The following is a 72,089-nucleotide window of genomic DNA, read 5'->3' as shown; positions in this document are numbered from 1 at the left end:
TTAGACAACATGCAAGAGATAATCTCCAGGAATGTGGTATTTCATGAAGATATCTTTCCTCTGGCTCATCTTCCATCTTCCAAATTTCCTGATCCTAATCCACAAAGAGCAGCCCCTCATCCCTCCACCTCTTCTACTACATCCACACCTATACACTCACCTACTCCAATTTCTGTAACTTATCCTCATTCTAAACCCTCTACTCCCACTATTACAAAATCTGGCAGAATCACAAAATCTCCTACACACTTAACTGATTATATCTGCAACTCTGTTGCTTCTTCCTCCCTCTATCCCATCTCTTCTTACTTCAGCTTGTCCAATCTATCTCCCGTGTACCTTAAATACATCATCACCATGTCTGCTATATATGAACCCCACACATATACACAAGCCTCTGTGATCAAAGAGTGGCAGTTGGCTATGCAAGATGAGTTGTCAGCCTTGATCAGAAATAATACCTGGAACATCACTGTGCTGCAACCAGGAAAGTTCCCTATTGATTGCAAATGGATCTACAAGGTTAAATATCATGCAGATGCCACTGTGGAGAGATTCAAAGCTAGGCTTGTGGCCAAGGGCTTCACACAACTTGTGGGTATCGATTTTTTGGATACATTATCTCATGTTGCCAAACTCACAACAGTAAAGATGATGCTTGCTTTAGGTGCCATTTATGGCTGGTCACTTAGCCATTTAGATGTCAACAATGCTTTCCTATATGGTGATCTAGAAGAAGAGATATACATGACTACTCCACCAGGCCTTGAGGTTGACAGACTTGTTGTTGAAGGGGCCACTCATGACTCAACACTAGTCTGTAAACTAAAGAAATCCCTATATGGACTCAAACAAGCCTCTAGGCAGTGGTACCTCAAATTATCAGAAGTTCTGAGAGACTTTGGACTACAACAATCAACCTCTGACCATTCATTCTTCTACAAGAGTAATACAACAGGTTTCTTTGGCATAGTAGTCTATATGGATGATATTTTGGTGGCAACCACAAATCCTCAGATGACTGAAAGCTTCAAGGAATTTCTGTCAAAGCATTTCAAGTTCAAAGACTTGGGAGTGCCCAAGTATTTTCTAGGCATTGAGATTGCAAGGAATAAAAAGGCAATCCAAATATCACAAAGGAAATATGCTATGGATTTAATCAATGATGAAGGGCTTCTGGGATGCAAACCATCAACAACATCTATGGATCCCATGAAGAAATTACAACTAGAATCTGGAGCTTTGTTAGATGATCCATCTAAATATAGAAGATTGATTGGAAGACTTCTATATTTGTGCATTACTAGACGAGACATCACTTATGCCGTGCACAAATTAAGCCAATATGTTTCAAAACCATGTATAGATCATTGGCATGCGGCTGAGAAAGTTCTAAGATATCTGCAAAGAACCCCAGGTCATGGACTCTTCTACTCTAGCAGCAGTAAGCCTGTGTTAAGCATCTTTTCAGATGCAGATTGGGCAGCGTGCCCGGATACAAGGAAGTCTATGACTGGATATTGTTTGTTCCTTGGCAACTCTTTGTTTTCATGGAAAGCTAAGAAGCAAAATACAGTCTCTAGATCTTCAGCCAAGGCAGAGTATCGAGCAATGGCGCAGGCAACTTGTGAAGTTGTGTGGGCTAAAACTTTGCTTGAAGAATTTGGAGTAAAGACAGAAAGAGCAGTACCTCTATATTGTGACAACTAATCGGCAATTCACATATGCTCAAACCCAGTTTTTCATGAAAGAACGAAGCATATAGAAATTGATTGTCACACGGTTAGAGAAAGGTTTCGTCAAGGCGTTATCAAGCCCTTACATGTCAGGAATAATCTTCAAATTGCAGACATATTTACCAAACCACTGGGAGATACGGCCTTTCAATCTATACTTGACAAGATGAACTTCAATAGTTTGTATAGTCCATCTCGACGGGGCATATTGAAGATAGCAAAGCGTATGCATGGAAGAAAAGTGCGGGTGCATGGATGAAGAAGCTCGTACATGAGTAATGCCCGCGTCCAGCTGTCACATAGCTGGAGCCTAGTCAGCCGTGAGTCAGCAATGACTCAGCAAATGTGAATAAAGAATATTAGTTATAAGTTACTTAAGATGGCTTCTTCTATAAATAGCTAGTGTTTGGAGTTGTAAACACACGACTTGAATGATCAATAAAGATGTTCATTCTCTCAAATTCAGTTCGATATTTTTAGTTCATTAATTTCTACATTTCCCAATACCAAAATCTACAAAAATATTATTAATGTTTGGTTCCAATCGGTTTTTGGCTTATTAAATTGGGTGCTATAAAGAGAATTAAGGATGTATTGCAATAGTTATTATATTTAATGGTTTGATAAAGATTAAAAGAATTTAATTAGTAGTAACAGTAAGCATATTGTGACACCACTTGCAAACTTTTGTGAAGGTTAAAAACATATTTAAACTCGTTGTGTAATTTAAATTCATCGAATAACTGTGAATGACAAAAGTTAGAAATAAAGCAAATTAGATGATAAACCATGATCTGCTCTAATAATTAATTTCTTGTTGAAGGGTGACAAGACTTTTAGCTTAAATTTCGTCTGTGTTTGACATTATCTAAAATTTGATATTAAGAAATAAAGCAAATTAGATGATAAACCATGATCTGCTCTAATAATTAATTTCTTGTTAAAGGGTGACAAGACTTTTAGCTTAAATTTCGTCTGTGTTTGACATTATCTAAAATTTGATATTAAGAGTAGTTATTTTCTAAAATGAAACGTGAATTTAGATTCCTATTTCCATTGGTGAACTTCTAATTATTTAATAGGAAATTAATCATTATTTAATTTACTCCTGAAACGTCTTTCAATATATATTGTAACTGCAATAACATAAAATTCATATATTAAGAATAAGGTCTTCTTTTGAAACTGCCACCTATTATATAAGTATTCAAAATAATTGCATGAGTATTTAAAATCTTGTCCAAAACTTATAAGTATTTAAAATAATGGCCAAAGCTCTTTTTTTATATATGTATAGATGCCCTCAAAACACCTCTCTGAAAAATATGTCGAATTACTATATATCTTGTTTATTACAATAAAATTTTTAACAAAATCATGCCACTTTCCAACCAACTAAAACTCTAATTTCTCAATAATAAGCACTTTGGGCCGGGACGGGTTTTAATATAAAATTAGTAAAGTAATAGAGAGGTAGAGACAAAAAGTAATTAAAGTTAGTGGAGAATGAGTCTCACCTCATTAGAGAAAAAAGAGTTTTCAAAATTAGAAGCTGCATATTCTTGTGGGATGGACTAAAAAGGAAATAGTACATATTCTTGTGTGACTGGGGGAGTATCATAATTGTATGAAATTGGTTATTAAACTTTGATTGGTTCTAAATTAATCACTGAACTCCATACTTTATACTCAATCCGTCCCTGAAAATTTATCACATTTCATTTTTGCACTCGTTTTTAAAAAATGATAATAAATAGTTAAAGTGGAGAGAGGGTAAAATAAGTGAGAATAATGTAAAGAAGACTCTCATCTATGTTATTCTCTCTCTTACTTTACCATCTCTCCACTTTAGCTATTTATTATCATTTTTTTAAAACGAATGCAGAAAATGAAATATGACCAATTTTCAGGAACGGATGGAGTAATACATTTAAGGTGTGATTAAATTATTTTTTACTTAATTATATGCCATGTGGCATTTAATTAATCACACCTTATATAATATTTCCACCATCATTGGACAAATTGAGCGAAAGAGTAATTTGCAAAAGAAATTTATTTCCAACTTCCTAAATAAGCTTCAGCAAATGAAAGCTTTGATCAATTCTGAAAGAATTTTCGCAAATGAGAAGCTCCCAATTCCCAGCAAGATGATCTTACGAAAATGAAAATATGTTCCCCACAAGCAAGAAAAAATGAGTCTTTCAATTTCAGCTTCAGATTGTGTATGAATAAAACGATACTAGAAGCTAATGAATTAGGTCACCATCTTCTACTGAGTTTATTGATGTGTTTGGGTTAGTTCAAATATTGTTTGAGTTTAGGTCATCTTCCGGAATCCTGTAATTGGGATAAGTATGTAAGGGCATCCGAAGTGGTGCGGATGTCCCGGCGGAATTCCCCCGCGAAATTCCCAAAAACACCTTCTGGCACGTCATAAGAACTTCCCACTGCACTGCCACGTCATACGGACTTCCCACTACACAGTGGCAGAATTCCCCTGCGGAATTCCCGACGGAATTCCCACATTAAAAAAAATCACAAATTCACAAATTCAATAATTTTCGGAAGTAAACAATTTACGTAATTAAAATTTCGACGAAAATAAGGAAAAAATACCATTAAAATAAGAAAAATACATTTCACCAAATAAAAAAAATACATTTCAATAATTAAAAACTACATCAACGAAGACCCATACGCTGCCACACTTCTTCAATAATATTGTTCTGGAGTCGAACGTGGGCTTGTTTTTGGCGCATGTCGACAAATGCACAGACTCGATCGACGTCGTCATGGGGAATCCCCATGCGTACATTGCTAGTGGCCACGCTGTGGATTGGACCCGCAGCATCAACATCATCATTGGCCCAATCGGTCAGTGCTGGACCTTTATCTTCGACGATCATGTTGTGCATGATAATATATGCGTACATGATGTCGGCGACGCTGTCAACGTACCACAGCCGTGATGGACCCTTCACTGCCGCCCATCGAGCCTGGAGCACACCAAATGCCCGCTCCACATCCTTGCGCGCTGCCTCCTGACGTTGCACAAAGTATACCTTCTTCGCATCCGTTGGGCATCTGATCGTCTTCACAAAGACGGGCAACATCGGGTATATCCCATCCGCCAAATAATAGCCCATGTTGTGCTGGTTGCCGTTGGCGACGAAGTTGACAGCCGGACCGACGCCCATGCACTGGTTGTTGAAAAGGGGCGACGACTGGAGGACGTTGATGTCGTTGTTCGACCCGGCTACTCCAAAATAGGCATACCATATCCACAACCGGTAGTAAGCTACCGCTTCAAGGATCATCGTGGGATTCTTGGCCTTGAAACTGGTAGTGTACATCCCTTTCCATGCAGCGTGGCAGTTCTTCCATTCCCAGTGCATACAATCTATGCTGCCCAGCATCCCCGGGAAGCCGTGCTGAGCCCCGTGCATATCCAGCAGAGCCTGACAATCTTCGGGGGTAGGCTTCCGAAGATACCTATCCCCGAATATCTCCCTAACGCCCTGACAAAAATACTTCAGGCAGTCGCGGGCAGTCGACTCGCCGATGTGGAGGTACTCGTCGAACATGCCCGCCGCACCTCCGTACGCCAACTGCCTGAGTGCGGCAGTGCACTTCTGAATCGGTGTGTGGCCGGGTTTACCCGCTGCATCCTCCCGCACCCTGAAATACCCGTATCGGCGCTCCAAAGCGCCAACGATACGCATAAACAGCGGCCGTTGCATCCTAAACCGTCGCCGGAATAGGGTCTCCCCAAACCGTGGCTCCGGCGCAAAGTAGTCCTCGTACAACCAACGGTGGGCAGCGAGGTGGTCGCGGGGTACTATGTGCGACGGTGGATGGGTCAAGGCACCGCCGGCGCCGAGGCCCCTTGTTCCTCTCTTGTCGCGGCCTCCCGCACACGTGCCCAAATCGGAGCCATTACGTCTTCATGATGGCCACTACCACTACCACTACCACTACCAGCCATTACTATTATATAAAAGAAATTTAGAGAGAGAGAAACTTGTTAAAACAAGTGGTGCGAAATGAAACGAAGTTCAACGAGCGGTATATATAGACATTACCAAAAAAAATGAAATAAAACGAAATTCTGCGGGAGTCGATGCAATGGCGGACGTCCTCGCGGAATTCCGCTTAACGCCGCGGACCTGCGACGTCCTCAACCCAATTCCGTATCCGTGGCGGGCACGCCTAATGGCGGACTTCCGTGAAGGAATTCCTGGACGTTCGTGGGAATTCCGCGCGGAAGTCCGCCATTCCAGATGCTCTAAATATTAGTATAATATAGGTGTGATTAAAAGGAAAATCTATGTGGCATTTTAATTGCCACATGGAATAGAATTAAGTAAAAAAATGATATAAACTTTAAATGATTATAAAGCTTAAGGAAAAAAATTGAATTAACCATAAATGATTATAAAGTTTAGTAATTAATTTGAAATAAATTAAAATTTAGTAACCAATTTAAAACGATTAGTTTAGTAGCCATTTAAACAATAAAAATAAAAACACTTAAACTAATGCAGATAACATATAAAGGCGTTGTATTATAGTGAGATTAAATGAATTTTTAATGCTTAAGAAATTCAAGCAATGGTTGTTCATTTGAACATCTAGCAATATACATGGGTTTATTAACGTAAAAACTAATTTTTATAGTAAAAATAAAAAACACATACTGTAAATCATTGCACTACTAGTGAAATTAGTTGCTCCATATTTGGACAGCATAAAATTTTAGTACACATGAATAATCAATGTAGAGATGGAACAAGGAGTTGTTGGTGATGTTCACATCTCTCTTCCAAATCACCAATTCCAATTGCATTATTTGATGACTTTGCTTGTCTATACATAGCATAGAGTACTAACTGTGATACTCCAAGTAAAAACCCCATGCTATGCGGTACCTTCATATATTTATGTACAACACATTATGCTATATTCTCTTTGTAATCACAATTTCCATATAGAGAAGAACTACGCCGAAGTAAAAAACAATGTGAAGTTAATCAGCCAAACGAAATTAAATCAATGGGTAAATTAAATCACAATTGGTGTCCAAAATTTAGTATTTGTCAAACTAAAAAAATCTCAACGTAAGTTTTCATTCTAAAAAAATCTCAACATTGAAAAAACTTGTTTATGTCACGCATTACATAATCTAGCAATAATTAACGAGTGTCTTTCTTCACCGTAATTTATATTTGGAAAATTATTTTTTGACAAAATGTCGTTATGCTATAATGCCTTTATTTTCATTCATAATTTATATTTAATGTTTTCACAAATAATATCCTAATGCTATTTTAGATAGATATAAGTCAAATATACTCCTAATTATTGCTAATTAGTTAGGATTATAAGAACTGTCCCACCAGGCCAATATACTTCAATCTATTGAGTATTGACTAATTATTCGTAGTTAAATTCTTTATTTAAATTAATACAAACTTTTATAATATCAAAAAATACTAAATATTATTATAACTTCTCAAAATTTTCCATAAAAATATAATTCCCATATTTTTCAAATCTAATTTATTCCAATAATTCGACAAAATCTAATTTATTTTGTATCACGGGTTATTTAAATTAACTTTTTTTTTTAATTTTACCTCATGTGAAAACCAAATATGTGTTTATATAAATTAATTTATTGTAATTATTGTGTCATGTACATGTACACAAAATAAGATAAATATAAATATTAATTAAAAAAGCATTACAGTTATACCGAAGATCATTATAACAAATTGATTAGAAATTTCTTACTAGTAAAAAACAATATTGCAAAACCAATCTTAAATTTCAAATGACAATTATTTCAATTCATGGTGTTTCGGTACTCAACTGTATATGTTGTGACTAATACTTAGTTGTTAAAAAGTGTGTTTTGTTGCCTTTGTAGTAGAGATTTAAAAGTTTTGTAATGAACAAGAGTTACTATTAATTCTAAACTTATTTTTATTTTATGTTTATCGATAGTTATCTAATAAATTTTGTTATTAAGTAATTGTGATTTTTAAAGTCTACATAATGATATTTCTTATGCTCTTTGATTAATTGAAAATATGAAATTAATACAACGAAAAAAAAAATGAATCGTGTATAGCATGAGGGTTGGCACTAATTTAACTAACATTTAAGCATTATATTTTCTTTATTTTTTCTTTAAAAACGAAATTGTGATCATCAATGGTTTTCTTTTATCCTTGTTTTAGGTTATATACTATAATTTTCTTTTTTATGGTTTTTGAGAGCATAAAGTAATGCTCCTAAAAAGATTATTAGTTGCAATAGTTACTGTGAAGAAACTTAATTCTTTTTGAAAGCAAAGTTTGAAAAACAAGAACTAGGGATTTTATTTATGAAATAGGTGAATATAATGTGCTCAAAATGAGCACCTTTATGTTAACATAATTGTAGAATTTTTATGAAATAGGTGAATAGGATTTGGTCAGTATGAGGACACTAACGTTAATATAATAATAGATTTTAATGAAATAGAGAAAGGTAATCTATAATTTAAAAATAAGTTAATCTTAAATTAATTTATCTAATACTACTACTTGGGCTGAAGAAAAGGAATTATGTATGAAAACTTTTCTTTCTAACAAGGAGAAAGAAGAAGAAGCGGAGAAGAGAATATAAAGAAAAAAAAATCGAGAGATGAGTAAAACAGCTACCAATTCTATATATAAGCAAATGGAATAAGAAATCCTAATACAAATCTATCAAAATAGATTAGATTAGATTTATTTTCAAAATTAAAAAATCAAATTTTATAGCAATCCTAGTAAATAAGGAATGACTAAACATAAACTACTACAAATTAAATGATTAATAAAAATAAAAAATAATACTCCCTTCATTCCATAGTAGATGTCAAACTTTCCTTTTTAGTTTGTCCAACAAAAAAGGTCACATTTCCTCTTTTAGAAAAAAACCATTCTCACATCAATTGTAAAATTATATTTTCTCTTACCACTTAACACACAAAATAACATCTTCTAAAATTTTGTGTCATTTTCTAAGTGTGACATCTACTATGAGACGGAGGGAGTATAAAATTACATTTAAATTTAGATTATGGTAAAATCATAATGCCTCTAACTAAGTCACTGTATTTTCAATATAAAACTGCATTTAGAATGTCTATGATTTGGGTAAAGTGATTCATAACTCCGTCATTGGATAAATCAAAAATTTTAAAAATATAAGAATCTAAACATAGGATAAGAATAATTTTTTAAAATAGTTAGGGTCAGAGATTATGATTAATCCATAACTAATGAAGGTGTGATAATCTAAGTTTTTTGGAAGCACGTTATCGAGAGAAATGTAATTTGAGAGGGCAATATAAAATAAAGTAAAGCAAATAGGAGACTTACAAGGAGAAAAATGTCACGAACTAGCATCGCGTAAGTAGCCCAGGTGAGTCCATTGGCGCATAGACAAATTGAAAGCAAGAGTGGCATGTATTCTACACTCTTAGTTATCACCACTTGTCTCTGAAAAATAAATATATAAATATAGTGAAGTTTTATTGCAGAATCAGATCTAGCCCTTATATATGTTTACTCCATTTGTTTTTGTTATGATGTTTTGCATATAGGAGTAGGACTATAATCAATATCAAACCGGTCTTAAACGCTAAACAACGAACATCATTATAAGATCACTCGAAGTTCATTATAATAAATTAATAACAAACTTATAATGAACATTGGATTTATAAATTGCGTCAGATGAAGTTATTGTTTTTAAATCTTTGAATTCTATTTAATGAACTACAAATACAATTATAATAGACTCTACATTATTTTATAATTATGTGTTTGATTCTTAGTGTTTAAAACTAGTTTGGTAGTATATAATACGACCCTATAGAAGTATTATTATCCATGGAAATTTCTGTTGGCATCTAAGAAAGTAACAGAGGAAAGTTAGGTATTCGAAAATGAAAATGATCAAGTTCAGTAAAAAAATAGATATACTATTTCATAATCCTTTTATCTCAATTCAAGATGTCCACATTTCTTTTCTAGTTTGTGTCACCCAAAATGTCAACTTTCTATATTTGTAAAGTAATCACTCTTTCCTCTTTCATCTTCTATTATTAAAATATTCAACTATATATTTATCTCTACTTGCTCTATCTAATAACACTTTCTAGAATCATGTGGCATTCAAGAATGTGCAAGATCTTGAGTGGGAAAGGGGGTACGTAACAAAAAAAATCTAATTAGAGAAAGAAAAGTCTTACATTTAAACTCTATAAACTAATTTTCTAAAGTTCATCTATGTCAGCACTACACATTCCAATTTGTCCTTTTCTTATGTCGCGATCACGATTGATTTAAAAAAATGAGGAATAAAATATTTATCTTTGATTGCACAATAATGGAGTACATAAAATTAGCATAGACTATTTTTACTTATGCAAACATATGAAAAATGAGTAAAACAGTAGCTAATTTCATACCATGATAGACAAAGGCGAAGCGTATCGAAGAATGTTAAAACACGCACACAGAAACCCAGTGAAATTGATGCTTGATTCTCCCTCCAATTCAAACCTACTCACCCAAATCGCCACCACCACACACCCTATATCCATCACCGCCGCTATCGCCGCCGTCCTCGCCTGAAAACCACTCATATTGATATTGCAATTTTTTGTTTCAGTAAGCATTTCATCAAACACTTTGTGTGCAGAACTCAGAAAATCCAAAATATCAAACAACGAAATTGAATTTACCCTGATCTTAGGAGGAGCAAATGCGAGATAGAGAAAGAGGTAGACGGTGGATATAACGATGCCAGATCCATTAACTGTAGCTACGAGAAACGCATCTGGTTTGATGATTCCGTAGTAAGTCCACAGCGATGCATTCAACACCATACATATGTATGGGAAGCTCGAGAAATCTTCCGTCGATCGCTTTTTCACTATCCTCGCGAATGTTCCTCTGCAAAAAAAAATACCAATCGGAATCGCCAATTGAAGATATTCCAATTGATGTTACGAGATTGAAAACTGAACTTACATAGGCGAAAGCAGTATTAGAAACGCGGAGATGTTACCTGAGAAAAAAAAAACAGAGATGAAAAGTAATTAATACTCCTACGAGATTTGTGTTTGGCTGTTAGTATGAATTCGGGTTGTGATTTGATACCTAAAATCCCCAGCATAAAACTGAGCTCCACCATTGTTGATTGCTGGAATTACACACCAATAATTACGTTTTTTTATATAACCGCCGCACTCCATTTATAAGCATTGTTTCATTTTTTATTTAAAAATTTTCGTTCTTCTACTCGGATGGGAACTATCAAATCTATTAATACTCTCTTGGTCCAACTGTGACAATTTTCTTTTTCGTTTATTCCACCCAAACTATCACATTTTTTTATAAAAAAAATATCTTTTACATTAATATAAATACATATAATATTTTCTCATTTCACTTAACTCACTTAACACGTAAAAAATTATTTTTCTGTTCTCCTCATCTCTCTTACTTTACCATATCATTTTTCTTCTCTCTCTTGCTTTACCAATTTTATCTTAATTATCGTGTTATACCCATTGTCCATATTTTTATAGGATGGAAGGAGTATTTTTTAAAATCTCATGTCATTATCCAAGTGTGCATCTATTACGAGAACGATGGTAAGTACATATTTTTTGGAATAATAGTCATTAAATAATAAAGTTGGTTAAATTATAAATGCTCCTAACTTTAGAAATTAAATATTAATTTTTGAATTTTAATTTACTCAATAATCAACGTTTTCTTTTTAGTAGTTTTGAGAATGACAAATTGATAAAATAAAAAAAAACACTACAAAAATTATCTATATTAGTGGCGGAAATAATCCGGCAATAATAGTGGCGGAAATAATCAGCCAATAATAGTGGCGGATAATCTGCTAGAATATTTAGTGGCGGAATATTCACGGAATAGTGGCGGATTTTAATTTACCCACACCAGTGGCGGATTTATTCCGGAACTATAAATTATTTTTAAAATAAGCTATATAAATATTTTAAAAAAATTAATATTAGTGGTGGATTTTCCGCCATTGATCTAATGGCGGATTACTTTCCGCCACTGTTTTACGAATCTTAATTAAATGAGTAAAGGTCATTTTTGGTCCTAAACATAGGACGATTTTATGATTTTGGTCCAAAACATTATCTTTTGAATTATTCAGTCCCTCACAAATAAAAACGGATCACATTTAGTCCGAATTGGACGGAACTATTAAAATTTAACAGTCAACGAATTTTAATTCAATTTTGACTGGATTAAGAGTTAATAATTATGTTTTACTAATGTCTAATATCTAATTAACCCAAAACAAAAAAATTTAAAATATAAAATAATTTAACAAATATCAAAACATAAATTCAAAATCAAAAATCAAAATTAAAACTTGAAATTGTCGTCCATAATATAAATTAAAACATAAAATCAAAATAAAAAAATCAAAACTATAATTCCTACATTCCAATCGATGCCTCTTTCTTCACAAAATTAAAACAAATCGGCTTCTTTCTTCAATCTCGTCCATCTCCCCAATCTCTCACTTTGAACACTTGGAACCCTAGATTTCGCCGGCGATTCAACCCAGGTTCTCGCCAACGATTCCAAGGTAGTTCGCGGTGGCGATTCAACCCTAGTTCTCGCGAAAAACTCTAGTTCTCCATGAGTTGGTTCATGTATGACTCCTATCACCGTTGCTTCGGCGATCCTCGTGATAACAATTACACGTTTAAGAGGAGGAGGAAGGCGATGCACAGTCAACCAACTCCGAGTGAAAATCGAGAAGGTAAGCTTTGCTTCATGTTTCATCTTGTTTCGAAAGTGGTTCCAAATTTTTTTGTCTTATTTGTCTTGTTTTCTTAATTTGTGTCAATTTGTCTTGATTTTTTCTCAATTTTATCTTATTAGGAATTGATTTGTCTCAATTTTGTCTTATTAAGCGATTAGGATTTTCATATTTTGGTATATGCGTGGATTGAGTGTGCTGATCATGTGGGTGTGGTGGATTGATTGTGCTGAGCATGTGGGGAATATATTTTTTGGAGTATGTATGTATATTCTTTGATGTGTGTTGGTGGGGACCAAGGTTGGTGATGGTCAACATGTCGGGTATAATCTTTGATGTGTGTTTTGCTTAGGATTTTAAATGCTTATGGTCTGGTGTTGGGGAACAATTTTGGTAGTGGGGACCTGAAGGGTAGGCAGCGGAAGCGTGTGTTCTAACGGATCACATAAAATTCTGATCTATTTAGGAGATTATTTAGACAAATTCTATTCGCGTAATTCTCACATGTATCATGCTCATAGCTTGAATTCAAACATGCTTTATCACAATTAACACCTAAAACCTGCTTAGTATGGAGTTAGCCAATTTACCTCGTTGATTCTCCAAAGAATCGAAGATAGCTAGCGCCTTCTCCACGTGAAGATCTTGAGTACTAAACCACGGATCTTCTGACTGGTTCCCAGACTGTAAACAGATATCAATGTGGACTGATCTCGCCAGAATACTTGGACTTAAATAAAGAAGACGGAAACTGCTGACGGAGGGAGCTGAAAATCGTCCCTCTGCTTAAAGGGGATGGGACAAAAATTTTGTTGAAAATAATGTGTATTTTCTGTCTCCTTCATTCTCCTATTTATATTAAGTCACATATTGGGCCCAGTCAGGGATCTATGGAAGAATTTGGATATGGTCTCGGTCGGCGGCACACACGAGCCCTCGCTCGTCTGCGCGTCGCCCCATGATCGTTGCCCTTTGCTCCCACTGTCTCGACATCCCTATCTCGATTGCACGTGGTGCGATCCGTCTCGGGGCGAGCATCGATGGATCGCACGTCTCGTACGATCGAAAAATTCAAGTTCTTTGATTCGATAGCTCCTGAGTTCATCATGCATAAAATAGAAATAAAAACACCAAGAACATGCTTCGCAATCAAATAACACATGCATACATGAATTTCGTGAAATTTTAATCCAAATAATCAAAGCCAAAGACTGACTCTGATACCAATTGAAGGGGTAGGCAGCGGAAGCGTGCGTTCTAATGGATCACATAAAATTCTGATCTATTTAGGAGATTATTTAGACAAATTCTATTCGCGTAATTCTCACATGTATCATGCTCATAACTTGAATTCAAACATGCTTTAGGGAAATTAACACCTAAAACATGCTTACTATGGAGTTAGTCAATATACCTCGTTGATTCTCCAAAGAATCGAAGATAGCTGGTGTCTTCTCCACGTGAAGATCTTGAGTACTAAATCACGGATCTTCTGACTGGTTCCCGGACTGTAAACTGATATCAGTGTGGGCTGATCTCACCAGAATACTAGGACTTAAATAAAGAAGACAGAAACTGCTCACGGAGGGAGCTGAAAATCGTCCCTTAACTTAAAGGAGAGGGGGACAAAAATTTTGATGAAAATAATGTGTATTTTCTGTCTCATTTATTCTCCTATTTATATTAAGTCAGATATTGGGCTCAGTCAGAGATCTATGGAAGAATTTGGATATGGCCTCCCCCAATTAGCTTTTTACTAATTAAATTGAACCCACGATTTAATATAATCTTATATTGGAATACTACGAGCAGCCACTACAAAAGTAATATTGCACTGCCCATCTAAGTTTAAAATTACAAGTATTCCGGGTTGTCATTTGTTTGTCATTCATTTTCCGTGCTTAAGATAGAAACGTCCAGTAATTAATTAATTAATGTTGTGGACTTAATTAATTAACATATTTTTTTTAACTCCAAGAGTGGACTTAGCAAGAAACGCTTATTTATTATTCATAGAATAATTAAACTCCAACTAGCTAGGTTCCTAATAATAAAACCTTGTTTCGAACTCCTCTTGTGGACAATATCAAACGAGACTCACCTCGCGCACGATTCAATATAATAGCAATCCTAGCACCGCTAGATATTAATCACCACTACCCAATATACCAGGATTCTTGGGTTACGAAAACCCGCACATTTTGGTAAGTCAAAGTAGTGCATAATCAATACCGTATGCTCAATGCTAACGTAAATTGATTAAGAAATTAATTATCAAGACCTCTTCTTTCAGTAGATAGCATAAAGACTCGTCTTGCTGTTAGATCTAATTCAGTGCTATACCACACCAATGTCATATTGTTTCAGTAAGGCTTAGAAATATTCGAACTGACATTGCAACCTTTCACGATAGGTAGTCTAGGCCTATCTAGGTTGTGAAATTCTTATTTTTCTTTGTTCAATTACGTTGCTTATACATTTAAATATACAATAAACATCTATTAAATGTAAAACATAACAACATTATGACAAAAATAATTTGTTTCATTCCTTTGGAAAATAACATATAGAGTTTTACAGTATTCAATCACTCGAAAGGTGATTTCTAGTATACAAACTCTAACAATCTCCCACTTATACTCAAAACAGCTTTCGAGTAAACAAAATATAGGTCCACACGTCTAATTCTCCCACTTATACTAAAAGCGAGTTGAGGTCTTGAATGAGTCGAACTTTCATCCCTTCAACACGTCGTTCGAACGGTTTCGCCGCCAATGCCTTTGTAAAAGGATCTGCCAGGTTGTTCTCTGACGCAATCTTGACCACTTGTATGTCTCCTCTCTGCACTATATCTCTAATGATATGATACTTCCTCTCTATGTGTTTGCTCGCTTTGTGAGCTCTTGGTTCTTTCGAGTTTGCCACAGCACCATAATTGTCACAGTACATGGTGATGCTCTTGGGCAGATTCGTAACCACACCTAAATCCATAAGGAAGTTCTTGAACCATACAGCCTTTTTTGCAGCCTCCGAAGCGGCCACATACTCGGCTTCCATGGTCGAGTCCTGATCAGATTGAAAATCTGAGTCAGTATATCCCAAAAGACAGAGCTCGGCTGCATTATAAACTAAAGCATAGTCCTTAGTCCGTTTAAGGTACTTGAGTATGTTTTTTACGGCAGTCCAATGTCCTTGGCCCGGATTTGGCTGATATCTTGCCACCATGCCAACAACAAAGCAAATATCAGGCATTGTACAAAGCATAGCATATATGAGACTTCCATCTGCCGAAGCATATGGAATCATTCTCATCTCTTCTATCTTAGATGGCGTTTTGGGGCACATCTCTTGAGATAGATGGATGTCATGTCTAAAAGGTAGGAAACCTTTCTTGGCATCTTGCATGCTAAAGCGACTAAGTACAGTATTGATGTAGGGTTCTTGAGATAAGCACAACATCCTCTTTTCACGATTCCTAAGAACCTTGATCCCGAGGATGTGTCCCGCGTCTCCCTTATCCTTCATCTCGAACTGGTTCGACAACCAAGTTCATACTGATGACAACATCTTTTTATTGTTTTCAATTAGAATAATGTCATCTACATATAAAACCAAGAACACAACATTCCCCTTTTCAACCTTCTTATAAACGCAGCTTTCATTTGGGCATTTTTCGAATCCAAACTTATGAATAATTTGATCGAAACACTGGTTCCATGACCCAGATGCTTGCTTGAGGCCATAAATGGACTTCTTAAGCTTCCAGACCATGTGTTCCTTGCCCTTCATGGCATATCCTTCGGGTTGTTCCATGTAGATGGTCTCCTCAAGACTCTCATCCAAGAACGCAGTCTTAACGTCCATCTGCCATACATCCCAATCCATGTTGGCTGCAATAGACAACAGTATCCGGATCGATTTGAGCATGGCCACCGGGGAGAAGGTTTCTTCGTAATCGATACCTTCCCTTTGGGTATACCCCTTGGCCACTAGTCTTGCCTTAAAGACTTTAACTCGTCCATCGGGTCCACGTTTACGTTTGTATATCCACTTGCTCCCAATGGCAGTACAGCCTTCGGGTAGGACGGACAAATCATACACTTCTTTGTCTATCGTAGATTGTAGTTCCGAATCCATTGCTTTCACCCATTCGCAATGATCGACATCCGCCTGCGCCTCTTCAGAGTTCCAGGGATCTAATACATTGTTGTCCGATGAGTGATCCATAGATTCCCCCAAACCAATGTATCTATCGGGCTCATGAGAGACCCTCTCACTGCGGCGCGGCACTACAATACTTGGAGTAGAAGTTGAAATTTCGGGAATTGTTTGTACACTAGGTACGGGTTCTTGGTTAATGAAACTTGTGACAGAAGTTAGCTCATCAAGAGCCACTTCACTGCTGGGTTTATGATTCATTATATAATCTTCCTGTAAGAATGTCGTGTGAGTACTCACAATGACTTTCTTGTCTTGGAGACTTTAGAATTCATAAGCTTTAGATCGATCCTCTAGGGTATCCTATAAACACACATACCTCCGTCCTTGATCCCAGCTTAGTTGGATCATTTTCCAATACATGAGCCGGGCAACCCCAAATCTTGAGATGTGCTAGATTAGGCTTGCACCCAGTCCACAACTCATAAGGAGTAGTAGGTACGGATTTTGATGGTAAGTTGTCTAAAATATGACTTGCAGAAAGTAAGGCATGTCCCCAAAATGAAATAGGTAGCCGTGCAAAACTCATCATCGACCGGACCATGTTCAACAAGGTCCTATTCCTTCTTTCAGCCACGCCGTTCTGCTGTAGTATGCCTGGTGCGGTCAGTTGGGATTCAATTCCCGCCACCAATAAGTAGTCCAAAAACTCGGCACTGAGGTATTCGCCTCCGCGATCAGATCGCATGCTTTTGATACTCTTTCCATGATACGTCTCCACATATGCCTTAAACTCTTTGAACTTGTCAAAAGATTCAGAGTTGTGGCGCATCAAATAGACATATCCGATTTTCGAAAAGTCATCAATAAAAGTGATGAAGTATCGAAAACCACCTCTTGTCTCTGTTGACATTGGTCCACATACATCGGTATGAACGAGCTCAAGTACTTCCTTGGCTCTATTTCCCTTAGTCTTAAAAGACCTCTTGGTCATCTTGCCTTCTAAGCATGATTCACACTTATGAAAAGGTTCCTTCTCTAGACCTTTAATAAGGTCTTGTTCCACAAGAGAATGGATCCTCCTTTCATTGGCATGACCAAGTCTAAGGTGTCATAAGTACGTTTCGTTCATTGAACTTGAAGGTGCTTTTCTTTTCTTTGAAATTTTAGATGTTGTATTGAGTTCTGATTTGCGATTATTAAACTGTGTAGATGTGATTGTGTACATATTGTTTTCCATGATACCACGACAGATATAAGAACCATCTTTTTTAATAACACAATTGTCATTAAAAGAAATCGAATATCCATTAAAAACCAATTTAGAAACTGAAATTAAATTTCTTCTAAAAGAAGGTATCAACAAAACATTCTTCTAAATCAAAAATCTATCACTACTAAAATGTAAATAAACGTCTCCCACTGCAACGGTCAACACTTTTGTAGCGTCGCCCAGCTGGACTTCGATCTCACGATCATATAGCCGTCTTGTCACCTGCAGTAAGTCAGGATCAAAACAAATATGATCAGTGGATCCAGTGTCTATGACCCAAGTATGAGTAGATGTCGAAGTCAAACATGACTCGACCACTAGAGCTTAGTGCATACCTGTAGCCTTGCCCTTTTTAGGACAATCTGGCTTCCAATGCCCCTTCTCTCCACACTTGAAACACTTCCCCGAAGGCTTCTTGTTAGCCTTCTTCTTATTCTTTCCCTTAGCATTCTTAGCCGTAACAGAGTTCGGTGCCCTCTTCATTCCTACGACAGGCTTAGAGCCAGAGGATCGGGGCGCCAAACTCAACATGGTTGCCTTAGCCGGAACTATAAGGTCCTCTGCCGACTGAAGTTCAGTCAACTACTCTGCCAAGGTGCAATTCCTTTTGTTCATTTCGAAGTTGAGCTTGAACTGCTGGAAGCTAGGGGAAAGACTCTGAAGGATAATTGTTACTTGGGACTCAGGATCGATCGTCCTTCCCAAAACCTCAATTTGATTGAGGTGGCCCATCATCTCGAGGACGTGGTCCCGCACAGATGTGCCTTCCTTCATTGTCTTCGTCATCATACTCCGAAAGGCTTGAGATTTAACCGTTCGATTCTGAGTACCAAAAAGATTTGTGAGATTTTGCATAATCTCGGTGGCAGTAACCATGGCAGATTGCTGATGTACTAAAGACATAGAAGCCAACATGTAGCACTTAGCCATCTCATTCGCCTTATGCCACTGTCTAAGCGCATCTCTAACTCCTGCCGCGGCGTTAGCCGCCGACACTGGAGGTCGTGGGGTTGTGAGCACAAAGTTGTACTCTTCCACTGTGAGAACGATGTCCAAGTTTTGTTTCCATTCTATATAATTTTGGCCCTCGAGTTTGTTTTCTTTAAGAATTGCAGAAAGAAGATTGAATGACATCTTGACGATTTAGTTTGCACTGCAAAACAGAATATTTACTATTTGTCATAAACTTATGTAAGAAGTTTGAGTAGATTAACCATAAAACTAAAATCTTACAACTGTAAAATTAAAATTTTGTACCCTCCATAAGAGGTCAATACACATTAAAATTTTACAATTTTACTGGTCACAACACTGACGAATAGTCCAGAGACCACATAATGGCATGACCGCCTAATGTTGCCTAAGCAAGACCACCGGATTTAGCATTACAGTATCTTATTTCTACAACACACTCTCAAAACAATGTTCATGTGCTGCTAATAAAATCAAGCTATCTCATAAATTCTGTGTGAACTCCTGAATCTCGTAGTTTCTAAGGATTATTGTCCCCACATAATGGGTGGCGATAATATTGGAAACCACATTCCAGTTCATAATATTTATAATTGAGAAGTCCGCCCTCATGATCTTTATTATTTCTTAGGATTTTTTTCCCCACATAATGGGTAGCGATAATATTAGAAATTAGCTTCGCAAATTGCAGACCAATCGATGGAGACCATATACAAACATTAAATTCGTAATTATAGCATAGATATTTTGGTTATGGTTTTTCTTTAAATATCCTTAGCCTTGAGGCAGAAAAAGGCTTAATTAAATTATGTTGGCATTTAATTGACTGGATAATTAAATTATTATAGAATTTAATTCTTATTCATGTCTACTATAAGATATTTCTAAAATAAACGAATTTTTTAAATCTTAATTAGACATAAATAAAATTAAATTCAAATTATTTCCATGTTCAAGATTAGGAAGATAAATTTTTATTATTTAATGTATTCATACATATCTATCCTTATTAGGATTCAGGATATATAATAATTAGGAAACTATTAAATTATTCTTGTCCATATCATGTATGAATCAAAATAATATTATTTATTTCCATAGATATAGTCAATAATTTAAATATTCCTAAAATCTTGGGAAATCTTCCCAAAATATTTTATTTCCATTAAATAATAATATTTTAATGATATCTTTTAATTAATGAATTAAATAATTATTAAAATAATCCATCATCGATATCTCATCGCACGAGGTTCGCAAGAACGATGAACGATGAAGATCCGACGAGTTCATCACCGAAACACGGTGCGCTATACCTCTCGGCCAGCAGCACGCGTGATGGGTGTCTGTGTCTCTGCCAGGCTCGATCCGCCGCTCCCACTGCTCCGGCCCACGTCGCGCCAGGAGGCGCGTCTGTGTCTTGGCCAGCGCAGGAGTCACGTCTCGGTCCTTTCGCTAAGGGTTCGGGACACGCTGGTTCAATGTCTCGGCGACTCTCGGTTGAGCCACCACGCCGAGCCTGCTCCCTCCGTCGATCTGGTTCCGGAATCCGCATAAGGCTCCGCGGTCTCGGTCGGCGGCGCATACGAGCCCTCGCTCGTCTGCGCATCGCCCCATGATCGTTGCCCTTTGCTCCCACTGTCTCGACATCCCTATCTCGATTGCGCGTGGTGCGATCCGTCTCGGGGCGAGCACCGATGGATCGCACGTCTCGTACGATCGAAAAATTCAAGTTCTTTGATTCGATAGCTCCTGAGTTCATCATGCATAAAATAGAAACAAAAACACCAAGAACATGCTTCGCAATCAAATAACACATGCATACATGAATTTCGTGAAATTTTAATCCAAATAATCAAAGCCAAAGACCGACTCTGATACCAATTGAAGCGTGCGTTCTAATGGATCACATAAAATTCTGATCTATTTAGGAGATTATTTAGACAAATTCTATTCGCGTAATTCTCACATGTATCATGCTCATAACTTGAATTCAAACATGCTTTAGGGAAATTAACACCTAAAACATGCTTACTATGGAGTTAGTCAATTTACCTCGTTGATTCTCCAAAGAATCGAAGATAGCTGGTGCCTTCTCCACGTGAAGATCTTGAGTACTAAATCACGGATCTTCTGACTGGTTCCCGGACTGTAAACTGATATCAGTGTGGGCTGATCTCACCAGAATACTAGGACTTAAATAAAGAAGACGGAAACTGCTCACGGAGGGAGCTGAAAATCGTCCCTTTACTTAAAGGAGAGGGGGACGAAAATTTTGATGAAAATAATGTGTATTTTCTGTCTCATTTATTCTCCTATTTATATTAAGTCAGATATTGGGCTCAGTCGGGGATCTATGGAAGAATTTGGATATGGCCTCCCCCAATTAGCTTTTTACTAATTAAATTGAACCCATGATTTAATATAAGCTTATATTGGAATATTACGAGAAGCCACTACAAAAGTAATATTGCACTGCCCATCTAAGTTTAAAATTACAAGTATTCTAGGTTTCCATTTATTTGTCATTCATTTCCCGTGTTTAAGATAGAAACGTCCATTAATTAATTAATGTACGCTGTGGACTTAATTAATTAACATATTTTTTTAAACTCCAAGAGTGGACTTAGCAAGAAACGCTTATTTATTATTCATAGAGTAATCAAACTCCAACTAGCTAGGTTTCGAATAATAAAACCTTGTTTCGAACTCCTTTTGTGGACGTTATTAAACGAGACTCAACTCACGCACGATTCAATATAATAGCAATCCTAGTACCGCTAGATATTAATCACCACTACCCAATATACCAGGATTCTTGTGTTGCAAAAAACCCGCACCTTTTGTTTAGTCAAAGTAATGCATAATCAATACCGTATGCTCAATGCTAACGTACATTGATTAAGAAATTAATTATCAAGACCTCTTCTTTCAGTAGATAGCATAGAGACTCGTCTTGCTGTTAGATCCAATTTAGTGCTATACCACATCAATGTCATCTTATTTCAGTAAGGCTTAGAAATATGCGGACTGACATTGCAACCTTTCACGATAGGTAGTATAGGCCTATCTAGGTTGTGAAATTCTTATTTTTTTTTGTTCAGAACTGACCGTGTTACCATAAAGTAGACGACGCACACAACCAGTCTACTAAAACAAAGACTTAGACTTTGTTACGTTGCTTATATATTTAAATATGCAATAAACATCCATTAAATGTAAAACATAACAACATTATGACAAAAATAATCTGTTTCATTCCTTTGGAAAATAACATATAGAGTTTTACAGTATTCAATCACTCGAAAGGTGATTTCTAGTATACAAACTATAACAGGACCACACTTGTTGACTTAAATATTTGGTTGTTTAAAGTAAATGTTTAGGACTGATATGATTCTTATTTTTTTTATAGAAGATGGTACCTTCACAACAAGAGTGCATTATTCTGGTGAGATGGATGAAAGCCGTGTAAGCCGTGGAAAACAATATGTGGATGGGATGATTGAGTACATGCACAGATTTTACCAAGACAAATGGTCGAAACTTGAAGTAGATGACTTTATTGAGAAGAAGCTTGGTCTAGATGTAAGTGAGTTGGAGTACTTTTACCTGAAGACTGGGATGAATTTAAAAGAAGGCTTGGTCCGCTTATTTGACAATAAATCCTCCATGGATATGGCTGAAATTAGAGTAAAAGCAGGGGTAGTTGACCTCTATGTTGTGGAAACAACTGGGGTATTGGTCAGTCAAGTAACACAAGACCATGGAGAGGCTACTGTTGATGATAGAAACTCCACTGACAAGGGAAATGGAAGGCTAGATGCGGCTGTTAAGGGGAAGAGCAAGGTTGATGTTGCTGAGGAGGACAATATGGAGGTGCCTCCATTTGTTGACAGTGACTACGACCTTAGTGATAAGGATGAAGATAATATTATGGCTGCCCAAGTAGAAGGGTGGAAAAGGGTTGTGGATGTAATGGCAAGGCACCCTACTGATGATACTAGTGACAATGATCAACTTCCTAGTGACTCACCAAGTTCGGGATCAGAAGATGAAGAAGAGAAAGAGCATTATGACGATACAAGGCGTTTGACTAGAAGATATAAGGCTGACACTGATCGCAACGACCCGAGATGGGAAATTGGGTTGCATTTTAATTACAAGGCAGACTTCAAAGACTTAATTCGTCACCAAGGAGTATTGTTGGGGAAGAAGCTGCGCTTGAAAAAAAATGACAACATTCGTTGCATAGCTCACTGTCGAGGGGTACTAAGAAGCAAGAAGAATACCAAATGTTCGTGGCTCGTGCAACTGGCTCATAGGCCTACCCATGGGTTTTGGCAGATTTCACGGCTCCACAACAAACATAAGTGTGGCGGGGCTTCCTATAACCATGGATGTGCCAATGCACGGTATCTCACTAAGAAATACAAGGAAGATATTCGTGTCATCCCTGGAATGACTATTGGCCAATTTATAGAAAAGGTGCACTGTGACATGAAGATTACCATTTCTCCAAGAAAGGCCAAGAGAGCTATGCAACAAGCACAGAGGCTGATAGAAGTCGACTTGGTGAAGTAGTACAAGCGCCTACATGACTACAAGGCTGAAATTCTCAGGACTAATCCGGGAAGCACGGTTGTCTTAGCAATGCAACGGCTTGAGGATGTAAATGACAGGTTTAAGGCCATTTACATTGCTTACGAAGCATGTAAAACTTCTTTCAAACGTCATTGCAGACGCTTGATAGGCCTAGACGGGTGTCATTTGAAGGGGCAAACCAAGGGAATTCTTTTGACAGCCATCGGATTGGATCCGAATGATCAGATTTTTCCCATAGCTTTTGCCGTAGTTCGCATTGAAAATGCTGACACATGGAATTGGTTCCTCGGGCTGTTGGTGCAAGATATGGAAATTATGGATTCTAGCAAGTGGACTTTCATCTCGGACAGACAAAAGGTACATTATGCTAACATATTATGCTTAAAGTTCCTAAGTTTAAGCATAAGGTGTGGAATTTGTAAAAATGTGTGAAGAAAAAAAATTAGATTTTGGTTCTTTAGCTGAGCATAAGGTATGAACTTTGTATAAATGTGTGAAGAAAAAATAGATTTTGGTTCTTTTGGTTGTGCATAAGGTCTAAAATTTGTAAAAATGTGTGGAAAAAAATAGATTTTGGTTCTGTGGTTGTTCTGGATTTATTCTCTTACATAAGTAGGATGGCATAAGGTTGTTTTCTGTGATTGAACACGAAGCTAATTAGTGTGTGAAGCTTGTTGTGTGTGTGTGTTGTGTGGATTTCAAGTATGCGTATTAAAAATATTGACACATTCATAAAAAAATTATATCAACTAACAGATCTTTTTGTTAATGTCAGGGGCTAATCAATGCCTTGAGAAACTGTTGCCCGCATGCCGAACACCGGATGTGTGTTTGGCATATGCACAACAATTTCAAGAAATTGTTTCCTTCAACCATTTTGAAGGACTTGATTTGGGAGGCAGCTCGAGCAACTAATATTTATGGCTTCGAGAAGGCAATGAATGAATTGAAGGAAGAGAATGAGCAAGCATACAAGTGGTTGGCAGATCACACAACGGAGGAGAATTGGAGTCGGGCCTTCTTTGGTTCTGAAGCAAAATATGACATCCTTGTTAATAACATTTCTGAATGTTACAACAAGGTGTTACTATTTGCTCGGGAGAAGCCATTGTATGGGATGCTCGAGTGTATTAGGATGTATCTCATGGATAGGTTTACCACAAGGAGGAAGATGGGGGCAAGATTGGAGGATGCTATTGGGCCGAAAATCAGAAAGAAGCTTGAGAAGACAAAGGAGAAGATTGGAGAATGCATGGTGAGAGAGGCCGGGGAGTGGATTTATCAAGTCAATACAAAGTGGAATGACCAATTTGTTGTCGACCTGTGGGACCGCACTTGTAGCTGCAGGCGATGGATGTTGACTGGATTACCGTGCCAACATGCCATTGCAGCGATTGAGATGACTTCGGAGAATGTTGACGACTTTGTTGCAAAGTGCTACTCCAAGGAAACCTTCAAAATGGTGTATGAAGCCATCATCTATCTGGTCCAAGGACCACAACAATGGACAAAGACCGCCCACCCGAACGTTATTCCACCCGAGCTGACCAAGCTGCCGGGACGTCCGAAGGGAGCTAGACAAAAGAGCGTGCAAGAGGCACGAGAAATGACAAAAGAGAAGGCTCGGGCAGCCCGTATAGTGCAAGTTAGAGATGACATTGATGGAGGCCAAAAGTTGTCACGGAAAAGGTTGATGATGGATTACAAATGTCGTCTTTGTAGTGTTGTCGGTCACAACAGAAGAAGATGTCCCCAACGTGAACCAGCAGCTCCAAGCATCCCAAAACGCACGAAAGGTATAATTATCTTCCATGTTATAAACCCTAAACAAACATAAACCTTACTAATGTTGATTGTCAACAAACTGTTTTGTAGGGAAGGAGCGGCAGCGAGGCGAAGAGAAACAAAAATGCACATTGTGTCATCAACCCGATCACAATAGGGTATGGTGCCAAATTGTTGTTGCCGATATGTTTGTGGATCAGCCCTCCTCGGCTGCGGGTGACAACCAAGCTACTTCATCAACTGTGAAGAAGAACTAAAACTATTCTAATTTGTTTTTGTCTACTAAACAATTGTGTTACCCCCTCAAAACTCTTGTGTTACCACCTGACTTTCTTAGATTTAGGCTGATTTGGTTGATTTTTGTTTGGGCAGTGCCCATTGTGGTGGTTTATTGTCTTGTAGGTTTAGGTAGTTTCACTTTATAAACTGGTGGTTGATTTTGATGGTTTTCATTTTAGTTAATGTATGTTGAATATGGACACATTGCAAGGGAAATGAAGTGTATGTTGAATATGGATGAGATTTATTTTGGAGTCACAGTTCCTCCTCTCCATTGCAATGAAATGAATTGTATGTTGATTTAAGTGGTTGTGATTTAAGCCATTTCAATGGTGTCTCAAGAATCTAGCCATATAAATAGCTATTTTGAATCCAGATTCTAGCAGCAGGTAGTGATAAAGAATCCAGGCAAATAAATAGCATTTTGAATCCATGAAATCAAGAAAATGGTTGCTCATATGTTAACTTTTTGCAGAGAAGAGCTCCATTTCCAATTAACTGCAGATTGTGCTTATCTATCTACATATAACCTCATGTTCATGCTAGGTGCTTATCCGGATTGATGAGTTTTTGAAATCTTCCTCAAGAAGAAGACAAAGACGTGATTTATGCTTGATTATTTGCTCGACTAGAACGGATAAAAGGAAAGGAACCTCATTTTGGATGTATAAGGAACTGCAGAAAGAGCTATACTGATAAAAATAGAACAAAAGCAACGAATAAGCAAAACGCCCGGGTCCAGTGACGAAACGCCCGACCCGGGTGATTTTCCAATGAAAAATGCCCGGGTCCAGTGGATACGCCCGGCTTGAAGGCCAAAACGCCCGGCCTCTGGCAGTGAAATGCCTTCTTTTATTCTCTGCCGCTTCCTTTAGCTTAAGATTAAATTTTTATGTATTTCACAAGAGAGAGGTGTTCTCATATGATGAAATTTTATCCTTCTTTTTCTAATGGGTATTTTATCAAACACTTGGTGTCCAATCAAGTACGTACTACTTCTACTTTTTAATGAACAAATATTTCATTTTGGAGTGCAATTCATACCATTCCGGAGTGCAATTGATATACAAACAAACACCACAACAAAGAAACGAAATTTGATTCATAATTCTAGATTTGATTCACCATTAGAAACATAATTCATTACTTGAACCCTAATATACAAACAAACACTACAACAAAGAAACAAAATCCATACATCACAACACTACGTTTTCTCTATTGCCCTATTATTCTCTTCGATTGATGACAAAATCTAACTAAAACTCTCACACTCGGTCTCCGGCAGCGGCATTGCAGATGTCACGGCGTCGTCTTCGTCGATTGGCTCTCACCACTTGAAAAAACGACAATCTTTTCTCTCACAAACAAAGTATAGCTTCTCCCTTGTTGGTTTTCCATGGGTGTTGACGATTCGGAGTGAAGCTCGACTCTTGCAATGGAAAAATTCGTACAGGAATTGGAGGTCACGTCCACCGCCACTCTCATCGGTCTTTCTGCTGTAGTTCGAACGGTCCATGGTTGGCGAGTTGAGGTTACTTGAGGTTCTTCCAAGAACTAGGGTTTCTCTCCAAAAGAAACCGATGAAGAAGATAAATGAGAGAAAAAGAATTATACTAGGGTTTATAAATAACAAGCAATTTCTTTTATTGAAAATAATTTTGAAACAAATTTGATTTTTTTTAAAAGAATAAAAATTTGAATTTTTATTACTCTTAATTCGGTCAAAATCGAATTAAAATTCGTTGACTTTTAAATTTTAACAGTTCCATCCAATTTGGACTAAATGTGATCCGTGTTTATTTGTGAGAGACCGAATAATTCAAAAATACTTTTGATTCAATCCACTTCACGCTGCGCGAATTCTTCACGCCGTCGGTCCCCTCTCCCAGCTCCGTTGCCGTCGCCTGCTCGGCCATCCGACTACCCTTCCTTCCGCACCTCCTCTTTCGCGGAGGACGCTCACCGCTGTTCGCTCCGCTAAGTTCAACGGCTACTCCTCCACCATTGGTATCCCCGCCGCTCGGAGGTTTATAAAGTGAAGCTGTAACTGTGATTTTTGCGTATTGTAGTTAGATTACTGAGTTATTGGAGTATAATTGCTGCTCATTGATCGGAAAATGAAGCAAAACAACTACTGCAAGTGATTTTGTAAAGTTGAAATTCATAGTAATGTTGCTTTGCGTTTTGGGGGAAATCTTTGCGCTTTGATTTTTTAAAAATCTGAATAATAGATGTGTATCCTCCTAATGCCTGTTTTAATTAGTCAAATATGATATTTTTTTTCTTAAACTGCGCTTGCTGCTTCTTTATTGGAGTTAATTCTTATGCAACATAGGATTTGATATATATCTTATATATTTCACTTTCTTCTTCAGCATATCGAAAGCTTGCTTGGAACAATCATCCAGATGTGAACAAGTCATGATGCACCATTGGTTTTTATTGGCTTCTAGCCTTATACTACTCTCTTTCTCTTTGTATATTTATTATTTATAAGTGGCTTTGGTGTTCATGTTCAAATTAGCATTTCTTTTACTTGTTCGTATTTTCTGGTACCTCAGGTTAATTCGATTTCTGTCCACCGATTAATTGGGGGTAGTGGTTTTTGAGCAGCGTAAAAGCAATCACAAATCCATTAATGACTATGAACCTCAGGTTCATTTGATTTCTGTCCACCAACTATAAGTTGATTAAATTAGTCATTGATTGCTTGAACAATGCCCCAATTTGTCTTCCTTTCTTAAGGTTTGAATTTTGATGAGGTTTGATCTGATCTTAGTAGTCTGACAGTTATTTTTTTTTGCTATATATGATTTCTATTGATTGGTTATCAAATTTTTTTAAGACCACATAGCTCTATGATAGAAGTAAATAGAAATAGTGGCAACTTACTGAATTAGATCTGAATGGGCATTGTATATATTTGTTTTATCTCTATTTTGATATTATATAAATCTAGAGAACTGATTGTGTGGCTGTTGCATATGATATGATATTCAGTTCTTGATCAGTAGCACGTGGAGAATTGGGGATATGATGTTAATCATGTTAGTTATTTTAATGTTGGTGGATTATTTGAATATGTAGGTTATGGTTTGGTGATCAAATTCAATGCAATTCTTCATTCATGCTGTGTTCAATCAGGAACCGTTGTTTTAGGGAAAACATTACACAAAGATAACATTAAAAATATTATATTTACACATAAATAACTAATCTTATAGGAATTTACAAAAATCTGCTTTAGTTTTCATAAATTGGGCAGAAAAATAGAAACTACATTTACAAATAGAATTTTGCACTAATCTCAGTTCTCATGTTTAGTTAATAGTTTTCATAAATTAGGCAGAAAAATAGAAATTACTGTTAGAAATAGAATTTTGCACCAATCTCAGTTCTATTTAGTTAAATCTTTTTTCTGGCCTCTAATTCAGGTGAAGAAATTAAGCCTCTGTTTTCCTATATTTAGATGCTAATAAGACGATATATATGTTGCTCACGTTGAGTTGGCATTGTTTGTTTTATTATGTGGAATTCAGGTAAGGGGGAAAGTCTTGACTTGATTCGATATATTGATCAAAACATCGAAGGGCCTTCGCTTTTTCCTAATGTAAGATCATCTACTAATTGATGTTTGCTTTTGTGAAAGCTCAGTGCTGAATCACTGCAGGGTCCAACCAAGGGGGAGTTCGGAGAGAAGTTGCTGTCAGTAACGGGCTCCTTCCACAAAGATGTGACTACTTCATTAAAAGAAAACCGAATAGATGAAGCTGGTGAGTTTGGATTGTAATGACGGAGAATTTACAGCGATTAGAAGATGTTGAACTAAATGCCTGTATGGTTTTTCTTCTATAGGTGCTGCTTTTGATGAGATTGACAGTGTTCTATCGAACTTCGATGATGGGCTATTTTTTCTTGGCCAGCTCAGTTTGGTGAGAAACTATGCAATATTGATTTACCAACCTCTATATGATATGAATGTAAGCCAATTTGTGATAATGGAAACTACATTAGGGAAAGATGCTAAACATTCATTGTGTTCTTGCAATGTTTCAAGTCTATGGTGGATTGAAAGTGATATAATGCTGATCTTTACCATTGATATAATGCTGCTGAATTAGCATGGTTGATGTTTCTGTGAACAATCTAGGGGCCTTACTACTGCGTTGCTGGAGCAGATAAGTCGGTTGGACGCGACCTATCCGATGCTCATTTATTTATATGGGAGCTAGCTAATCTATTCTTGATCGTTTGATGGTTCATAGTGACTGGAACGAGAGCAGGATGTCACACCAATTACAGGCATTGTTTGGCTAATGCTATAGTTAAATTTTTAGTTAATTACTTATGCAAGAGTGTGTTTGTTTTTTTTGGACTTTAGCACCCTGAGCATGAGAGAGTAAGATGGTTTCGAAGTGATCAAGAAGGTGATTTTGAACCTCTCTCTTTGCCACAAGGATCACATCAGTGCATACGAATAAGGGAACGAGCGAAGGCTGAAAGGAAAGCACGAGACTACCAGCATCGACATCTTCTCATGGGTATGGTTGCTGCTAAAATACATAAATTTATGTTTGTCTAGTTTTTGAACTATTTTGGCGTAAACCAGTTTGGTCAGTTGCCAGTTTGTGTTATAATTGCCTAGTTTCTGAACTAATTGTGAGAGGAATTATAACATTAAGAGACACAATATGTTTGATTCAATGTCTTAATTACTCAATTCAAAATATGGTTAGGTATAAGACGATGTTAGCATTATTTTACTATTGAATAAGCATTACTTGATTTAACCCCACTTGATTTGAATCCATAATGATGTTAGTTCTAGAGTTATTTGGAAAGTTTAGGTTAATTACCCTTTAATACCATTGAAAAGCACTAGTTTTAATGCTAATGTATATGTGTGTGGCTTCAGGAGGAGGCTCAAAGATGAACAGATAATTTTGATTCAAGATTTGGGAAAGGAAAGAGACGAAGTTCATGAGACTAGGAAAGGAACAAGATTGTAGACGATAAATTTGCCAAAAACAATCCCACCACTATTTTGCATACTGAGAAGCTACATGCTCAGTTATTTTGTTATTAACTAAGTTTTAGAATTTGCACTAATGTTCAATATTATTAAACGTTGATGTTTTGAGAAATATATGAGTATTGGTGTATCTATTGTTTTTTTTAGGGTTTTTGGCTTTAAAAACCAAAAACTTTCACCAAATTCAGGTTTTTCCCACGAACTGTGAGATTGGTTTTTAAAACCACGAACTTTCACATCGTATGCCATTTCCCCCGACGGGTCAACGGCTAAACCCGGTTTGTCTATGTGTCAATTTAATCCTACTTGGATTCTATTTGGCAAAATACTAACTTAAACAAATAAATATTACAGAAGATAATTTAATTCAATTAAGTAAATAAATTAAACAAAAAAGACTTAAACAAAAAAGTTTTCATAGTCGTAAAGTTAGGGCTTTTGTTTCACTCATTCTTCTTCTTTATCTCTCGCATATTTGGGGATTTCCAGTCCGCCAAAACTTCGATTCTTCGATTCGCGAGGAAGGTGTGCGCACAGGTAGTGGATTTCCGCGCTAAACGTGGATTATCGAAGAAGGTGGAAGTTGGTCGGGTTCTTTTACTGGTGTGGTCCCAATTGTCGGCAATGTCTCACAGGTGCGGTCCTTTTCGTCAATGACCCCACTTTCGTTTAAAGAATTAGAATTATTCAGTGTTTGTCGGATGTCTCAGGCCCCATTTCGTTTAAAGAATTGAAATTATTCTATGTTTGTCGGGTTCTTTTACTGGTGTAGGGTTTTATACAGTGTTTCCTTTTTAAAACAAGACAAAAAAAAATCGCTTCTTTAGGGTTTTTTTGTGCATTGGGATTGCCTGGGGTTTTTTGTGCATTTAAGTCGTATAGAGTTTTAGCTTGTACGCTGTGAAAAATATATTTCAGATTTTGCATTTAATGTGGTGATTTTACCTCTTTGAAGGGATGATTTCACTATACAATTCCATCATGGTGGGAAAATGGTGAATGATGGAGGGATGCAGATATATATTGGTGGTGATGAAACATTTAAATCCTACTTTGATGCAGATAGATTTGGTTGTTTTGACTTGATTGATGAGATTAAGCAGTTGGGTTATGCTGAATGGAGTAGGGTTGCATTTACAGTCCCAAAAAGTATGAAAAAGATAGACATAAAGGATGACAATGATGTCATGTTGATGTTGTCATACCTTGATTTAGGAATATGTGTACTCGATGTGTATGTTGTTGGTGGAGAGCTTGGTGAAGCACATGTTGTAGACAATGTAGGAGGAGAGCATGCTGATGATGGAGTGAATGAAACACATTTTGAAGAAGTTGAGGGCAGTGTAGGAGGAGAGCATGCTGATGATGGAGTGGGTGAAACTGAGGTAGAATATGATGGGGGGATGAGGATGATTCTGAAGATGGTGATGGGTTAGGTAAGGATGAGCCTGAGGGAGTTATGTTCTTGAGTTGATGAAGGTAGATAAAGAAGGCAGGTCCAGCAGCACGCCCAGCAGCAGCACGCCCAGCAGCAGCACGCCCAGCAGCAGCACGCCCAGCACCTGCAGCACGCCCAAGTCTAGCAGCACGCCCAGCACCTGCAGCACGCCCAGGTCCAGCAGCAGCAGCACGCCCAGCAGCAGTAGCACGCCCGAAGCCAGCACAAGCAGCAGGTCACCCAAAACGAGGAAGGCCAAAAGCAAGCGCACACTCAAGTGAAGCACAATCTGGCTTATCAACACAAGAAAGCAAGATTTAAGTAGTTGATCGGTTTACCTGACCCTTTTTGCCATCAAACTATATTTGTCATGATGGTTTTTTGCTATAACTCAGTATTGGATGTGTTTTGGCAACACTTTATTAGCATATTGTCCAACACTTTATCTGTCACTTTGTTTTGCTATAACGAACTTGTGTTGATGAGGAGGAAACTAGTGTCTTTGATTAGTACTCTTTGATATTACTCGTGTGTCTTTGAGGCATCAAAAGGCATCAAAAGGCATCAAATTTAGCATCCAAAAGGCATCAAAAGTGTTCAAATTTAACATCCAAATTACTACAACAGCTACACATTACAACAAAAATGTTACTACATAATGAAGAAAATTACGACACATAAAAGGAAGATCAACAGCTTCAACTTTAGCGTGGTGCTTCCTAAATCTTCAACCATCGATTTCAGCATTTCACACTCTTCAATCTTAGCATTACACTCTTCGAGCTTGTCATTGAACTCTGCAATCTTCGCATTTAGTTCCTCTTCCAGAGAAACCGCCTTCAAGTGTGCACATCTCCATCTTTCTGCGAACTCGGCCTTTTCTTTACTCGTCCTATTAAGGAGAATTTCCCGGCTCAGGGGAGAAGTCGGTTCAATCAACTGAAAGAATTTACAGTCATCACTCTACAAAATGATACAAAAATCATTTTTCACTCCATGCTGCTTATAAACGGTTAAATGGACGAGTACAAAATACCTTCCAAGACGGACAACGATAAAATCGTCTTCCCGGATTATTATCAGTCCTCGACGTCCCAATCTCAGCCCGAACTCCATGGTTACAGATTACAAAGTCACCTTCAGGCCAAAAGTGGTTGAAGTTTGAGGTTTGTGAAGAACTCGACATTTCAAATTCAACCTGCACGCAAGAGAATCAATGAAGTTTGAAATTTGAGAATGATTTGTGCGGACGATTATGAAGATGGAACCCTAACACCCAAAATTGATTCGCCTACCTGAGGAACTAATGAATTCGAAATGAAGATGACCAAAATCTGACTGAATTCGCACGAAGACGTAATGAAGATAAACAAAATCTGACGACTTCGTTTAGGGTTTAGGAGATTTTGATGAATTTTGATCGATTTTCATAATTTAAGTGTTTTAATTCCTGATTGAGGGTAAAACGTCGTCGTTTAAAGGGTCATATTTCCGGCATCCATGTCATTTCTGCGGCTGTCCACATTGGACAACTTCTGCACCGGAAATGTGTTATTCGGGTCGGGTTGGGAAATGGCATACGATGTGAAAGTTCGTGGTTTTAAAAACCAATCTCATAGTTCGTGGGAAAAACCGGAATTTGGTGAAAGTTTTTGGTTTTTAAAGCCAAAAACCCTTTTTTTTACTATGAATGTATTGATTTGTTGAAAAAATATCTTAATAGGGTGGATAAATAGTAAAATAAATATAATCAAAATCTGTACAAAAGTTTAGTGGTGGATCGGATGGATTCTGCCACTAAATAGCATTACATGTATTGGCGGAATTTCAGTGGCGGAAACTAATAATGGCGCCCCCCCAAATCCACTACTATTTTAAATTTTAGTGGCGGAATTGTTGTGGCAGACAATTTTCCGTGGCTAATCCGCCACTACATTTTTGTGGCGGAAAATTTTTTGCCACTGATATTTTAGCGGCGAATATATTGCCGCGGCTCTGTTCCGCCACTAACTCCTTTAGTGGCGGAAAAATAGCTATTAGTGGCGGATATGTCCGCCACTAAATAGCGATTTTTTTGTAGTGAAAAAACATATAAAAATACTTATTTTTATTGAAATACATTATTTTAAATTTAAAGGACTACCTTCTGTACATAAATGTGATAATCGAAAAAAAGGAAACTTTATAATTTAATGGTCTAAGTTCAAACATAATAAGATGGATCAGAATTTGGCAATTTAATGTTCTATATTATCCTTTCAAGATGGCGATTACTCAATAACGATTGAATTAAAATGTATAAAATATTTCTTAATCGACGAGTAGTTGAAAAACAATTTCTGATCACATGGGAAATTGGTGAATCAAAACCGATCAACAGCATATGAGGATCTACTGAATAAAAAACTATTAAGAAAATGAATAAAAAACAATATGATAGATTTACTGATAATCAGTCACATGGTGTAAGTGGTGGGCTGTGTGTTTATCAATAATTAATTAAGGTCACTCATATTAAGATACTCTCAATAACTATAATGTAAATGATAAATTTGGTCAAATTAAATAAACAAATAAATGAAAGATAATCTCAATAATTTTAATGTTAATGATATTGATTTGGAAATTGGTCTCTAAAATCATAAATTTTATCTAAAATTTGGTATTTCCCACGAACTTTAAAATTGGTATATAATATTACAAACTTTGCACTTTGTTTAGTATTTTCCATGGCATGTATATTACTATATTTGACTAACTTACAATGCTTTTTTATTATACTTGACACAATTAAATCAATTTGGTTTTCAACGTGACTTTTTATCCTACATGTTATGAACTTCAAGAATGGTTTAAAATATCTTAAAATGTATCACGGTTGCCTACATAAATTAAGATTTTGATAAAAGGTCAAATAAAATAAATAGGAATACAAATTAAAAAATTTATATATAAAGATCAGTTCATATATTATGTCCGTAAAAACTCTATAAAGTAATTCTCATCCAAATTTCAATGAATTACACATTAGTTTGCATTCGATAATATAAGTACAATTTATTTTAAAATATAAATAATATTTCTCCGTCCACGAAAAATATATGGTGTCCAAAAAAATTTTCTCATTTCAAAAATGGAAACTTAAGTTTCTCTTATACGTTACTCACTCTTTATGATCATTTTCTCTCTTACTTTAATGATTTCTCATTAAAACTCATGTCGTTCACTAATGAGTCTATTTTTAGTGGCACGAGTTTAATGTGTAACTGGTAAAATAAGAGAGAATGATACCAAATAGTTGAAATTGTGTATAGTGAATAGTGAGGCCCATAAATATTAAAGTAAAAGAAAGGGAGAAAAATGTTATTATAAATAGTTATGGATTATTTCTATGAGACGAACGAAAAAAGAATATGACATACGTATTTCTATGGATGGAACCGAGGGAGTAATTATTGTTCACAATTTTTTTTAAACAAAACCAATATGCCTTTACACAAAAACATAACATCAATATATCTGAAACTAATTTATAAGAAACTGAAGTATATGAAAATTATTATAAATCAAATAAAATTGCATTTTAAAGTTGAATTGTAAGTTCAATTGGAAAATGAATTATGCCTGAATTGACTGAATTTTCCTCACACAGTCACCGTTTGTAGCACACCACGTTCATGCTGTATTTTATATATTGCGCAGACCTTAATTTAAGAAATCAGACTTAATTGAAAACATAAATGCATAAGTTATGCTTTAGCGGTGGTCACACTTGAAACTACCATTCCATATTTTGTGTATATATATATAAATATATGTTATCGACCAATATTAACTACTACTCCCTCCCTCCGTCCCATAACAGACGTCACACTTTCTTTTTAGTTTATCTCACAAAAGGATGATATATTTCTTTTTTTAGAAAAGTTTTCTCTCACATTAATATAAATATACTACTATTTTCTCTCTCCACTTCATGTATAAACAATATCTCCTAAAATCTCATACTAGCTACTACTTAAAGGGGTGTGATTCATTGCTAACTTTTCTTAAGTTGCTAACTTGCTAACTCATCAACGCAGTGTATTAAAAATATCAACACGATGATACTGAAATGTCAACATAAACTTAAGTTGATATTTTAATACATTGTGTTGATATTGATATTTAAATGTCAACACAGTTTATTAAAATGTCAACACAAATATGTGTTCACATTTTAACGTGATCGTGTTGACATTTTTAATATTATACGTTGATGAATTAGCAAATTAGCAATTTAAGAAAAATTAATATTTTAAACACCCCAATACTTAAATATGTCATTTATTGTGGGACGGAGTAATTAGTGGGTAGCAGTAGATATATATTTGGTCAGTCGCATATCACATGTTTAAAGCTTAAATGGATTTCGTAGTCACATGGCCATGAAGTCAAAGATTTACACATTTTTATTTTATACTATCATTATTACAGATAGGTAGAAATTATAAATTTATATGTATAGAAACATAGGTAGAGTACAAATAATTGAACTCTAAGTAGCAAAAAGGAATATAGAATTTGCAGGTAAGTCCAAACACCCTCCCGGTCAAATGAAGGACCGAGTGAGTTAGCTAGCCAATTATTTTCCTCTCTCCGTCCTTTAAAAAATATAAGCACTCTGTATTTAGTACAAATTATAAGTGTGAGAAAGAGTTGTTGCCAATTTTATTAGTATTAAAGAAATGGATACAAATTATAAGTGTGAGAGAGTTGTTGGCAATTTTATTAGTATTAAAGAATGGTATCATTATTTGCAATCATTGATCATTAGAGCTTGAAGTATCTTATGTTGGAATAAATGAGTGAACAATTACATAAATTTCTCTATAATGATTAACGAAGAATGACGGAGAAAGAGCATAAATTGTAGAGCAGAAGCGTACCTTGATTCATCTAGAATAGAACAACGGAATTGCTTTGCAGCGGTTATGGATCTTCCAAACGATTAGAGACGTTCTTCACAATAGTCTGGTAGAGGGAGTACAGAGATATCGAATCGTTCTTCTGACGTCTGGAGACCATAACCGTAACTTATATTTATAAATAATATAAGTTCCTTTATTTTTTATTTGGTCCCTCAACAAATAGAATATCACAAATTGATATTTATACTTATTTCCATAACAAATAAATACATTTTTTCCCAAACTTTAATCTTTAATAGATAACTTTAATTGGGCAATGATAGGGCCTATTTCATGCATCGGTTTATGGGTGAAATACATCCTACTTGATTGGTTTATTGCGCAAAACAAGTGTTAAATGTGCAGAATTACCACTTGACCAAGGCTTCAAGGCCGACCTGATCAAGCAAGTACAAAGGCGATAAAAGGCTCAGAATCGGAGGAGTTGATTAAGGGGAGCGATCAAGCAGTTAGGAGGGGACCACGAGCTTCTGGAAGAAGAGCACGTGAGGAAATGAGCTGGATACAGCGCACCATTCTGTTATCAAGGACGACGTTCTAGAATGGGACACGTGCTGGAATATGAGATGCAAGGATGAAGCTGAGTCACGAATTTGTTACCGAAAAGCGTCGACATTCTAGAAGAACAACACGTAGCAATCAATGAGTCGCTCATTCTCAGAATGAGTGAATATTCCCTGACAAGATCGTTATCCAGCTGGAGGCCGAATCGAGCTTATAAATAGAGGGTGTGCCACCACAAGAAAGAGGAGACACTTTACTTTCCGCCTTGTTTAGTTTAGCATAGTTATCTAGCGTAGTCTAGCTCTCTAGCTTAGTTTAGTTTAATTCTCTAGCTTAGTTAGATAACTTAGTTACAAGGGCGACCAAAGGGAGCGCTGCAGAATACTCATTTCTGTTAGCGTGACTTAAGTTTCCCGCTGAGATTCTTCTCAGTTTACCGCTTTCTTAGACTCCAAGTGTTAGCTTAGTTTAATTTCACGCTGTAATCAGTTTTTAGTTTAATCAAGTTATTTTCGCTTTAAAGCCGCGCATTTATTTTTCTGTTGTTTCCTGCAAATCACTTGACCCAGTAGTTAGAATTCCGTTGATCAAGCTAGCTAGTTTAAATTCTGTCTAGATTAAAACAGTAGTTTAAACTCCCAAATTAAAGCGTGGCAGCAGCCAACCCCCCTGTTCACTACTCAGACACTCGACACACCAACTTCCCTGTGGGATCGACCCCGAACTTGCCCTTTTACTGTTAAAGTTGTGCAAAATTGGGAGTTATAAATTACTTTGGCAAGGCCGAAAGGGCGAGAGCTAGAGTGCATTGATTAAGTGGCAACGACATTTGCTAACTGATCCAATCGGTTCGGTTATCACTTCATATAACTTGATCCGCATTCTATTCGTGTTTTCGATCTCTTTCCTAGCCCCCCTTCAAAATGGCGCCGTTGCCGGGGAAGCATGGTGTTACTTTATGTTTGTGCGTAGTGCGTAGGTGTATATAATTTTGTTTCTAATTTTTTGTTTTTGCTGTTCATGAGAAGGTACCACCAAGGCGATTACTAGAATCATCCCTTGATATACAGAAGAACTAACACTCAGTGGAGAGTCCAGGAAGCCGACGTTGTCATCACTCGTCGCAGAGCCACATTAGAAGCAGCAGCAGCCACCGAGCAGAAAACACAACCACCACCACTAGAACGAACGGAAGCAGAGATGGCCGTTGTCATCGACGACTCGGGGATTGGTTCTCTACATGCTCATGATGAGAGAGAGCCCACGCATGCCATCACCGCTACTCCTGGGATGCGGACCATTGCCATCAAATCAGGAGTACTGGCCGTCTTGTCCCACTTCTATGGCCTTTCGAAGGAATGTCCGTATGCTTTTCTGGACGAATTCTGCCGGTACTGTGATATTCAGCCCGTGCCAGCTGGGTCCACATCCGAAGATTACAGACTCAAAGCTATTCCTTTTGTCTTGAAGGGGGACGCAGGTGTCTGGCTGTCAAGGCTGCCGGAAGGATCCATCAGAACGTGGGCTGAGTTTCGCATGATATTCCTCGATCGTTTCTTTCCAACATAAAAAACAAGTGCCCTAAAAAGGGAAATTACAGAAGCCAGACAGGAATACGACGAGCCCCTCGTCCAGTACTGGGAGAGGTTCCAAGGGCTGCTTTAAGAATGCCCTAATCACAAATTGGGAGAGAAGGAAATCTACTCGATTTTCTATGGCGGACTCACGGTGGATAGCAAAAACGACCTCAATCTCGCAGCACAAGGGGATTTCTCAAAAACCCTTTTTAGCCAAGCTATGAATATTTTGGAGAGCCTGATTGAGGCTAAGCGGTCGTATGAAACCTCTCGAGGGCAGTACAGGAGAGAAGCAGTGCACGCAGCAGAGGCGCGCAACGATGAAAAGCTGGTGGCTCGATTCGAGCAGATGGAGAAGAAACTGCTGGAAGCAGTAGAAAAAATGAGACCACCGCCACCACCTGCACCAAAGGAGACACAGTACGTACCGCAACCGCCACCTCCAGAAGAACATCATTACTATTACTGTGAATTTCCCCCTGAGCTAGAGCAAGTGAACGCAGTAGGCCACTGGAACACAAGTGGCAACTGGATCCAGGGGAAGCTGAGAGATGCTCCGTGGAGGGACCACCCCAACTTCAGATGGATTGATCAGAATCAAAGCCAGCCACAACTAACCGCACCTCAACAAGTACAACCCTTCGACAGGCAGTCCAACTGGCCAGCCAGAATCTTGGATAGACCAAACACAAGAGGAAATAGAATGCAGGGAGGTCAGACAGGATGGTCAAGTGGACCTCAAGGGAACTGGTCAAGTGGAGGACAACCTAACTGGTCAAGCCGACAACAAGAAGGAGAATGGGGGTACCAACACCAAGCTCCTCAGTATGGCAACCAGGGTAGGCGACCAAGTAATCAAATGGTGAGTTATGTCCCACAGTACCACAGAGGAACCCAGCAATCCCAAGGGAACCTACAGTACTACCAAGGAAATCAACAAAACCATCTGTCCCAGAACCAACCAGAGCAATATGGATCTTCCGGTTTCTACCAGCAAGGCCATGGAGGAGGCCGATTTAATCAGAGAAATAACAGGCAGCAAAATGAAGTTCCAGGGGATATGATGGTTCCACATCAGCCTGATGATGCTGTGTGGGAAATACAGGAAGCCCAGAAGGAACAGAGAGCCGCATTAGAAATGCTTACAAAGCAGTTATCTCAGGTCGCCATGTCACTAGGCGAGCTGAGAGGTAATGATGGAAAGATTCCGGCTACAGTGCAACCTCCAGCAGGGCGAGAGAATGTTAACACAGTCTCTCTGAAATCAGAAGGAGTTTATCAGAGCTCAACTGCAAGTTTTCCAGCATCCAGGGCAAGTCTTAGTAAAAACCTTGAATCCAGCGCCCCTGATCAAGTCACAGCGAAAGAAGAGTCTAACATATGTGAACATGGTGCTGAAAAGAGAAGGAGGGTCAAAGCAGAGGAAGTAACCAGTGAGATCCAACCTGATGATCTTCCCTCAAAGAGAACTGACCCAGGAGTATTTACGCTCCCAATTTCTATCAGAAACGTTCAAATGAAGCACGCAATGTGCGACCTAGGGGCTTCCATCAATATTATGCCGTATTCTATATACAAGAAGCTGGAGAACACTAAGCTCGTCCAAACCAAAATGGAAATACAGCTAGCAGACGGGTCCTGCATCTACCACGAGGGAGTTCTGGAAGATGAAATCGTCAAGGTGAACAGATTCACGTATCCCGCTGACTTCTTTATTATAAAAATGACGGAACCAGGAGCGAAGGAGTCTATTGGAATCCTTTTGGGGAGACCATTCCTATCCACTGCTAACACAGTCATTGACGTCCGCCATGGGACAATTAATCTGGAGTTTAAAGGAGAGCGACTTACAGTCGGCATTAATGAAGCTGCAAGAGAGTCACAGGACAGATAGAGCATACAAACAGTAAACACTATCAGCCCTCGAAAAAGAAAAAAGGAGTATCCAAAAAGGGAATCCCTCAAAGAGCCACCGTCTGGTTCCGCTGAAGGCGAACAGCTGAAGAGAGAGGCAGCAGAATGGTATGATACGACAATGGCTGAAGCAATGGATGACCAAGCCATTGGAAGGGCAATTATGGAGTTTTGTCAGTCGTCACAACCAGCTGAGGCAAGAGAGATTACTCAGCCAAGAAGGGTCGAGAAACCACCTGACCAATCCTCTCCATTAAAAGAAATGCTGAAGAAGGATCACTTGTTTACAAGGCAACTATTTTCCGTACCAGCATCACCGATGGCATTCAAGGACCTGTCCAGTCAGACAGATCACAAGACAGTCAAACCACGATTGCAGAGAAAGGAAAAATTACTCTTCCAACATCAACCCCAGTTGATGCCCAAGAAGCAAAATTCAAACTGGCCGAAACATGGGATAGTCATGGCAAGACACACACATGTGGCAAAATTTCCCTACCTTATTAACCAGGGGAAGATCAGAATCTTGTTAAGGCACGCTAAGGGCCGTGGAGGACGTATCAAGGATTTTGCCGGGGGAACGCAGATCCTGACAAAGCTTCCCCAGGACGACATGGAGTTTAAACTTTCTGATGACTGCAAAGCCACGTTCCCATTCCTGAAGGAACAATTGATGAGTTATTCTATAATTCGTGGTCCTGACTGGAATCACTCCCTTGAGGTGATGTGTAAGACTAGTAACTGTGCTATGGGAGCAACACTAAGTCGGAAAATCCAAGGGAAAAGTTATGTTTTCCTCTACGCATCAAAAGAATTGGGTCAGGCGCAAAGGAACTATGATGTAACAGAAAAAGAAATGTTATCGATAGTCTTTACATTTGTGGCGTTCAGGCAGCACCTACTCGGTTCCAAGGTGACGGTGTATACAAACCAGGAGGCCATCAAATACCTATCGTCGAAGAAGGGATCAAACCCGCATTTGATCAGATGGTTACTCCTTCTACAGGAGTTTGAATGGGAAGCAGTTGACAGAAAAAAATGTGAAAACATAAAGATCCATCAGGAAAGGAGGATTGATCAAGGTAAACAGAGAAACTGGGAGCAACGTAAACCTAAAAGGGCAAAGTTCGCAGGAAGGACTAACGGTTTGGAGCAAAGCGAGCTACCCGGAAGGAACGAAAGGAAGGCGTTTGTAGTGGACGACATTTCACTACCAATGCCTAGCTTGTACCAGTAAACAGGTATAAGGAGTGATCGGGTATTCATGGATGGTCTGCTTGATCAGGCAATAATTTCTAAATCTCTAAATCTGATTAAGTAACATTCCAAGGAAACCCGGTCAAATCCTTGTAAATAGTTTTTTTTATTCAGTATGTTTAGCTTTATTTTCGTTAATCAAAAGTCGGAAGTGGAGGAAAGGAACTGATCAAGTGGAATAATGTGAGCTGTCATCGAGATTTAATGATTCACGTGATCAGTGCAATTTGAATTTAATTAATGGAACAGTGATTGAGTTGATAAGAGCAGGTGATGACGAGACATGTGCAGTAAGTAGAGAGGTGTCAGGCGGCGCCGACTGTTGAAATGAAATGACGTTCTGGAGAGAGGAAGGAAGCATATCGGGAAAGCTTTGCCATCTGGCATTCTAAAAAGGTGCGCGGTACACGAAAGGTCGCAAAGATATCAATAAGCGGGGATCTCAACAGTCGGAATTTGAGTATAAAAGAGGGTTTTCCGGATCTCACTTTCTGTCAAATATCTTCAGAACCTTTGTGCTATCTTTATTCGGAAAGAAATGCAGGGCAATCAACTCGAGACCTCCAATACTTCCTCGTTTTCTTCAAGAGCCGGTCTCGACAGTAATAATCAGAGATCCTTTTCACCACCGAGTCCACCAACCACCAGAACCCCATTATTGCCTCCTAGATTCATCGGCCCACTCCAATATGTGGACCCGGCTGACATAAGGCGTGTGGACTCCGTACTCAGAAGTTTTCCCATGGAGATTCACACCGCCCTAAAGGCTCGCCCAAGGATTTCTCGGTCTAAGGAACCTGTTCCGCCACCACCAACAGAGGGGCTGCCTCATCCCAGTGATCTCCCTTTACGACGAAAGGAGACAGAATTTAACCTTTCATCGACCACAGAAGAAGACTCCATCCCGAGAAGAACGCGCCACCAGGCAATGAACCAGCTGCTTCTTGAAGCTGAGGGTTCAAGACAACAAATGGATGGGGAGAAAATCAAGAGACCGGAGCAGTCATTGAAGCAAGCAAGACCGTGGAGAAAAACTAGGTGAGAGCAGAGAAAGGGAGCAAGACGAAGGGGGAAGAAAGTATCTTTCCTCCCCCTAATATGGGCCACCATACCAATTAAGGTATGGGGCTTACTAAAGCTGTCAGCAGGTCTTTTGCTTCCCCTCCCCGAAGGAGAAAAAGAATAAAAATACCAAGGAGGAGGAGCTCCGATAAGCATGAAGCCGTAGAGGCAATAAGGAAGGCCTGTGTAATGGTGGCAATAAGGAAGGAGCGCAACATTCCCCTGATTCAGCTATCTAGAAGGCAATACTATCACCCTTAACCTTGTTTCTTTGTGTAAATTGTGTACTCCAATCTCACACTTAGTCCTGTGTCTGGACTAAGTGTGATAAGTTTATGGAAGTTGTTTTCTGTTTTGCCTATATCTGTTTTATTTCTATGTGGTTATTAGCATGTTTTGATTGCTGGCACTATATCACACTTAGCCCAGTGTCCGGTCTAAGTGTGAGAAGTTTCCCTTGATTGTTGTTATGCCGTTGCCTGTGCCTAACCCTTCTTTCCACTGCATCCAGCCCCTCGAGGACGAGTTCATATGCAGTGGGGAGGGGGGACGGGTTAGTTACAGTAGAATCATACATACTAAATTTTTTTCGAAAAATAACAAATTCCAGATAGTAATAAAATAGGCAATATGCATGAAATTGGATAAATGGAAGACTTGATTACTTCTTGGGAGAGTTAGAAAAAGGATTCAGTATGCTCACATGTAAAACTTGATTGCAAAAGCTTGATCAATTTGAATGACGCAAGTATGATAGAAACGCTCAATTTCTAAACCAACTGTGAAGCCTCTCTATATGTGAGTTATAAGCCAAAAGTAGAACACTTTCTACTATTTTTACAAAAGAAAAATTATGAGAGGCTGATTTTTAATATTGAGATGAAAATTGCACAAGTAGTAATGACTAAAGGCATTAGGACTTAACCATTTGAGCAGTGTTCTTCCTTCGTTCCACAAACCCGCCTCATTAGTCAAGGCACCCCCTAGTTAGCCAATTCGAGCTTATACACTCTTTCCCTTTCTTTGAAGCCTTAAAACCAAATTCAAAGTTTCATATCACATGAGGAAAGAGGGTCAAAGAGATGGAGTTTGTCAAGGGTAACGAAAGGGGATAGCAAGAAAAAGGAGGGGCAGCCAGGTTGATCAAGTTAGACAATCGGGTTGATCATTGATCATATAAAAAGAAAATGATGAAAAGGTTTTTTTTTAAAAAAGAAAAGGGCAGGAAATAGTTGTAACCTGACCCAGAAAATTAAAAGCAAAAAATAATAAAAGGTTGAAGGTCGAAATCTGACCAAGAAGGAGCACCAAAGAAAAAAATATCCCAATTCTGATCTAGCGAGTCTAGGAAAATCTTTGGCTTTTTGACTCATGTGATTTTTCTTTAAAATTTTTTATTTTTTTTATTTTTTATTTTTGAACTTAGAACCCCTAGGACCCCACCCTAATACGTTACTAACCTTGAGCCTCGTTACAACCTTAAAACAAAGACCTTAAGGAACTATCTTGTGCAGTCCGATTCAAGGTATTAAAGTTATGGCAACATCAAGTGAACAGTCCTAACTTCTCAGGTGAGGAATGAGTGACTGAGTGAATCCAACAGTGGTTTTTGAATTGAGCAATCTTGACAAGCTGACACCTTGATCAAGCAAAGGCGAAAGAGAATGAACACAAGCTACTGAAGCTACTGACAAATGGATTGACCTCGACCTCAGGTATGATTGTAGGAAAATTATTCGGTCTAATCCATACATGTGAATACGTGTCTTTATCTTAAGGTCTTGTTTTTCTTTTCGTCTTTTCTTTTACTTAAAAAATAAATAAACCATGCCTGAAATTTGCCCTATCTTTTTCTTTTCTTTTTCTTTATACTTGGGTTTTAAGTGTGAGCAGTTTGATACGGCCTATTTCATGCATCGGTTTATGGGTGAAATACATGCTACTTGATCGGTTTATTGCGCAAAACAAGTGTTAAATGTGCAGAATTACCACTTGACCAAGGCTTCAAGGCCGATCTGATCAAGCAAGTACAAAGGCGATAAAAGGCTCAGAATCGGGGGAGTTGATCAAGGGGAGCAATCAAGCAGTTAGGAGGGGACCACGGGCTTCTGGAAGAAGAGCACGTGAGGAAATGAGCTGGATACATCACACCATTCTGTTATCAAGGATGATGTTAAAGAAGGGGACACGTGCTGGAATATGAGACGCAAGGACGAAGCTGAGTCACGAATTTGTTTCCAAAAAGCATCGACATTCTAGAAGAACAACACGTAGCAATCAATGAGTCGCTTTTTCTCAGAATGAGTGAATATTCCCTGACAAGATCATTATCCAGTTGGAGGCCGAATCGAGCTTATAAATAGAGGGTGTGCCACCACAAGAAAGAGGAGACACTTTACTTTCCGCCTAGTTTAGTTTAGCATAGTTATCTAGCGTAGTCCAGCTCTCTAGCTTAGTTTAGTTTAATTCTGTAGCTTAGTTAGATAGCTTAGTTAGAAGGGCGACCAAAGGGAGCGCTACAGAATACTCATTTCTGTTAGCGTGACTTAAGTTTCCCGCTGAGATTCTTATCAGTTTACCGCTTTCTTAGACTCCAATTGTTAGCTTAGTTTAATTTAACGCTGTAATCAGTTTTTAGTTTAATCAAGTTATTTTTGCTTTAAATCCGCGCATTTACTTTTCTGTTGTTTCCTGCAAATCACTTGACCCAGTAGTTAGAATTCCATTGATCAAGCTAGCTAGTTTAAATTCTGTCCAGATTAAAACAGTAGTTAAAACTCCCAAATTAAAGCATGGCAGCAGCCAACCCCCCCTGTTCACTACTCACACACTCGACACACCAACTTCCCTGTGGGATCGACCCCGAACTTGCCGCTTTACTGTTAAAGTTGTACAAAATTGGGAGTTATAAATTACTTTGGCAAGGCGGAAAGGGCGAGAGCTAGAGTGCATTGATTAAGTGGCAACGACATTTGCTAACTGATCCAATCGGTTCGGTTATCTCTCCATATAACTTGATCCGCATTCTATTCGTGTTTTCGATCTCTTTCCTAGCCCCCCCTCCAGGCAACTGAAAGATAGCCATACACATTAAATTAGTGACGTGGAAGTCCAAATTTCTAACATCTTATGGAACAGAGATTGACTACACTAACATAACATGCTTGGATGGCTAAGTTGATGCACTTTGATTATTAGATCAAATATAGAAGGGGAGTGGAGAATTCTGCAGCTGATGCACTCTCAAGAGCACCAAAAATGATGGTTTATGCTATTACGTCTTACATAATTCCCTTAGAGCATATTTGAAAGATTATGGCATCTTGGGAAAAAGACCAACAGATTCAGAAGGTGATCTCTAAGAAGCAGCAGGAACTAGAGTCCCACCCTAAATTCAGCTGGCAGAATGGAGAGTTAAGGAGGTGTGGGCAACTTGTTGTAGGGAATGATCTGGAGTTGAAGGCACAAAATTTAGCATTATTACACGACTCGGCCTTAGCTGGTCATTCTGGAGCCTTGGCAACTGACAAGAGGATAGCAGCTCTTCTGTACTGGCCAGGCATGATGAGAGAAGTGAGGGAGTTTGTGTGAGTTTATGTGACTTGTCAGAGGTTTAAAGCTGGGAAATCACCTCCCGCCACTACCCTTACCCAACTTCTATCTCCGTTGATCTAACTATAGATTTTATAGAATATTTGCCTTTGTCACAAGGAAGATGAGCAAATACACTCATTTCATGGCTATGACACATCCCTTTACATCTAAGCAGGTGGATGAAACCTTCATGAATTCTATGTTTTTAGGCTGCATGGTATGCCAACAAACAGGGGTAATGTTACGGATTCAATTCGCACATAGGTTGTGAGAATAACTGGTGTGTGGTATATAGACTAAATGAGCTCTCTCTCCTAACATGCTAGACTTTTGGGATGAGTTCTTCTGTTTGATCTGTATCAATTGGTGTTTTTATTGAAAGCCCAAACGGCTCGGAGTGGTGCTGGGCAACGAACTCGTCGTGACCAACGCGTACGCTTGGGGCTGACTCGGAGTGGTGACCTACGGAGTGGTGGTCGGGCAAAAGAATCCGCCGTGACCAACGTGGTCGTGACCAACGAGAACTCGGAGTGGTGGCCTGGCAAAGAACCAGCCGTGACCAACGAGGACGTTGGCCCTTAAAGGAGGGTCGAATGTTACGGACTCAATTCCCACATCGGTTGTGAGAACAACTGGTGTGGGGTATATAGACTAAATGTGCTCTCTCTCCTAACATGCTAGTCTTTTGGGATGAGTTCTTCTGTTTGATCTGTATCAATTGGTGCTTTTATTGAGAGCCCAAATAGCTCGGAGTGGTGGCTGGGCAACGAACTCGCCGTAACCTACGAGTATGCTTGGGGCCGACTCGGAGTGGTGACCCACGGAGTGGTGGTCGGGCAAAGGAATCCGCCGTGACCAACGTGGCCATGACCAATGAGAACTCGGAGTGGTGGCCTGGCAAAGAACCAGCCGTGACCAACGAGGAGTTGGCACTTAAAGGAGGGTCGAATGTTACGGACTCAATTCCCACATCGGTTGTGAGAACAACTGGTGTGGGGTATACAGACTAAATGTGCTCTCTCTCCTAACAGTCTAGTCTTTTTGGATGAGTTATCCTATTTGATCTGTATCAGGTAACCTACGTGGAGACATGGGGGTCCTTGGAACCCCTAACATTTTACGCTTTTACTATGTATATTATATAATAGAAGACAATACCAAACGTAAGGTAACATAGGTGGTACATAGCCTAACTAGACTTACAAGATGGAGGTCAAGAGTTCGAATTCTTTAGGCAGCGCTTTTTGTGATTTTACCTTTGATTAACAGGATTATTTATACTCCCTCCGTCCCACAAAAATATGTGCATTCCATTTTTAGAAAGTTATATCTATTTAATAACGTAGGTCTCACTATCCACTCACACTACTTTTAACTATCATTCTACTTCTCTCTCTTACTTTACCATATCATTCACCCCATCTCCCTTACTTTACCAACTTTCTCTTAATTCTCGTGCCGTCCCAAATTCACATATTTTTTTGGGACGGATGAGAGTATTTCTTTTTTTAATAATTTTATTTACTTCTTCATTTATATGAATATTACTATTACAAGATCAGTAACAATCTTTATAATTTAAAATTTTAAAAATAAATATTTACCTCAACTAAAATACACATTAATATATTTATTATAATATTAGTAAATATAATTTGAAGTGATATTTTTAACTATAAAAATTCTACGTCTGCCACTGCCAGCCAAGTTAGTCAATTACCGAGGGGCTACATTTATGAGTGCTTTCTGGATGGACTTCTTTGCTTTATTGAGAGCGGAACTATGGTACTCAACTGCTTGATTGGGGTTGCTGAATATTGGTACAATAATACTTACCATTCTAGCATAGAATTAAAATGACTCCATTTGAAGCCTTGTATAGGTTTGCCCCACCCATTCACATGCCGTACTTGTCTGGAGATTCAAGAGTGGAGGCTTCATGGGAGTATGCAGACGAGATCAAGGTAAGATTTTTGTGGTTCCTTTAGGACAAGGAAGCTTAAGAAGGTGCATTGTTTCATGCATGGCTCGTGCATTGCATGCATCGTTGGCGTAGGTATCATCTGGAAGGAATAAGGGTGGTAGACGGATAAGAATGGGCCACGAGTCTCATCCGAGCTGGCACAAGAAGAGGTAGTACGTGAGTGTGAAAGGAGGAGCAGGGGATTATAGCTGAGGCAAGCGTGGAATGCATTTAAGGGGGGACCGCCCTTCTAGGGTATAATAAATGCGGCGATCGCGACTTAAACAGACTTAAATATAACAAGGAAAAATAGGCTAGGGTTTCATCAAGGAGGTTTGACCGACATACTAAATGAACAATTAAGTATAAAACAAGAAGGGGACTCGGGTTTAAAATAATGAGTTGGGCCGGCAATTAATACTCAAAAATGATCAAGAGTTTGACATTATCCAACAGAATCACAAGAAAACAATAACCGGACAAATTTAAGTTCGGCCCAACAACTAATAAGTAAAAGAAATATCGCAGCGGAAAACGACCAAGAGAAGGAGTGACGTCATGTGTGAAGACACAACGACACCCATAATTCAAAGATAAACATTTAATTCTTCAAGTTACTTGCTCAACACCACCAACCTCTCGCCGCCGCTCAACCTGCACGTAAGGAAAACACATACAGGGCTGAGTACTATAAAGATACTCAGTGGACTTATGCCGAAAATATTTTCATAAAAATTATTATTTATCTATCAAGCCATACGTAAGTAACCATCGGGGTTTAGCTTTAGAAAGGCCCGAGGCACTCAATATCATTTTCCATTGTAAAAAAGTCGACTGATCAGTCATTTTCCCATAGACGTTAGCCATATCCGCACATACATGACAAGGAATGCGGCCGCAAACCAGGTCACTAGACCGGCCAACCCGTACGCTGACACACGGTCTACCATTGGTGTACACTAATCCAAGTAGAGTTTGCGGCTCTACGAGGACCCGAATTCGATTTAAATAATAATGGCAAAAGCCACATCAGATACAGGGACGGAGCCAGGATTATAAATGAAAGGGGGCAAAGTTATATGTGATGAAAATTTTAGAATTTGAGAAGGGGCAAATACAAGAAAATTTTAATAATTTTACAAAATTGGACCATAAATTAGTACATGTAAACATATTTGAGGAGGGGCATTTGCCCCACCTTCTTATAAGGTGGCTCCGTCCCTGATCAGATAGGCACGTTAAAACCAAACAAGGCATGATAAACACAATTTCATTCTCATCGGTAAAATACTTAGGACATCGTCCTTATTTAAAAGAAAGCTCACCTCGACTGCTTAGATTTCATGTATTTCCTTTCCCCTGCTGTCACGCTGAGAGCGCAAGTTATCACCTTTACATTATGTGTATCACAATCAGTCTCAAATACCGACTCAAAATCATGCATGTCCCCAAGGTTTCCCTTTTTCCCCATCTTGAATAACACATCACGTCATCACATATATAAATCATGTATATCACTTATAACAACATAGTTGTTTTTGTAAAGATAGAAATCTGGCAGCACTGCGCAACTATTTTATAAAAAGTATTAAAAACTCACCCGACTTCCGTTGGGGCTAAACTTTTACCACAATGCATTAGACTCATCAAATAACTTCCAGTTAAAAATTCATGTCAAAATAACCTTTTTAGGTCTGTCAAATCGAAAACATAACCTACTGGTCGAGAAAACATTTTCCGGTAAAATGCGCAGTCAACTTCAAAAATTCACCAACAATTCATCTTTTGTCCAAATGAGTTGAAATTCACACACAACACAGAAGACATCATGAAGTTTACTCAGAAAAACGAATCAAATAAAAAGGAGTTCATTTGTAACGCCCCGCTTTTCGAACCCTAATTTTCGAACCCTAAGACGTTGTATTTATTGCTTTGATTGCCGCAATTAAATGACGATTTATTTTGTGCATACTTTGGTGACCTAATTTGTTTTGACTAAGTCAAAATCGTTGATTTTATGACGTGGTTTTAATTAATTGATGGGAAATGAAATATATTGCGGTGAATTATATTATCTTTGGGGAGTGAGATTTAATTAGTATCATAAATAATTACCTTGCCCCTTTCATTGTGGAAATTTCGACCACTATTATTTTAAGGAGAGGAATTCTATTTCTTGGATTTAATTATTTGCTTGGGATAATTATCCAATTAAATCCAAAGCCAATTATTCTTTATTTCCTTCTTAATAAAATCGGCCCCTATTATTTTCCTAAGGAGATTTCGAAATCTCCTTACTTGTGGGAGAAGAAATTATTCATTATTTATTTTGATCCCTCAATTATTTCTTTCCATGTTTTAATTGGAATATTCTAGCAAATCTTTCCCTATCTTATTTTATTAAAGATTTGGAAATTATTCCTTGTGGGAGGAATTGAATAACACGCCTATTTCCATATTGTTTGGGAGGATTTTTATTAATTTTCTTGCTCCGTATTATTTTATTCTGCTCCGTGAAAATACCAAATAAAATCATGGGCTAATTAAATAGCCATGATTTTCGAAAATCCTCCTTAATTCTTCTCCCTTATTCACGCCATTTCCCCTCCATCAAATCTCAATCATTATTACAATTATTCTCCCAAATATTCTCTAATTAATTGTGGGATATTTTCAAGCTCTATAAATAAGAACCTAACCCTAACCTCACTAAACACACGCCTACACTCCCTCTCACACGCCCCCTCCCCTCTTCTTCACTCTCCCACACTTGTTCTTCCACTCTACTCAAGATCCTTTCGATTCGCCAAGAGTTTGTTGAAGAACCAAGAGTTTTAAAACGTTTCTACCGATTGTTTTGTTCAAGAAAGGTACATTCCAGCCCCTATTCTCCATTCCTCTCCATCCCAACTCTTCTTTTGTTCCCTCATGCACCTAGTGGGTATATGATTTCAAATCTAAGGGATTTAATCGGTGGGAATTTGTGATTGTGTATATGATTGCGTTTTGAATGAATTGTTTGATGATTTAATGAATCCTCGGTGAATGATATGTGATTTCATGAAAATATGTGTCTAAGGACTCTTTTGAGCATGGTTGTATGTTAAAACCATGAAAAGGTTGATTTTGAATAAGTGGGGGTAAACCCTAATTCGAATTCCTATAAGCATGAGAAACTGTGTTTCCGAACAGTAGGTTCCGACTCGTTTTTGACCGACCAAATGAACTCCGATTTGATCGATTCTTTTTCCTGAGTAAACTTCATGATGTGTTCTGTGTTGTGTGTGAATTTCAACTCATTTGGACGAAAGCTGAATATTTGGTGAATTTTTAAAGTTTACTGCGCATTTCTGGCAGAAAGAGTTTCCTCGACCAGTAGGTTACGTTTTCGATTTGACCGACCTAAAATGGTTATTTTGATATGAATTTTTAACTGGAAATTATTTGATGAGTCTACTGCCTTGTGGTAAAATGTTAGCCCCAACGGAAGGCGGGTGAATTTTTAGTAAATTTTATAAAATGGTTGCGCATTGCTGCCAGATTTCTATCCTTACAAAAACACTATGTTACTATAAGTGAATTACATGATTGATATATGTGATGACGTGATGTGATGTTCAAAGATGGGAAAAGGGAAAACGATAGGGACATGCATAATATCAAGTCAATGGTTGTGACTGATAAGTCATATATATTATCTAAAGGTGATAACTCGTGCTCGAAGCGTGATAGCAAAGGAAAGGCAGTAGTTGAAATCAAAACGGTCGAGGTGGGCTACTTTTCTACCCTACACTATGTGTGGGTTTCTCTTTTACTAAAAACTCTTTTACGTATGACTGTGGAGCTATAAGGGTGGTTTTAAGCGATTATCATGCCGTGATTTGTTTTAACGTGCCTATCTGATGTGGCTGTTGCCACTGTTATATAAATCGAATTCGGGTCCTCGTAGGGCCGCAAACCCTACTTGGATTAGTGTACACCTATGGTAGACTGTGTGCTAGCGTACGGGCTGGCCGGTCTAGTGACCTGGTTTGCGGCCGCATTCCTTGTCATGTATTGGCAGATATGGTTGATGACGATGGGGAAAAATGACTGCGCAGTCGCTATTTTGAACAATGGAAAATATTTTGGTGCCTCGGGCCTTTCCAAAGTAAAACCCCGATGGTTACTTACGTATGGCATGATAATATATACTTTTATTAAAATGTTTTCGGGCATGAGCCACTGAGTATTATTTTTATAGTACTCAGCCCTGCATATGTTTTCTCTATGTGCAGGTTGAGCAGCGACGAGCGGTTGGTGGTGTTGAGCAGAAATAATAATATGGTTGTTTTGAAACTTCGAGTGTCGTTGTGTCTTCACACATGACTTCACTCTTCTCTTGGATGCTTCCGCTGTGATATTTTCTTTACGTACATTTTTACTTAACTATGGATCTTTTTAATTAAATGTTGAGAACTCGTTACCCTTTTTATTAATGTCAAACCTTTGGTCTTTTCATTTATTTTAATATAGATATCATTGGTCGTTTAATTATTAGACTTAAATTTTGGTCAGACTTTTATCGAAACCCTAGCCTTCTAAGCCCGTTCATTTAAACCCCTTTAAGTCGCGATCGCCCGCTTTTATTAACCCTAGGGGGGGCGGTCGTGACAGTTTGGTATCAGAGCCTCAGTTCTTTCCACTCTGGACCCAAGAGTCTTTTTGAGTCAAAATCTATGCGTGTGTAATTTGGCAAAATGATAAACATCGGAAGCTCAACACCACAACTCGTCCCTGCCCAACCCAGAAGAATGAGGTAACAAGTATTTTGATAGATTTTGATATGAACTTTGAAATGTTGGAAATATCGATAGGAATATTGTTCATGTGTGAGTGAAAGTACTTCTATGGGGATCAAGGATTATGCATGTGTCATGTTGAAAATCTTGCTTGAGATATGTATTGATGACAATGAACTTGTATATGTTACTCGAATACGTGTTAAACACATATGAGTTGGATGAGATTATATGAGGATTGTTATGCGATTGCTTTATGAAACAATATCTATGTGAAAGAACTTGAGCATGCTGCTATGTATAATTAAGAATATCATGAATGAATGAAAATTTTGAGATAATGCCAAACTTGGAGGCACGAAACGCCTAACGCAAGGCAAGCGATGCGTGGGAACTTTTTTTTGATTTAGCGAAACACGAAACCGCACGAACCTTTTTACCTTGGAAACGAAATTCCATTCAATTCTTGATATGATACTACTCCCCACCTCCATCGTTGGAGACTTACATATACGCACCCATCACATTCTCAGCATCATTCGAAACCTCATACACTATTATTCTTCCGATCCTTGTGCTGATGCTGAGTTTTTCTTTCTTTTTAGATGGCTCAACGGTTTTATGCCCCGATGCGTAATCGCTACTCCAGCGAAAGGGACCACCCGGTTGAGCGCTACCGAGATTTCGAGTGGGACGGGAAGCTCGTCCTCATGTCCTACGTCACCGAGTTTTACAGTAAATGGATGAATGCATACGCGTACGGGGGAGCTACCCATCACGAAGGGATCCAAAACCTCATCCACACTTTACCATCTCCTTGGGATGAGTGGACCGCTCAGACATCTCGGTTTTTCATATGGTATAGCCCGCCCGATTACACCGCGCGGGGAGATTTGGTTGGCCTTTTAAAGGTGCTGCTCCCGGCCATGACAGTGGCATTTGATGGACCGCCATGTGATCCACCTCCACATGTCTATCCGTCGATTCAAGCCCGCATGCGAAGGAATCGCTGCGACATGGAGCCACATGTCTCTCGTGTTCCTAAGAGAATGAGACTCGAGATGCGTGTTTCAGCCCCTCTAAGAATTGAGAGAGATGACGATGGGATGCTCGGGATAACCCCTCCACCCGTGGGTGAGGAAGAGGAAGTGAAGAAGAGGATCCCGAAGAAGAGGAGGACCCAAATAGAGAGAGCGTTGGAGAAACCGTGGAGAAACAGGATGAGGAACCGTGAAGAAGAGGAGGACCCAAATAGAGAGAGCGTTAGACTTAAATTTTGGTCAGACTTTTATCGAAACCCTAGCCTTCTAAGCCCGTTCATTTAAACCCCTTTAAGTCGCGATCGCCCGCTTTTATTAACCCTAGGGGGGGGGCGGTCGTGACATCATTTGCTCGGTCAAAAACGTGTCGGAATCTACTGTCTGAATCCACAGTTTTCAATGCTTAAAAATTTCGAATTAGGGTTTTATCCCCATTCATTCAAACACAACCTTTTCATTGTTTTAACACACAAACATGCTTAAAAGAGTCCTCACACTCATGTTTTCATACAATCATACATCATTCACCAATGATTCATTAAATCTTCATACAATTTCATTCAAAACGCATATACACATACAAATACAAATTCCCACCGATTAAATCCTTAGATTTGAAATCCCTACACTCACTATATGCATGAGGGAATCAAAAGAATGTTTAGATGGAGAGGAATGAAAAATAGAGGTTTGATTGTACCTTTCTTGAACGAAACAATCGGTAGAAACGAATATAACTATTAATTCTTCAACAAACTCTTGGCGAATCGAAAGGATCTTGAGTAGAGTAGAAGAACAAGTGTGGGAGGAGTGGGAAAGAGAGAATGGGCGTGTGAGAGAGAGTGTAGGCGTGTGGGATTGGGTGGCTAGTGTTTAGGTTTTAGTTTAGTCTCTATTTATAGAGTTGTAAATAAAATATCCCACAATTAATTTGAAGATTTGGGAGAATAAATTAAATAAAGATTAGAGGGGGATGATTGGCGTGAATTTGAGGGAGGAAATAAGGAGGAATTTTTGAAAATCTTGGCTATTTAATTAGCCTTTGATTTAATTTGATATTTTCACGGAGCAGAATAAAATAATACGGAGCAGAAAAATTAATAAAAATCCTCTCAGATTATAAGGAAGTAGGCGTGTGATTTGGCCCTCCCACAAGGAACAATTTCCAAATCCTTAATCAAATAAAGTAAGGTAAGATTTGCTAGGATATTCCAATTCATTCATGGAAAGAACTAAATAAGGGATCCAAATAAATAATAAATAATTCCTCCCTCCTACAAAATTTGGAAGATTTCGAAATCTCCCTTAGTACAACAATAGGAGTCGATTTTCTCATGAAGAAATAAGGTAATTAGGCTTTGGACTTAATTGGATAATTATCCCAAGCAAATAATTAAATCCAAGGAAATAAAATTCCTCTCCAACAATTAACAGTGGTCGAAATTTCTCAACAAAAGGGCAAGGTAATTATTGATGATCCTATTTAAATCTCACTCCCAAAAAAAATAATTTACTGCAATATATATTTCATTCCACATCAATTAATTAAAGCCACGTCATAAATCGACGAATTTGACTCGGTCAAATCAGAATTAGGTCACCAAAGCAAATACATAACAATTCGCCATTTAATTGCGGCGATCAAAGATATAACTGAAATCGTCTTAGGGTTCGAAAAGTGGGGCGTTACATCCTACCACTCTTAAAAGAAATTTCGTCCCGAAATTTGGTACTCTCGTGGGAAAAGTTCTGGGTATAATTCCATCATCTTGTCCTCAAGCTCCCACGTGGCTTCTTCGTGCCCGTTTCTCCACTGTACTTTCACGTAAGCAACTGGTTTATTTCTCACGTTCTGGACCTTTCGGTCAAAAATCGTATGGGGTCTCTCCTCATAGTTCAAGTCCGGGTTTAACGCGACTTCTTGGTAGTGAATCACGTGCTTTGGGTCAAACACGTATTTCCACAATTGCGACACATGAAAGACGTTGTGCACGTTCCCAAGGCTTGGGGGTAGCGCCAAACAGTATGCAACAGGACTCACTCCTTCGAGGATTTCATAAGGCCCAATAAATCGCGGTTTCAATTTTCCCTTGACATCAAAGCGCGTTATCCCTTTCGACGGGGATACCTTGTGAAAGACCTTGTCGCCCGCTTGAAATTGTAAGTCGGTTCGTCGTGCATCCGCGTATGACTTCTGTCTGTCTTGAGCTTCTTTTATCATCGCACGAATTTGTCGAACGATTCCAGCCATTTCTTCGACTGCATCGGGCCCGAGTACCCTTCCCTCACCAACTTCGTCCCAGTAGAGCGGGGATCTACACTTTCTCCCATACAAGGCTTCATACGGCGCCATGTTTATCGTTGCCTGGAAACTGTTGTTGTAGGCGAACTCAATTAGTGGTAGTGCGGACAACCAACTTCCTCCTCGGTCTAACACCACGGCTCTTAACATATCCTCGAGGGTTTGGATCGTTCTTTCAGATTGCTCGTCCGTCTGCGGATGGAATACTGTGCTGGAGTTCAGTCGAGTGCCTAGCTCACGTTGTAGGCTAATCCAAAATCTTGAAGTGAATTTCGGGTCACGGTCGGACGTGATTGTCACTGGGACTCCATGCAGTCGCACTATTTCCTTTATGTAGATCCGAGCTAGCTTGCTCGATCCATGTGTTACTGGGATCGGTATGAAATGCGCACACTTGATGAGTCGGTCTATAATTACTCATATGGCAGTATTCCCTCTTTGCGTCTTGGGCAATGCTGTCACAAAATCCATGGCGATGTGCTCCCATTTCCACTCGGGAATTTCTAGTGGTTGCAACTTCCCGTACGGTCGTTGATGTAGAGCCTTCACCTGTTGGCAGGCTAAACAGTGCTCCACGAATGCCGCTATATCCCTCTTCATACCATTCCACCAAAAGGACTTCTTTAAGTCTTGGTACATCTGCGTACTTCCTGGGTGGGCGGTGTAAGGAGTCTCATGTGCTTCGCTCATCACTTCGTTATTGAGCTCCTCGTTGTCCAGCATGCATAGTCTTCCTTTGAAGGTAAGAGCGTTGTCACCTTCTTCACTAAAGTTTCCAGATTCGCTGGTTCGCACCTCTACACGTATTTTCTCTAGTTTCGCATCCATTCGTTGTGCTTCAACAGTTCTCAACCTTAGATCAGGTTCAACAACGAAAGTGGCGATTCGCGCTTCCACCGTTTCAGGTGCTCTCACTACCTCCAAACGCATCTTACTAAACTCGCGGACCAGGCTTTCTTTGTTGGTGAGAAAAGTGGCCAGTTGGGAATGACCCTTCCGGCTCAAGGCATCTGCCACTACATTTGCCTTGCTGGGGTGGTAATTGATGCCACAATCGTAGTCCTTCACCAATTCGAGCCTCCTTCGCTGTCGCATGTTTAAATCCTTTTGCTCAAAGATATATTTCAGGCTTTTGTCGTCCGTAAAGATCTCACATCGAACTCCGTAGAGATGATGTCTCCAAATCTTTAGGGCATGCACTACTGCTCCTAGCTCCAAGTCGTGGGTTGGGTAGTTCAACTTGTGTGGTCTCAATTGTCGTGACACTTACGCGATCACTTTGTTGTTCTGCATCAACACACATCAAAGTCCCACCTTCGAAGCGTCCGTGTAGACCACGTAGCTCATTCCAGGATCTAGCACAGCTAAGATTGGTGCAGTGGTCAGTTTCTCCTTCAAAAGTTGAAAACTTGTCTCACACTCCGGTGTCCAATTGACTTTTACCCCCTTCTTGAGTTGTTGGGTCATTGGCCTCGCTATCTTGGAGAATCCTTCTATAAACCTTCGGTAATATCCTGCCAAACCCAGGAAACTTTGAATCTCATTTGGTGTCGAAGGTGCCTTCCATTGTTGTACCGCCTCAACCTTGGCGGGATCCACTCGGATTCCTTCTGTCGACACAATGTGACCGAGAAAATTGACTTCGTTCAGCCAAAACTCACACTTGCTGAATTTAGCGTATAGCTTCTCGGTCCTCAACGTCTCCAAGGTGATTCGTAGATGTTCCTCGTGCTCTTTCTCATTCTTCGAGTGGACGAGTACGTCATCTATGAAGATCAAGACAAATTTATCCAAGTATGGGTGGAACACTCGATTCATCAAGTCCATGAATACTGCAGGTGTAACACCCGTAAAAAAAAATAATCAAATAAATCTAATTAAATCTTTCCCTAGTTGACTTGGTCAAATATATTTCTCTAAACCATATCACCAAACGATTTCCCCATATCTATACTCCCTAAAATCTTTCCAACCACCAAATCCATCAATACCTATCAGTTTTGTCTATATATATATATCCAATCAATCCCACGATATTTCTACACATAAATTCAATACCAAGAAAAACCAGGAACTAAAATTTAGAGAAAGAACCGAGTTGGAGAAGAGAGTTTTCTGCCGCCTAAGAAGGTAATCACCGATCAATTTCCAGCCTTGATTTCCTTGCATTCATTTAGGATAACTCTAATTTTGGAGCATGAAATCTGTAGTATTCGGACAGTAGGTTCCGATGCATGTTTGACCGACCAAACGAACTCCTTTTTATACGATTCTTTTTTCTGAGTAAATCTTAAGGTGTCTTCTATGTGGTGTGTGAATTTCAACCTATTTGGACGAAAGATGTATTTTTGGTGAATTTTTGAAGTTGACTGTGCAGTTCTGCCAGAAATTGTTTTTCTCGACCAGGGAGTTACGTTTTCGATTTGACCGACCTAAAAAGATTATTTTGATGTGAAATTTTAATTGAATGATATTTTATGTGTCTACTGTATTTTGAAAAAGTTTCAGCCGCAACGGAGACCGGATGAATTTTAAATGATTTTTACAAACCCACCGCGCAATTCTGCCAGTTTTGTTGTTAGGTGAAAATATCACTTGTTGCTAAGTTTTAATGAATTATATGATGCATGTATGATTTAAGAAGGTATCCTATGGCATGATTATGTGTAACACGTTGAGAAATATTATGGCATGTTTTTCCTTATGTTGATGAACGTTCGGGAATGGACAATCTAAGAAAACGATGAAAGGAACGATAGGACATGCATGATAATTGTAATAATGGAAAACCTGATTGTTTGGTGATATTGACAAGGGTTGTTGCACGTACGAGGGTACCTAGAATAAAAGGTTGTGTAAAGTCGTGATTGTGTGGTATAAGCAAGCGAGGTGGGCTTTCTTTTTAAATATGGGCAATGCCCCAAGTATATTTTTATGTGAAAATGATACGAATATTTGTCATGCCGTGTTTTGTTTTATTCTATGGAACCTATCTGATGTGGCTTGTGCCATCAATGGATAATCGAATTCGGGTCTGTCTAGGGAGTGAGTCCCTATTCAGGATAGTGTACACCAATGGGGATCGTGAGCCGTCTTTTGGGTCGGCCGGTCTAGTGACTTGGAATGTGGCCACATTCTTTGTCATCAATGGATCAGATATGGTAGACATCTATGGGAAAATGACTGATCAGTCGAATTTTACAATGGAAATGATTTTAGTGTCTTGGGCGATTTCTAAAGTTAAAACCCCAAGGTCACTCAATGGTGGCATGATAAATACTTTTTATAAAATGATTTCGGCATGAGTCCACTGAGTGCATCAAGTACTCAGCCCTGCTTTTCTTTTAAAAATTGCAGGTTGAGCGTGACGGGTGCGGTGGGTGTTGAGCAAGACCGTTGAAGAAATTAAGTGTTTAGAATGTGTCATGTCTTCACACGTGGCATATTCATTCTCTCAAATGCTTCCGCTAAGTAGTTGTTCTTCTTTTGAGTTCGTGTATCGTTGAGATATTTTCATTTGGAGTTATTGATTGTTGAATTGATACTCTGATTTTATTCGAGCTATTACCGTTTGTTTCGAACTATGGTCGAGTTGTGTTGTTTTCCCCCTTTCTTCCCCGCTTCTTTAATCCTCCCCTAGTCGCGATCAACCGTGTTTTCTATCCTTAGAAAATGCGGGCGTGACAAAGTGGTATCAGAGCAATTTTTCTTTCCACTCTGGACCCGAGAGTCTTTTTCAGTGTTAGTCTAGACTTGTTTCGCTAGACTAAAATAATAAATAAAATAAAATAAAAGAAGATAAAATAATAATTGTGTATTGACGGCTCAACATCCCGCTTCGCCACGCTCAATCAAGAAAGAGGTAATTTATTCTTATGAAAAATTTTTATGAGAAAGTTTGCAGCAAAGGAGATGAGAAGCTATGGTTATGAAAACAAAGTATGTTTTACAATGGGATAGAAGAGCTATGGTTATGAAAATATAGTATGTTTTACAATGGGATAGAAGAGCTATGGTTATGAAAACAAAGTATGTTTTACAATGGGATACAAGAGCTACTATGGTTATGAAAATTTAGTATGTTTTACAATGGGATAGAAGAGCTATGGTTATGAAAACAAAGTATGTTTTACAATGGGATAGAAGAGCTATGGTTATGAAAACAAAGTATGTTTTACAACGGGATAGAGGAGCTATGGTTATAAAAATATATATGTGTGTGTTTTGCGATATGTTATGCAATGAGGTGACTTATCTTTTATGAAAAGATTTGATCAATGGAAAATGCTGTGTTTATGAATTGTTCAAAAATTTGTGAGTTTCGAGAAAAATAGTTTTAACTTTTTCATTTGGAAAATTGAGCTATGGAAGTATGATGATATTTATGTTATGAGGTGCAAAGTATGATGCTTTATTCTATGGAGTATTTTATACGATGGATGAAAGTTTATGCGAAAGTATATTTTAGTTTTGAGTCAAAACTTTTACTTTAAAAGTGAGATGTTGAAATTTTAGGAAAGTGTGAAAGAGTTTGAAGAAAGCTTTTGTGTCAAAATTTTATGAATACAAATGTGAGGTGCGAAAGTGTTTAGCTATGAGATGTGAAAATGTTGTGTGTTTATCTTGTGGTATGAATGACGTTAATTGTGGTAGATGTTGAGATGAGAGATGATGAAGTATGTGGCGAACATAGAGTGCTTACGTTGTAGGTTAGGTTGAATACGCGCAAACCGTAGTTTTAAGTTGAGATAATCTATCACTTTCCCGAGGGACGAAAACGAATGAAAATCTGAAAGTTTGGGGAGAACCCCTAATTTGTCAAGGCACAACGAGGCAAGGAGATCGAGAGTGCGAATGGATGCCGGTGGACCATGAAACTTTTTCTTGGAATTGCGTGAAACGTTCGAGCAAGCTTGATGTGTGAACTATTTTACTATTTTCTACGTTTTCCATGAACGACAAGAACAAAAAGAAGACGAAGAAGATTTCAAGAAGTGGAAGATAGCGAAGACGAAATGAAGTTCAAATGCAAAAGAGGGTGCAAGACAAGGAGGGATGATGCGAAGTGCGCAATTTAATATAGTCTAATCTCGGGTAATTTATTAAAAGTGGCAGCGATGTGACTTTCAACTACAATGTTAATTAAGCGACACGAGGAAGCTGCTTGGAAGACAAGATGATGGAGAAATTCTGTATTCGAAGGACGTAAGCAAATTTCGGGACGAAATTTTTGTTAAGATGGGTAGATTGTAACACCCGTAAAAAAAATAATCAAATAAATCTAATTAAATCTTTCCCTAGTTGACTTGGTCAAATATATTTCTCTAAACCATATCACCAAACGATTTCCCCATATCTATACTCCCTAAAATCTTTCCAACCACCAAATCCATCAATACCTATCAGTTTTGTCTATATATATATCCAATCAATCCCACGATATTTCTACACATAAATTCAATACCAAGAAAAACCAGGAACTAAAATTTAGAGAAAGAACCGAGTTGGAGAAGAGAGTTTTCTGCCGCCTAAGAAGGTAATCACCGATCAATTTCCAGCCTTGATTTCCTTGCATTCATTTAGGATAACTCTAATTTTGGAGCATGAAATCTGTAGTATTCGGACAGTAGGTTCCGACGCATGTTTGACCGACCAAACGAACTCCTTTTTATACGATTCTTTTTTCTGAGTAAATCTTAAGGTGTCTTCTGTGTGGTGTGTGAATTTCAACCTATTTGGACGAAAGATGTATTTTTGGTGAATTTTTGAAGTTGACTGTGCAGTTCTGCCAGAAATTGTTTTTCTCGACCAGGGAGTTACGTTTTCGATTTGACCGACCTAAAAAGATTATTTTGATGTGAAATTTTAATTGAATGATATTTTATGTGTCTACTGTATTTTGGAAAAGTTTCAGCCCCAACGGAGACCGGATGAATTTTAAATGATTTTTACAAACCCACCGCGCAATTCTGCCAGTTTTGTTGTTAGGTGAAAATATCACTTGTTGCTAAGTTTTAATGAATTATATGATGCATGTATGATTTAAGAAGGTATCCTATGGCATGATTATGTGTAACACGTTGAGAAATATTATGGCATGTTTTTCCTTATGTTGATGAACGTTCGGGAATGGACAATCTAAGAAAACGATGAAAGGAACGATAGGATATGCATGATAATTGTAATAATGGAAAACCTGATTGTTTGGTGATATTGACAAGGGTTGTTGCACGTACGAGGGTACCAAGAGTAAAAAGTTGCGTAAAGTCGTGATTGTGTGGTATAAGCAAGCGAGGTGGGCTTTCTTTTTAAATATGGGCAATGCCCCAAGTATATTTTTATGTGAAAATGATACGAATATTTGTCATGCCGTGTTTTGTTTTATTCTATGGAACCTATCTGATGTGGCTTGTGCCATAAATGGATAATCGAATTCGGGTCTGTGTAGGGAGTGAGTCCCTATTCAGGCTAGTGTACACCAATGGGGATCGTGAGCCGTCTTTTGGGTCGGCCGGTCTAGTGACTTGGAATGTGGCCACATTCTTTGTCATCAATGGATCAGATATGGTAGACATCTATGGGAAAATGACTGGTCAGTCGAATTTTACAATGGAAATGATTTTAGTGTCTTGGGCGATTTCTAAAGTTAAAACCCCAAGGTCACTCAATGGTGGCATGATAAATACTTTTTATAAAATGATTTCGGCATGAGTCCACTGAGTGCATCAAGTACTCAGCCCTGCTTTTCTTTTAAAAATTGCAGGTTGAGCGTGACGGGTGCGGTGGGTGTTGAGCAAGACCGTTGAAGAAATTAAGTGTTTAGAATGTGTCATGTCTTCACACGTGGCATATTCATTCTCTCAAATGCTTCCGCTAAGTAGTTGTTCTTCTTTTGAGTTCGTGTATCGTTGAGATATTTTCATTTGGAGTTATTGATTGTTGAATTGATACTCTGATTTTATTCGAGCTATTACCGTTTGTTTCGAGCTATGGTCGAGTTGTGTTGTTTTCCCCCTTTCTTCCCCGCTTCTTTAATCCTCCCCTAGTCGCGATCAACCGTGTTTTCTATCCTTAGAAAATGCGGGCGTGACAGCAGGTGCATTAGTCAACCCAAACGGCATCACAACAAACTCATAGTGGTCATATCTCGTACGAAAGGCCGTCTTTGGTACATCTTCTCCTCAGACTCTTAACTGATGGTATCCGGACCTTAAGTCCATCTTTGAGAACACACCGGCCCCTCGAAGTTGGTCAAACAGGTCATCTATCCTCGGCAGTGGATACTCGTTCTTGAGAGTCAATTTGTTCAACTCTCTATAGTCGATACACATTCTCATCGACCCATCCTTTTTCTTGACAAAAAGCACCGGTGTGCCTCACGGTGAGACACTAGGCCTAACGAATCCTAGGTCCATGAGCTCTTGAAGTTGTATCTTGAGTTCCTCCCACTCTTTAGGCGCCATTCGATACGGTGCCTTAGACACAGGTACGTCTCCTGGTTCGAGGTCGATCGTAAACTCCCCTTGTCGATCTGGCGGCGGTCCAGGTAACACTTCGGAAAAACGTCTGGAAATCCTCGCACAACAGCGACGTCTTCCACTTTCCTTTCCTCCATCTCCTCTTCGTGTTGAGACCGATGCTGACTCGACTGGTACCGTTTTCCGTCGTATGGAATCCTAGAATCATCCCACTTCCATTTCTCCCAGGAGTGGTGTGATGACGAGGTAGTGATTTCTTTAACTCTCTCCTTAGGCATCGCTGCCTCAATATCCAGTGCTAGAGCCAGTGCTTCCGCGTAGGGAAGTCTCCCACGGCTCGCCAATGACATCTTTATCTCGTGCCTTAGTCCCGCGCGGAACTTATCAGACAGCTTCTCGTCTGTATCGACTTGATCAGGTGCATATCGTGCCATGCTGTTGAGTGCACGGTCATACGTCCTGGGGTCAGATTGTAGAATTCAGATGCCTTCGCCTTCCGGTAGCTCTTCGGCACGTACTTGCTATACACTTCCACCTTGAAGCCTTCCCAAGTCATTCCTTCTGCTTGGTCTCGGGGCATTGTCTTCATCCTGGTGTCCCACCAGAAGTCGGCAGCGTCGGTCAGTTGGTAGTTCACACAACTTAACCGTTCTCGATCATTGCATCCTAGGATTGCGAAAATTCGCTCCAGTGCGCGTATTAATGATTCGGCCTTGGCCGGTTCTCCCATGAAAATTACTATTAACTCTCCTCGTTTTGTCTTCCAACTCCGACACAATTTTCTAATATTCATGGTATTATCACACATTTCTTTTCTCAATCGTATAGTCGTCCTGTGGCTCTTTCTCGTCACCTTTCATATGTTCTCTCTTGTTGACGATATTTATTTTGTGCAATAAACTCTATGATGGGGCTTGTACTCCCTCTACAATTTCCTCGCACGATGGTGACCGTAGATACATCTTCTCATATTCATTATTCGCTTGTCGTTCGATCGTTCACTCATAAATGTATCTCGTCAGTTACGCGGACGCTTCTGGTTGGTGTGCCATTTTTGAGCATGTCTGACTATAGAAACTTATTCCTTGTGTAAATCCGAGTCAACTACTGCATTTCCCTACCGTCTAGTATCAAGGATTCGAAATTTGACCCAGCAGTCTTACTTGGATATGAACAGATTTCAAATTGTTGCAACATTGCTAAGGATGTCTTTAGTCGGGAAGGCTCCAAAATTAACCAAGGAAACAAGAACAACAATGCAATGATTGAGTTTCATTGGACTCAACCCGTCCATTCTGAGAATTAAATGGTTTAGAGGTATCAAATAAAACCCATAGAGCTTTGAGAATTTACTTCTGATGAGAGCTTTGAAGAACATGAGATAGGTCATGGAAACAGGATGAAACTGCAAAAATTCTCAAATTCCATAGCCGACTGCTAGATCACAATTCGCAAAATTCCGGACAGCAATGAAGGATATCGTTCAAACATGTCAAGGCAAAAAATAATCAGTCGCGGCAGGATTTAGAAACATGGACAAATGTCATGAAGTAGTACAAATGATGGTTCAACAACATCATGTTATTGGAAAAGATGAAATCACATCAATGAGTTCACGGGTTTGTTAAAGACAACTAAAAGTGAATGGAACTTTTCAGAAATTTAACTCGATCAACCTGTTAAGGAAGAAAAGAACATGATAGCCTTAACTTGGTGTTGCAGAAAGAAAAATCATCGAGTATGAAACAATATATGTAGTGAAACCGAGCTAAAAAGAATTTCACTTCTGCAAGAAAGAACTTGTCACATACATGGTTACAAAATAAAGAGGTGAACCAGTAGTTCCAAGAATAATATTCCATTCTTTGAAGAAAACATGTCTGGAGGTGTGATCATACTGAAGGTCATAGCTGCAAACAACCTTAGGAATGAAGTTCAATGACGGAAGTTCATAAGGTCAAAATATTGTCCTTATGAATGATGAATCAAAGGAGACTACTCAATCAAGCTATCCAACGTTACAAAGGCAAACACAAACTTTCGAGACAAGTGAGTCATGACTCGATATAGGGAAAAAAATAATGGACATTACTTGCAAATTGGGAGTCAACCAAGGTGTTTAAATAGGCAAGGTCTCACGTTTATTCAAAACGTCTCGAAAGGAACTTAGAATCCAAGTAAGTACTGTTGAAATACGTTCATTCTAGCTACGAGGGTCGTACTCCCTCACACATTTTCGCGAGCCTGAACATGGTAACATCGTTCTATGAAATCGTGGATTCTGAGTTGAGATTCATCGTATCGTCAAAAATTAATAACTATTTTTGATGGTCGCATCTTCAAAGTCTTCTTGCCATGCCACGTAGTTTTCGAGATGCATTGCCATTGCACACGTGGTCTTAAAGTGTCGTAAATGTCATCGTACTTGTGTCGCATCGCCACTTTGGCATGGTATGCAAGACTGCTAGTTTTATTAGACCTTAGGTATGATCTCGCCCTTGTGAGGATATACCAAAGTTCGAAATATATATTTTCGTTGGTTTTATCACTCTGGAAAGTGATATTGCAGTTGTCAACTTACAACTAAGTTCTAGCACGTTCAGTCTGGCCTACCTCTTAGGCACTCTATACTTTCAAGCATAGCTTGAAGTCTCGTACTTCAACGTATATTTGATCATTACCTAACTCAAGCTTCATATGACTCCTACGTTCGCAACAAAGTTCAGAAGTTCTACATTTCACTTTAATAGTGGTTCTATACAATACCTCGTAATTCATCGGTCATGAATTTTCACCACATATACGTCATCCATATATTGCACAATCAACACATTTATTCGCATAAGTCATTTGGTGTTCCATAGCATAACAAACATCGTACATTAATATATGTGAATAGCAACACCCAGTCAATCAATCATCCATGGAATCGCATTTCATAAATCATCATGCTCATCTGTATCACAAACACAACTCGCAACTACACGCGTATCACTCACAGTTTCATGGTCATGAAATTTCAACCGCCTAGGCATAAAATTTTGTCGTTCATGGAAGCAACATGTATTTCCTTCAAGTAAATTTTGCAGTTTCGCGGACGTGATAGCAAATCTCAACATCGACCAATACAAGTTCACAATCATACTTCACGTTTCACAATTCATGTAATATCAATCATTTAGAATTTCATCTATCCAAACTCATAGAAGTCCAATCACATATTCGCCGATTTTCCCTATCGGGGTGTGCACAACAATATTCATCATTTTTGGCATAGTCATATTAAGCAATTTCATATCCATGTATTTTCATCATCCCTCACTTCCAAGCAACATTTTCAAAGACGTCATATTAGCTTCGATTACCATAGGAATATCTTCATTCTCACAAGAGTAATATTCCCATCGCAATTTACAACATTTCACAGTTTCAGACCAATATTAATCAAGATACTTATTACCTCATTCTTCGTGGTTGGGTGGGGATGAGTCGTGGTGTTGAGCCTTCGACGATTATCAATTAGTCAATTTACACATGAATGGATTTTGACTCAAACAAGACTCTTGGGTCCAGAGCGGAAAGAAACTGAGGCTCTGATACCAAACTGTCACGACCGCCCTTCTAGGGTATAATAAATGCGACGATCGCGACTTAAACGGACTTAAATATAACAAGGAAAAATAGGCTAGGGTTTCATCAAGGAGGTTTGACCGACATACTAAATGAACTATAAAACAAGAAGGGGACTCGGGTTTAAAATAATGAGTTGGGCCGGCAATTAATAGTCAAAGGAAACGATCAAGAGTTTGACATTATCCAACAGAATCACAAGAAAATAATAACGGGACAAATTTAAGTTCGGCCCAACAACTAATAAGTAAAGGAAATATCGCAGCGGAAAACGACCAAGAGAAGGAGTGACGTCATGTGTGAAGACACAACGACACCCATAATTCAAAGATAAACATTTAATTCTTCAAGTTACTTGCTCAACACCACCAACCTCTCGCCGCCGCTCAACCTGCACGTAAGGAAAACACATGCATGGCTGAGTACTATAAAGATACTCAGTGGACTTATGCCAAAAACATTTTCATAAAAATTATTATTTATCTATCATGACATACGTAAGTAACCATTAGGGTTTAGCTTTAGAAAGGCCAGAGGCACTCAAAATCATTTCCCATTGTAAAAAAGTCGACTGATCAGTCATTTTCTCATAGACGTTAGCCATATCCGTACATACATGACAAGGAATGCGGCCGTAAACCAGGTCAGTAGACCGGCCAACTCGTACGCTGACACACGGTCTACCATTGGTATACACTAATCCAAGTAGAGTTTGCGGCTCTACGAGGACCCGAATTCGATTTAAATAATAGTGGCAAAAGCCACATCAGATAGGCACGTTAAAACCAAACAAGGCATGATAAACACAATTTCATTCTCATCGGTAAAATATTAGGACATCGTCTTTATTTAAAAGAAAGTCCACCTCGACTGCATAGATTTCAAGTATTTCCTTTCCCTTGCTGTCACGCTGAGAGCGCGAGTTATCACCTTTACATTATGTGTATCACAATCAGTCTCAAATACCGACTCAAAATCGTGCATGTCCCCAACGTTTCCTTTTTCCCCATCTTTGAATAACACATCACGTCATCACATATATAAATCATGTATATCACTTATAACAACATAGTTGTTTTTGTAAAGATAGAAATCTGGCAGCACTGCGCAACCATTTTATAAAAATTATTAAAAACTCACCCGACTTCCGTTGGGGCTGAAATTTTACAACAATGCAGTAGACTCATCAAATAACTTCCAGTTACAAATTCATGTCAAAATAACCTTTTTAGGTCGGTCAAATCGAAAACGTAACCTACTGGTCGAGAAAACATTTTCCGGCAGAATTGCGCAGTCAACTTCAAAAATTCACCAGAAATTCATCTTTTGTCCAAATGAGTTGAAATTCACACAATACACAGAAGACATCATGAAGTTTAGTCAAAAAAAACGAATTGAATAAAAAGGAGTTCATTTGGTTAGTCAAAAACGTGTCGGAATCTACTGTCCGAATCCACAGTTTTCAATACTTAAAAATTTCGAATTAGGGTTTTATCCCCATTCATTCAAACACAACCTTTTCATGGTTTTAACACACAAACATGCTTAAAAGAGTCCTCACACTCATGTTTTCTTATAATCATGCATCATTCACCAATGATTCATTAAATCTTCATATAATTTCATTCAAAACGCATACACACATACAAATACAAATTCCCACCGATTAAATCCTTAGATTTGAAATCCCTACACTCACTGTATGCATGAGGGAGTCAAAAGAATGTTTAGATGGAGAGGAATGAAAAACAGAGGTTTGATTGTACCTTTCTTGAACGAAACAATCGGTAGAAACGAATATAACTATTGATTCTTCAACAAACTCTTGGCGAATCGAAAGGATCTTGAGTAGAGTTGAAGAACAAGTGTGGGAGGAGTGGGGAAGAGAGAATGGGCGTGTGAGAGAGAGTGTTGGCGTGTGGGATTGGGTGGCTAGTGTTTAGGTTTAGTTTAGTCTCTATTGATAGAGTTGAAAATAAAATATCCCATAATTAATTTGAAGATTTGGGAGAATAAATTAAATAAAGATTAGAGGGGGATGATTGGCGTGAATTTGAGGGAGGAAATAAGGAGGAATTTTCGAAAATTTTGGCTATTTAATTAGCCTTTGATTTAATTTGATATTTTCACGGAGCAGAATAAAATAATATGGAGCAGAAAAATTAATAAAAATCCTCCCACATTATAAGGAAGTAGGCGTTTGATTTTGCCCTCCCACAAGGAAAAATTTCCAAATCCTTACTAAAATAAAGTAAGGTAAGATTTGCTAGGATATTCCAATTCATTCATGGAAACAACTAAATAAGGGATCCAAATAAATAATAAATAATTCCTCCCTCCCACAAAATTTGGAAAATTTATAAATTTCCCTTAGTACAACAATAGGAGTCGATTTTCTCATGAAGAAATAAAGTAATTAGGCTTTGGATTTAATTGGATAATTATCCCAAGTAAATAATTAAATCCAAGGAAATAAAATTCCTCTCCAACAATTAACAGTGGTCGAATTTTCTCAACAAAAGGGCAAGGTAATTATTGATGATCCTATTTAAATCTCACTCCCAAAAAAAAATAATTTACTGCAATATATATTTCATTCCGCATCAATTAATTAAAGCCACGTCATAAATCGACGAATTTGACTCGGTCAAATCAGAATTAGGTCACCAAAGCAAATACATAACAATTCGTCATTTAATTGCGGCAATCAAAGATATAACTGAAATCGTCTTAGGGTTCGAAAAGTGGGGCGTTATATCCTACCACTCTTAAAAGAAATTTCGTCCTGAAATTTGGTACTCTCGTGGGAAAAGTTCTGGGTATAATTCCATCATCTTGTCCTCAATCTCCCACGTGGCTTCTTCGTGCCCGTGGTTTCTCCACTGTACTTTCACGTAAGCAACTGGTTTATTTCTCACGTTCTGGACCTTTCGGTCAAAAATCGTTTGAGGTCTCTCCTCATAGCTCAAGTTCGGGTTCAACGCGACTTCTTGGTAGTGAATCACGTGCTTTGGGTCAAACACGTATTTCCGCAATTGCGACACATGAAAGACGTTGTGCACGTTCCGAAGGCTTGGGGGGTAGCGCCAAACGGTATGCAACAAGACTCACTCCTTCGAGGATTTCATAAGGCCCAATAAATGGCGGTTTCAATTTTTCCTTGACACCAAAGCGCGTTATCCCTTTCGACGGGGATACCTTGAGAAAGACCTTATCGTCCGCTTGAAATTGTAAGTCAGTTTGTCGTGCATCCGCGTATGACTTCTGTCTGTCTTGAGCTTCTTTTATCCTCGCATGAATTTGTCGAACGATTCCAGCCATTTCTTCGACTGCATCGGGCCCGAGTACCCTTTCTCTCACCAACTTCGTCCCAGTAGAGCGGGGATCTACACTTTCTCCTGTACAAGGCTTCATACGACGCCATGTTTATCTTTGTCTGGAAATTGTTGTTGTAGGCGAACTCAATTAGTGGTAGTGCGGACACCCAACTTCCTCCTCGGTCTAACACCACGGCTCTTAACATATCCTCGAGGGTTTGGATCGTTCTTTCGGATTGCCCGTCCGTCTGCGGATGGAATGCTGTGCTGAAATTCAGTCGAGTGCCTAGCTCGTTGTAGGCTAATCCAAAATCTTGAAGTGAATTTCGGGTCACGGTCGGACGTGATTGTCACTGGGACTCCATGCAGTCGCACTATTTCCTTTATGTAGATCCGAGCTAGCTTGCTCGATCCATGCGTTACGGGGATCGGTATGAAATGCGCACACTTGGTGAGTCGGTCTATAATTCGCACCTCTACACGTATTTTCTCTAGTTTCGCATCCATTCGTTGTGCTTCAACAGTTCTCAACCTTAGATCAGTTTCAACAACTAAA

General features: G+C 38.5%; 3 protein-coding genes across 10 annotated transcripts; 2 read left to right on the top strand and 1 right to left on the bottom strand.

Annotated features, from left to right (window-relative positions):
• Positions 1-4,039: 4,039 nt before the first annotated feature.
• On the bottom strand, positions 4,040-11,078 carry LOC121744319 (bidirectional sugar transporter SWEET17-like). 2 transcript variants are annotated; one of them, XM_042137822.1, is made up of 6 exons: positions 10,940-11,078; positions 10,811-10,847; positions 10,522-10,732; positions 10,246-10,407; positions 9,152-9,271; positions 4,040-4,236 (listed from the first exon to the last, which is right to left on the bottom strand). In XM_042137822.1, the coding sequence occupies exons 1-6, from the start codon at positions 10,971-10,973 to the stop codon at positions 4,216-4,218; spliced, it is 585 nt and encodes a 194-aa protein (XP_041993756.1). In that variant the 5' UTR covers positions 10,974-11,078; the 3' UTR covers positions 4,040-4,215. The 2 variants fall into 2 exon arrangements, with proteins under 2 accessions (XP_041993756.1, XP_041993755.1); XM_042137821.1 differs by lacking the exon at positions 4,040-4,236 and adding an exon at positions 6,392-6,667.
• A 12,577-nt stretch (positions 11,079-23,655) lies between these two features.
• LOC121745872 lies at positions 23,656-25,649 on the top strand. Its single transcript, XM_042139816.1, has 3 exons — positions 23,656-23,964; positions 24,383-25,403; positions 25,483-25,649. Exons 1-3 carry the CDS (start codon positions 23,656-23,658, stop codon positions 25,647-25,649), a joined length of 1,497 nt encoding a protein of 498 aa, XP_041995750.1.
• Positions 25,650-27,489: 1,840 nt separating this feature from the next.
• Positions 27,490-30,818, top strand: LOC121746233 (glutathione S-transferase L1-like). Of its 7 annotated transcripts, XR_006038946.1 has the most exons (8): positions 27,495-27,681; positions 28,050-28,109; positions 28,236-28,329; positions 29,214-29,284; positions 29,345-29,447; positions 29,530-29,606; positions 29,825-30,215; positions 30,590-30,818. XR_006038946.1 is itself a non-coding variant. In XM_042140171.1 (6 exons), exons 2-5 carry the CDS (start codon positions 29,201-29,203, stop codon positions 29,927-29,929), a joined length of 369 nt encoding a protein of 122 aa, XP_041996105.1. In that variant the 5' UTR covers positions 27,496-27,681; positions 28,050-29,200; the 3' UTR covers positions 29,930-30,215; positions 30,590-30,818. The 7 variants fall into 7 exon arrangements, 2 of the variants coding, with proteins under 2 accessions (XP_041996105.1, XP_041996106.1); XR_006038943.1 differs by having other exon boundaries at positions 28,050-28,329; XR_006038945.1 differs by having other exon boundaries at positions 27,490-27,700; positions 28,236-29,447.
• The last annotated feature ends 41,271 nt before the right edge of the window (positions 30,819-72,089 follow it).

Source organism: Salvia splendens, chromosome 8 (assembly GCF_004379255.2).
Source record: "Salvia splendens isolate huo1 chromosome 8, SspV2, whole genome shotgun sequence".
NCBI lineage: Eukaryota > Viridiplantae > Streptophyta > Magnoliopsida > Lamiales > Lamiaceae > Salvia > Salvia splendens.
Note: the sequence above shows the minus strand (reverse complement) of the source record. Positions and strands in the feature narration are given on the sequence as shown.

What these genes read in the sequence shown, in the direction of transcription:
- LOC121745872 (XM_042139816.1), top strand. Translation starts at nt 23,656, where the DNA reads ATGCAACGGCTTGAGGATGTAAATGACAGGTTTAAGGCCATTTACATT. An exon ending in TCATCTCGGACAGACAAAAG is followed by an intron (nt 23,965 to 24,382) that starts GTACATTATGCT and finishes TGTTAATGTCAG; the next exon opens with GGGCTAATCAATGCCTTGAG. An exon ending in CATCCCAAAACGCACGAAAG is followed by an intron (nt 25,404 to 25,482) that starts GTATAATTATCT and finishes ACTGTTTTGTAG; the next exon opens with GGAAGGAGCGGCAGCGAGGC.
- LOC121744319 (XM_042137821.1), bottom strand. Translation starts at nt 10,973, where the DNA reads ATGGTGGAGCTCAGTTTTATGCTGGGGATTTTAG. An exon ending in TTGCTCCTCCTAAGATCAGG is followed by an intron (nt 10,408 to 10,521) that starts GTAAATTCAATT and finishes AGTGGTTTTCAG; the next exon opens with GCGAGGACGGCGGCGATAGC. An exon ending in TTCGTGACATTTTTCTCCTT is followed by an intron (nt 6,668 to 9,151) that starts GTAAGTCTCCTA and finishes AAATATATGAAG; the next exon opens with GTACCGCATAGCATGGGGTT.
- LOC121746233 (XM_042140171.1), top strand. Translation starts at nt 29,201, where the DNA reads ATGTGGAATTCAGGTAAGGGGGAAAGTCTTGACTTGATTCGATATATT. An exon ending in GGCCTTCGCTTTTTCCTAAT is followed by an intron (nt 29,285 to 29,344) that starts GTAAGATCATCT and finishes GAATCACTGCAG; the next exon opens with GGTCCAACCAAGGGGGAGTT. An exon ending in AAACCGAATAGATGAAGCTG is followed by an intron (nt 29,448 to 29,529) that starts GTGAGTTTGGAT and finishes TTTCTTCTATAG; the next exon opens with GTGCTGCTTTTGATGAGATT.